Below are 60948 nucleotides of genomic sequence, written 5' to 3' on the forward strand. Positions count from 1 at the left end.
TATGTGTGTACACTAACCTATGTATATACACAAATCTATAAATATTTCTTTGTGTTAACCATCTGTGTCTATATTAAGTTAAACATGAATTCATACTGATATCTCCAACCACATCACCACATTGATCATTCTAAGCCATCTCCCTTTGCTTATGTGAAAACTCCCACTCCAACAAGGAGACACCTGGCTCCACCATCTGCCATCCATACTCACTTGTTCAGTTCCAGTGGTTTCAGAATCGTTAACCCGCCCACCCATGGTAACAACTTTGTCAACTAGAGTGAAGTGCTTGTGTGCCTTTACTTCTGTAGACTCTACTGATTTCCAGAGTTACCTAGGGAGGCACCTTTTTCTCCCACACCTTTCAGTGAGGTTGTTTCATACATTTGTACAAAATTCCCTTTTCTCCCTGGTAGGCAGATTTCAGTCCATGTAGAGTCAGCCTCAGACAGTCTCTGGGACCCTTTCTTTCTACTGACTTCCCTTCCTCTCTTCCACCCTTCTGCCCTCTTCTTGGACCCTGGTTTCATCCTGCTCCCCTTTACCTGGTGTGGGCCAAGAAGTAAACATTTGGTTTCTATCTTGAAGGAACAAAGGTGTGTTCTTACAATTGGTGGTGATGCTTCATAGACCTCTGGGGGATGAGATCCATTGTCCCAGGTCCTCCAGAGGAGAGAAACTAGAAAACAAGAACTTTCTCTAATGTTCATACACACTCTGATCGCATTACTTCAGTATGCTCTTATGCTAACTTAACTGCCATCCACAGACAGGAGGATGGAAAGGAAGACAGGGGGCGAACAGGGTCAGAGGACACCATCCTGCCACCTGGAGGACTGTGAGGACAGGCTGCAAGGCTGGGTGGGAATCAGCCATGCCAGAGCCATGCCACAGTTCTACATGATATAGATTTCCAAAATCAAATCATTCATGGAAACATTCACCTTTAAACATTTTGTACTTTAAATGTCTCTATTAGGTTTATTTTTTATAAGTCATCAGAGTATTGGAATACTCTGAAAAATCACTCACTCCTCCTTAAAAGGTGATCTAACTAACATTCTCATAGTTATAATAGTCCTTGTGGCTCTCCGGTAGTGGTGGTGGGGAGATGTGGGAGGCTAAAGTGTGAAGTGACATCCTTATCAGTTCTGTCCCTGGGGATGAGAAGAGAGCCTGACAACTCTTGCCTTTGATAAACACCTTTCTTATTCTAATTACACCTTTCCCTAAAGTAACTTTTCCAGCTTCCCCCCTCACCCCACTCCTTACATCCCTGTATAAAAGAAGCCTATTCAGACAGCTTGTGAACAATGCTGCTTAAGGATGGTTTAATCGGGGAAAGGAAACCTGTAGAGGGTCTTATCTGGGGTGAGCGTCTCAAGCAACTAAGATTATCTCCCTGTCACCTTGTGACCCATCTTCTTCATGCCACCTTTTAATTTTGGTAGCAATTACGGTGTATATGGATAATGCCCATTAGCATATTCATGTCATCTCTTCATATTTATTGTCTGCACAACTCATTAATCTTCATCTACTTTGTGTGCTTGACAGCTCAATCTATTTTGCAATCTCTGGGAAGCAGCCATAGCCCCCCAAAGCTTTTGTTTTCCTGTAAATAAACTGTGTAGGGGACCAGAGGACAATGGTGCATCCCGTGGTGATTGACACCAGCCACGGCTACTAATCAGGATGGGACTTCACTGCCAGCTGAGTCGAGTGCATCATGGGGCCATTGTTCCAATGCTGCCAGGGCAAGAACACACACAGCCAGTCACCTTCACAAGATGGGTTGATTGTTCTTCAAGATTAGACCGAGTTGCCTTATTATCTGTCCCAGACAACAAGGCATCTCACCCAAACAGACGCATTTGCAGGAATGGCCAGTACACTGGCCAGATTTGAATTGCTAATGTATAATCTGTCCCGCACAGATGTGCAATGAATATTTGGATGTTGTTTTGCCCGTCAGTCTAGCAGACTGAATTGATGAGGTGATGAGTATTCAATGATGGGTCCTGGACGTTGGCCAACAGCAGAGTTTGAGCACTTGCGCTGGAGATAATCAGATTACCCCCCAAAGTGCCTTTGCAGTAATTCAGCGGCAAATTCTGTTACTGAGGCTATTTGGTGGAAAGTTCTTTTTTCCTTTTTGGTGCAATTAGATGTTTTGTTATGCTTTTCAGACTTGGGACAGTTATAGAAGTTGCCTTTATTGTGTCCTTACTTGCCAACTGTTAGGGCTGTGAGTAATGTGGAACTGACTGCCTGGGTTTGAATTGGCCATTTTTGAGTGTATTTTCTTAAGCTCGTTTTGCCTCAGTTTTCTCATCTGTTAAAATGGGTTGAAAAATTCTATCAGCCGTATAGAGCTGCCATGAGGACCCAGTGAATTGATATCCATAGAATAAGTCCTAGAACATTGCCTGGCTCATAGTAAGTGTTCAACAAATATTAACTATAAACATATTATTGGTCACTTGCTTTCTCTTGAGATTACTGTGGTCCAATAGGTTGGATACACTGGAAATAAAATTAAACCACCTTTGTTATCTCAGGATGTCTCCTGGCCTTCACCATGCTACTCTGCCTAGTACACTTAGAATTGTATGGAACATTTCCCACACTTATTTGACCATGCAAGCCTTTTCTCTGGAGCATCTTTCACACCTTATTTTGCCTAGAACATAGCACAGGAAAATCTACCTAGAAGATGATAACACAACAGTTGCAAAGGTTTGAAAGAAAAACGTGATTCAGGAATTTTATATATGATCAAGCTATTCATATGTGAAGGCAATGGGAATTAATTATGCAAATACATGTATTCTTTCTGAGAAAATGGTACTCAACGTGTGTCCATAGGAAGAGGATGACGGCTCTGAAGGAGGAACTCAAGAACAGCAGGCAACAACTTGTAGGAAGCAGTGAGACCAGTTGATTGTATTGAAATAAGTCTAAACAACTGCAACAAGTATCTTGTCAAAACTGACATCAAAAGATTAAAACATTTGAAAGAAATTATTATACTGAAATAATGGGCTATTGGCATACATCAATGCAGATCAAAAGAATGAAGAAGGGGGAAGGAAAAGCAAGTGTCTTTTTAAGAAAAAGAAAAGGTAGAAAGGATACTCTTCTGTTTAATAAAGGTATAATAAGAACCACCAGTCATCTTTAACGAAGACTTAAAAAAAAATCTAATAAATCATTAAAGGCCAATACTCTTAGATATGAGGAAAAAAACCCTTAAATCCAAGGTTTCTCTGCTTATTAGACAAAAAAAATGAAATATTCAGAAATTAAAATATGAGTAAAATATAATAATTCAAATGTGAACATAAAGAAAGTCAGGTCTGGCAACATTAATATCAAGCAATGCAGAGCTATACAAGTCAAAGAGTATGAAACTGTTAACTGCATTCCTTTATCTCCAGGCCCTTGGACAAGGAAGGTTGTAAATAGATATTAGCAAGATGTATTGTGGAAGTGGAAGTAATGGGCAAAATGTACATGGGAAGGGATGGCTTGTGTGCCAGGGCCCCTTGAGTGTTAAGATCATTTTTTAACTAGAGAGGACACCTATTTTATCTTTCCAACTCACCTTCTGGGATATGCTTCCTCCTCCTTCCTCTGTACACCCTGAACTCCTTTCTCCCAGCTGTATGATTCCTGCTGCTGTGTGATCCTGGATCCTACCCACAGTTGATGGGAGCCAACCTGAGCCCGGCAAACCACAGTACCTTGCCTCCTGACTTGCTTCCTTACTTTCAGGGAAGGCACCTGAACCAAGAAGGTGATGTCTTCAATGATGTCTTTTTTAACACTGAAGAAGAAGGCTGGTTCCTCTTTGATGATGGAAAAGTTAAGATGGAGGTTCTCGGCTGCTATTGGTGGTCATGTTTCCTACCATGAGAAAGAAACTAGTCTATAATGAAAGACAGTGACGTCATATATTTAAAAAAAGTTTCCTAGTGGCATGTGAATTCCTGGTTCCATTTGAACCTCAGGCCTAGCTATATACCTGCACTTCCCCTGTTTCAGTTATGTAACTTTTCCTTGAATCATCTATCCCTGTAGCTTCCTAAAAATTTCCCTTTTCTGCATTAGCTATAATTGGGTTTCTGTCACTTGCAACCAAAAGAGTTCTGGCTAATACAGTTACCTTGTTAAAGTTTTAAAATAGTGGTATGTCCTGACATATGATATTGTATTAGTCTATTGAATTGAAGTGTTAAGTTAGGTTTCCAGGTCCCACAATGAAAGGGAGCATACAATTAAGCTGAAAGCAAGCCGGACAACATGGTAATTTGGTTTGAAAATAAACGTCACCAGTTAGTGATTTTTTTTTTGAAAATTACTAATTTTTTTGGTGTATTGCTAGGCAGTTTTGCAACCTTTTCATATGTCTACGTTTTTCTGATTTTTTCCTTGTGTTTTTTTTTTTTTTTTTGCGGTACACAGGCCTCTCACTGTTGTGGCCTCTCCCATTGCAGAGCACAGGCTCTGGACGCGCAGGCTCAGCGGCCATGGCTCACGGGCCTAGCCGCTCCGCAGCATGTGGGATCTTCCCGGACCGGGGCATGAACCCGTGTTCCCTGCATCAGCAGGTGGTCTCTCAACCACTGCACCACCAGGGAAGCCCATATTTTTTCCTTGTTTTTAAGTTTGCCTTTTAAAATTTTAAATATTTACTTTTAGAATTTAAAGTCAATTATTTTTCTGCTAGGTTGCTTGTAGTAGCAAACAGTTGGAGCAATCATAATATATAATAATTAGGAATTAATTAGAACAGACGATACTTCCTAAATAGGGCAATAGTTGGTAACACAAATGTCTAAAACTACACTGTAAGAACATAAGTGACCAATAAGATTTTATGCTTTCTTTTATGTTTGAATTATTTTATCTTATGAGAAAAATCAGCTTATGGTGTATCAGAAAATACAAGCAAACAAAAGAAAAATTTAATGCCTACGGCTTAATCACACCCACCTGGGGACAACCAATGTTATCACCTTGGCGTATATTCTATTAGAAACTTTTATAATTATATATATATAAAAATATTCTCACATTTATTCATTTAGAAAACCGTTTCTATAAAAATGGGACTACATCACTTGTGCTTTTTTAAAAAACAACTCAATGAGGTATAATTTACATGCAATAACATGCACTCATTTTAAGCATACATTTGATTAGTTCTGACAAATTTATACACCCTTATAACCACCACCATAATAAAGATACAGGACATTTCCATCATGTCAAAAAGTTCCTTTGTGCCCTTTCCTAGGCAATCTCTCTCTCTCCCTGGGCCACAGGCAAAGAGTGATCAGCTTCCTGTCACTATAGATTAGCTTTGCTTTTTCCTTCCTTAAGGTTTCACATCCATGGAATCACACAATATGAACTCTTTTGTGTCTGACTTCTTTCACTCAGCATGTTTCTGAGATTCATCCACATCATTGTGCTTATCAGCATTTCATTCCTTTTTATTGCTGAGAAGTATCCCATCGTATGAATGTACCACAATTTGTTTATCCACTCACCTGTTGATGGACACTTAGATTTTCAGTTTTTGACTATTAATGGAAAAAGATGCTATGAATATTTGAATAAGTCTTTGTTTAGATATATGTTTCCACTTATTTTAGGCAAAATATCTAGAAGTGGAATTGCTAGGTCGTGTGGTAAGTGTCACATATAATTTTGTAAGAAACTATCAAACTGTTTTTCAAAGAGTTTATTCCATTTTCCATTCCTATCAGCAACGTGTGAGAATTCCAGGTGCTCCACAGTCTCACCAACATTTTTACTGAGTCTTTCATTTTATGGGTATGCACTGATACCTCATTGTGGTTTTAATTTGCATTTCTTTAATGACCAGTGATGTTGAACATCTTATCATGTGCTTATTGGCCACTTGTATAGCTTCTGTGAAATGGCCATTCAAATCTCTGCCCATTAAAAAATGTGGGTTGTTTGTTCTCTTACTATTGAGTTGTAAGACTTCTTTACATATCCTGGATGCAGGTCTTTACCAGATATATTACATATTTTCTCCCAGGCTGTGACTTACTTGTTCTTTATTTTTTTTAAAAAGATCACTGTCCTTTGAAGAGCAGTTTTTAATTTTGATGAAATCAACTTACCAATTTTCCCCTTTATGCTTTGTGCTTTTTGTGTCCTATCAAAGAAATCTTTGCCTACCCCTGAGGTTATGGAGATTTTCTTCCATTTTCTTTTCTAACTTCTGCAGTCTAGCTTTTACATTTAGGCCTATGATACACTTCAAGTTCATTTTTGTATATAGTGTGATGTAAAGGTTGAGGTTCTTTTTTTTTTCATACAGATACCCAATTGTTCTAGCGCCATTTCTTGAAAAGACTATCTTTTCCCCATTCAATTACCTCGGCACCTTTGGCAAGAATCAACTGCCCACATGTGTGCAGATTTATTTTAGAACTCTATTCTGTTGGATTGATCTATTTGTGCATCCTTACTTCAGTACCACACTGTCCTGACTGCTGGGAAACCTGATATTGAGTTACACAATCCACAAACTGAGAGGGAAATACTACTTGTTGGGGTTGCTTAAACATTCTGTCCATCCCTCCATGGTGTGACTTTCCCTGGCGAAGGCAGACTTCCAATGCTACTCTTACTGGGATCCCAACAGACAGGGACAATTCATCCTGACCTGTGAACGACGGCCTTCATCCCTAAGAAGCTCATGGCATTCTACAGTTTACACATCAGCTTCACATCCTCTGTCTCACTCATATACTGATTCAGTCCTCTCACTAACTCTCTTCACAACCTCCCTATGGGGTGGGCTGCTTAGAACCTGATTATACCCATTTTATAGATAAGGAAACCTAGACTTTAGAATTATCACCATCAGGACACCTTCTCAATAGTTGTGGAACCCTGAAATTCTAGTTTAAGTAACACAGAAAAGCAAAGGCCGATCTGACTTCATCAACTTAGCGGTCTGCTCTAATTCTGCCTGTAAATTTCTTGGGTGAGTGGCAGGTCACAAAGGTAAGTCACACCTGTGCTACACCTGTGCCCTCCCCCCCCAAACCCCCAACACACACAGACACACACACATACATATACACACACATACATACACACAACCCCTGAGAGACTTCTAGGCTATATTTGTCTCAAATGACTTCAGTGGCTAGCCTAGTGATAGTGCTTCCTACAAGACAGTTCAGCATTTGCTTGTGGTTCTGATTCTGGGTAACAAGACCAGTTAACCCTTACTGTGAGCTCCACACAATCCCCAGTCCGCTGGACAAGGACACAGTGCTGGCTCTAGCAGCCCCTTGGCTCGGAGGCAGTGTGGTAAGATCTCTCTCTATCTCCCCTGCCAAGGGTTGCTGTTTAATCAGAGGACAGTTGTCATTGAGAAAGCTCCCCACCCCTCAGCTAGCAGGCAGGAGAGCACTGGTGTCTGGGTGGTGGCACCCTCACAGGCTGTTGGGGACAGAGCTGCAGGGGACTGAGGTTAGGAATGAAGCAGTAAGAAGTTCAAAGGAAGTCGCAGGATATAAGGGGTTTTGGACAAAGTAGAGGTGGTGTGAGGGGCTTCAGAATGAAGTTAGAGGAGGGCTGCAATTGTCCCTCTGTGTGACCTCAGGCAGGTCCCTTTCTCTTTTTGGGCCTGTTTTCCCATCTGTGTAATAGTAAATTAGGTTGTGTGATATCTGGGGTCCCAGTCTACTTGATTCAGGGAGTTGGAAATGCAAAGAAAGGAGGTCACAGGACAGTTAGTGATGTTGGCAGAGGTGGACAGAGAAGGGCTGATGGTCATGAACAGGGATGGGGGATGAGCAGTGGAGTGCCCAGGTGCCTCATTTTCTTCATGGAAGGAGAAGACAGTAAAAGTGAAACCGGCATAGTGGGCCCGTTAGAAGGTGGTGAGGCAGTTACTGATGACGCATCTGTAGTACAACTGAGAGAACTGTTGACTTGGTCCAGGGCTTCCTGGCTGTAAGCCTCAGCTTTTCAACAGTAAGCATAGCTACAATAATTGCCTGGAAAGATGCTGTGAAGGGCAAATGATACAACCTGGAAAGGGCTTTGCCAACTCTAAAGGCTGGCCAAATAGGGCTTCAGTATCATTAGTCATTAGATCCTTTCCAAACAGGAAAAACCGCAATACTGCTCCCCGTCAGCTGAGTGAGTAGATGTCTTTTCTAAGTACATGCCTCCAGCCCCACCTCCATCTCGTGTGTGTGTGTGTGTGTGTGTGTGTGTGTATAATCTGAGCTAACTGGTGATCCATGGAAGGCAGTGAGGGGTCAGGGGTTGCATCCATGTGCACAGGTGAGTGAGCCGACACAGGAAAACAGTGACCTCTTTGAAAGAGAGCACATGGGAAAGAAGCTTCCATCTCCAGCTCACCCATCCTTGGATGGGGGTGGGGACGTGACAGTATTTTCTGGTGTGGATTTTTTCAAACACCCAACTCTTAAAACCTTTTGAGTTACAACAGCTTGCATTTCTGCTTTGTGCAAGGAAATGACCCTGATAACTCCACTAAGACTTTGAATGACCCAATGTCTGCAACAGTGAGGGCAGGTGGCATGGCCTCCAAGCTGCAATTCTCACAGGGTTGGGATAGGGCAATGGGGTGGGTGTGGGACATCAGTACCTCTTTTAGGGTCAGAGCACTAATTTGAAGACAGAAAAGTGTCCTGTCCCCCAGCTTTGATTTGACTCAAAGAATGCTATATTTATGTTGAATTTCATAAAGTATTGAAGGACGTGTGATATTTATGATTGTCAAAGGGGAACTGGCTGAGAAATTCTGGTATGTGCCATCCTGGATGGGTCAGGTAATCGTGGGTTGAATCCTGGTTCACTCACCTTTCAATTGTGCCCTTGAGCAAGTCTTTCATCTCTCTGAGCCTCTTGGTGTATAAAATGAGAGACAATCATACCCACCTCACAAAACTGCTCTGAAGATGAAAAGGGAAAATGAATAACAAAGTCTTTCTAAACCTGAGGACCTGAACAGGTGTGCCTGCAGTGGGGTAGAGGACTTTTGACTGAATACACACACAAGGAGCTTGGTCAGGGTGGAGGCAGACTGAAGAACGGTAAAGTGGTTGGACTTTGGAATCAAAGCCCTGAGATGCTGCCCATCCCTCCAGGCTGTGAGACACAGGCAACTGCTTAACCACACTCATCTCGAAAGGGAAGAGTACCGACACCTCATAGAACTGTTAGGATGACATGAGTTGTCTGATATGTGTCTCATGGCCCACAGTTAAGTGCCAGAAGAATTACTACTGTTAAGGTCCTGGACAGTTCACTTCAGTCTTCCATGCTTCTATTTCTCCTAACTTCACCTTAGTTCTGCAAGCTGTGAATACCTCCTATGGGCAAAGCTCCATCCTAGGTCCAAGATGCACCAGAGGCTGGAAGCTCAGGCAGGGCTTTGCATCCTTTCCAGATCTGTGGTCTCACTGTCACCTGCTGGGACCTCAGACAATGAAGGGAAGTTAAACTTAAGGCCCATGAACCCAGGTAGCCCATTTTGGAGGGATCTGCATAAAAATGGTCAAACAGGCAAAAGTTTTAGTGCTTGGAATGGGTAAGCATCAGTTATGGCTCAGCACATGACTGAGTCTGTCTGTCCTAAACCCAGTGGTCAGAGCCATCAGGACTTTCTGGAAAGGCTGCAGTTCCCTGAGAAATACATGCACCAAGCCACAAAAGATGGGATGAGCTACTTTAATGGATGGCAAGCTTTCACGACGCCAAAGGAAAGAGAACTCAACTGAACTTTTCATTCCATAAAAGACTCAATAAACCTGACACTCTCATTTTAGTGAACTCCTTACTGGTACAGTCATTTCATTTCATTAAAATGCTCCTGCGAGAATCCAATCTTTCTAAATGTAATGAAATGTTAATGAATACTAAGTCTGACAACATTAAATTTGGTAGTGATTTAAACATTAATAAAATAAAATAAAATACTCCTGTGGTATAGACTGATGTGATAAATCACAACCTGAAACTTCATGCCCTAAAGAACCCCAAAGAACAACATAGTAGTGCAGCGCGAAACCGCACGGAACATTGACAGTTAATTTTTGATAACCCTAAATTGCAAAATAGCTAGTATTTATACAGCCCATACTATATGCCAACTACTATTTTAAGTACTTTACATATATTATGGTAATCCATCACAACCACCCTATGAGGAAAGTACAAGAGCAGTTACTCCACTTTACAGATGAAGAAGCTGAGGCCCAGAGATTAAGCAATTTGCCCAAAGTCACACAAGCTGTTAGACTCTCAAGTCTGTGCTCTTAGAGTTGATTAATGTGGAACCTTTGGCTAGTGATCTTTGCTATTTCTAAAAATGAATTTAGCTTTAAGGATATGTGAGAAAGTGCTTTATGTTTATTTGTGCTTAGACCAATAGGTAAATAATGAACTCTAAGACTGGTCAGTGCCACCAGAAGGTCAGAGAAAGTGGAAGGGGAAGGTCACTTCCAGTTCGGGAGCTGGGTAGAGGGTCAAGGAAAGCTTCACAGCAGTGGCATGAGGCAGGCCTTGAAGGATAAAAAGCACTTGTGTCAGGCTTCCCTGGTGGCACAGTGGTTGGGAGTCCGCCTGCTGACGCAGGGGGCATGGGTTCATGCCCCGGCTCGGGAAGATCCCGCGTGCCGCGGAGCGGCTGGGCCCGTGAGCCATGGCCGCTGAGCCTGCGCGTGCGGGGCCTGTGCTCCGGGGCGGGAGAGGCCACGGCAGTGAGGGGCCCGCGTACTGCAAAAAAAAAAAAAAAAGCACTTGTGTCTTACACTTAGCAGGCGCTTACTTAATAAAACACAAATATTAATGAAGCTGATGACTCAGACAACACTAGAAAACAAACCCTAAACAAGATGCACGCTGCACACGTGACAACAGCCATTCATTCCAATATCCAGTTAACTCTAGTTTCTGATTCAGGCTGGGCTGTCTACAGTCCTAACACCACCACCATAGATCACAGAGGCCAAAATCTAGTATTTTGTCTCTTCCTATGATAAACATCATTTATTGTCATGTCTGTATGCAAAAACACAACAAATCATCTTTGTTAAAAAAAAAATACAAAGCATTCTTGCTATGGATCCAGGCAAAGGTATGACTAACAAAAATTTGCTAACAGAGGTCACTGAACACTGAGGTGGACTGATTCTGGAAACTACAGTAAGTGTCTTCTCATTACACTATGAAGCCAAATTAATCAACTTTGATGATGATACACTTAAAGTGTTAAAACCAAATAAGGCACAAAACAACTCAAAATTTATTCGTACAGCAACAATCTAGAGAACATATAATTAAAATATTCTGCTGAATGTGAAATTGTACCATATTTATATCTTAATCAACATTGGTAAGACTCAGAATTATTACAGCCTAAAAGATACTATTTTTTTCTAAAAAAGCGGACTGGGAGATATGGGGGTACAGGAAGGTGATTCAGATTTAAGATTCAAGTATGTTAAAAAAAAAAATCTCTTCTGCCTTAGATACTAGGCTTTTTTTCTTTGGTTTCAAAACTGGGTCAACAATCTACAAATGTGATGTTAAGGAATACAGCATAAACACCTGAAAAAAATCTGACTATACCAGCAGCTTGGTGACATATTGGTAAAGCTGTTCTGTAAATGCTTCAGGGGAAAACTTCTCTTTCACCCTGGCTCTTCCGGCCAGTCCCATTGTGGCCTTTAAGGAAGGTTCATGGATGAACCTTTCTATTGCTTCTGAGAAGTCAACTGGGTCAGGCTCACACAGAAACCCTGTGACGCTGTGGACAATGGATTCCAAGGGCCCGCCTGAATTAACAGCAATGACTGGGCACTGCATGTACATGGCCTCCAAGGGAACGATGCCAAAGTGCTCATTGCTTGGTGTGTAAAGCACACACATGCAGCCGTGGAGGAGTGAGATTTTCTGTTTGTCCGAGCAAGACCGAAGGAAAGTCACGTACTGGCCTAGGTCAGACTGCTGGACCATTTTCTTCAATTCCTGGTAGTGTTGTACATTCTCCAGGACTCTCTCATCATAACCACCTGCAATGATCAGATGAACTTTGTCCCAATCTTGGGATGACAATCTTCCACGCAGCTTTACTAGGGCTTCTAGTGCCAAAGTCAGATTTTTCTTCCTTTCATATCTGTTGATGGAGAGGAGTATGAATTTTTTCCCCTTGGGGACTATGTCATCAAGCTTTTCAAGAACAGCTGAATCAAAGCTGGTGATATTCAGAGATGGGTAGAGGACATCGGGGTCTATGTGAGACAGGGACTTGAACGTTTCCTTAAAAATGGCAGCTGTGAACTGGCTGTTGACCAAGATGCAGTCTGCCATGCCTGTGGTGTATTCCTCTACCCAGTCAATTGGGGCCCTGTATAGGCGCTTAATAAAAGAATCTCTCCTGGTGAGAAGCAGGTCTGGGAAGTGACAGTAAAACAGGATTTTCTTACGCCGTCTGGCCAGCTTGAACACTGGGATACAGGCAGACACCTAGCCAAAGCAAAAATCAACAGCAGATGAAGTGACTGGTCAACTAAACTTCAACCAAATCAAAGAAACAGATACCTACCCTGCCTGCCAGTCTGTGGGCCCTTCATGGGCAATGTCTGGTTCTGCGTTGTGTGCCCCCAGACTCTCACCTGGTACAACGCCTGGTATACAGAAAGCTGGCAGGCAGTTTCTGGATATGTGCTAAATATTTAAAGCTGCAAGTCCAGTGGTTTCCTCTAGAACAGCACTGTCCAATGGAAATAAAAATCTAGTCACTACACTAACAACTTCTTAAAGGTTAAATTAATTTTAATGTATTTTATCTAAGATACTATCACTTCAAAATGTAATTAATACTTAAAAAGTTGATGAGATCTTCTATTCTTTTTTTCTTTTTCACATTAAATCTTTAAAATCAGATGTGTATTTTACACTTACTGCACATCTCAGTTCAGACTAGCCACATTTCAAGTGCTCAATAGCCACCTATGGCTAGTGGCTACCTCACTGGACAGAGCCACTCCAGTATCTTCCTCGTCCTAAGGAAGTGAATGAATGAACTATAGTAGTTTAGAGTGTAGGCTCTGGAATCAAGATTGACAGGGTTTGAATTTCAGCTCTACTAGCTAGCTGTGTGACCATGACCAAGTAATATACCTCTCTCTCTGGGCCTCAGTTTCTTCTTCTGTAAATTGGTGACAATTTCAGTTTAAAAAAAAAACCCATATAGTTTTTGTCATTTTTAAATGCACTGGTGCATGTAAAACGTGTAAGAATTTAGCACACACTATGTGCTCAGTATTTATTGAAATGTTAACCATAATCATTACTAGAGACTTTCCTGTTGGGTAATCTTTACAAGTCAATCTCCGGCTCACTTAACACCTGAAAAAGGTGAGCTTTAGGGATATTGAGGGATTTATCCAAAGCTACTTAGAAAATAGCTGATATGGAACTTGAATCCAGGTCTCCCACTTCCAAGCTCGGTTTTTTCTCTATCCACTACAGTCTCAGCTGCCTCATGCTTACTAATTTTACACATGCAGGATATTTGGTAAATGTCCACGTTTCTCAAAAAGAAATAGCTTGTACACAAGCAAGGATGATCAAAAGCAACTCAGAAGTAATAATTAAAGAAATACAAATACAAACGTGATGCCATTTCCACCTATTAGTTTGGCAAAGATTAAAATGCTGATAACATCCAATGTGAACAAAAGCATGGAGTAACAGGCTCTATCACTGTGGGAGAGTAGAATGACAGAACAGTAGAATGACAGAAGACAAATTTGGCAAAAGCTATTGACATTTAAGATGTACAACTCTTTGACCTTCCAATTTTGACCTACCAATTTTATTATTATGAATTTCAAAGGCTATGCTTGCAGAAGTACAAAAAAAAGGCATAAAGATGTTCATTACAACACTGATCTATTCACAAAAAACTGGTCACACTGATACTGTCCTTTAGCAGAAGAATGTATAAATGATGGTACAGTCAAACAAAAGCAAATTTTCCAGCCACTATGAAGAATGAAGTGAATCTCTAATATTGATATGTAAGGATGTCTCAAGTAAAAATTTTTGGTGAAAAAGAGCAAGTTGTCCAATAGTAGGTGTGCCATAATCCTAATTATTACAAATAAAATATGTCTATGAACAGACATCATATGCTGGTATAGCCACAGACCATTTCTGAAAGCATACAGAAGAAACTGTTAACAGTGGCTATTTTTAGGGAGTGGAACTGGAATGGGGCTTTTACATTCTAGTCTTTCTTATTATTTGAATTTTTAGTCCTGAGTAGGTGTTACTTTTTAAAATAAATATTTTTGGGGATAAAAAAACAAAACACAGAAAGAGTCTAGAATAGCTAGAGCCCAGATCCAGGTGGACATTATCTACCAAGGTAAAGAGCCTGGACTTTTCTCCAAAGACTAATGGGGAGCCATGTTAAAGTTTTAATAGAGACATGACATGTTTAGCTTAGGGTTTTATTAAATACATGACACTGCTGAGGAGCGGAGTGGCCTGACAGCAAATGCTACAGTGGGATGCATGTGGCTTGGAACTAGTGTTAAGAGAAATAATGCAAAACAGGGAAGACATACAAAACATGACTGAAGGCTGACTTCTAATGCTTGCGTTTCTTAGAGAGAGCACCAAGGCCCACATGCTTCAGAATCTCCCGATGATCCAGTGAAGATGCAGATTTCGGGGCCCCACCTCAGGGGCCCAGGATGTAAACACCTGAGAGTGGGGCCAAGCAATCTGCCACTTTAACGGGTCCACACTAAAGTTTGAGAACCACAGTCTCACTCCCACTTTGATCTCTCCAGATCAGTTCCGATCTTTCCGAACCACAGACAGGGAGAGGTCAGCAGAGGTCATGCGGCGCGCCCTCCGTAGTGAGAAAAAGAGGGGCGGCGAGGGCCGGTCGTGGCCACCTCACCTGGTCGCACACTACCACGTCGAACTCCTCGTCGCCAAGGAACAGCACGTACAGAGCCAGGAAGATCATGCGCACGTAGGCGCAGATAGCTGCGCCGCGGCCGCCCCAGCCCAGGCTGCGAGGCAGCCAGTCCCCGGCGCAGCGAACCGGCAGCTCCCTGCTCTCCGCGAAGCAGTGGCCGGGGTCGTAGTGCGCAGTCCAGACCTTCACGCTACATCCGCGCGCCCGCAGCGCCAGGGCTGCGTCTACAACCAGCCGCTCGGCGCCGCCCACACCCAGGTCCGGGTGCAGAAACAACACGGACGGTTTAGGACCCAGGTCCTCATCTTGGCCCTGCTCCTCCGCCATAGCCCGAGAGCCGCACCTTTACCTCTCACGCTTAAAGGCTTCCGCGCATGCTCCTTCCTCCAGCTTCCCAGATGGCCCAAGACGGGGACCGACCACGCCCCGCGGCGCGTGCGTCGGTTAGGTCACGTCAGCGCAAATCTGTAGGTGCCTAGTAACTGCCGGAGTAAATTTCTCGTCTCATCATGGCTAGATCCTCCCATTGGTTGAGACTGGACTCTAGGAAGGACGCTGTGATCCAAAGGAAAAATACATGAGGTCTGTAATTCCCATACAGCAGCTCACAGGGTCTCCTCTTGCAAAATTCCTACAGGCATATCGTAGGACAGCCCAGGCGTCCCTGGAGTCAGCGAGGACCCTGCCAGCAGGTCTGGGGGCGGGACCTGAGTCAGTCCCTCCGGCCGCCGGGCTCCACCGTTTCTCCGCTGTCCACTTCAGCTTCCTGCCACCCTCCTGTCTCCAGCATGGTTTGTGGCCTCAGCCGTCCCTCCTTGTCCCGGCTTCTCCCAGGCGCCGAGATTCCTGCCTTACGCTTTGTCCTGCTTCCGCGGCTCCCTTGTTTTCCCCAACCCCCCGTGCATGTCCCGGTCTCGGCCGTCAGAGCCTGGGGTCTGGGGGCCGGCCGGCGGCGCTTACCAGTCTCTCTCCTTGTCTCCCTCTACAGCCTGGTCCGACCCCCAGTGGCACTAACGTGGGCTCTTCAGGGCGCTCTCCCAGCAAAGCAGTGGCCGCCCGGGCGGCGGGATCCACAGTCCGGCAGAGGTAAGGATCTTGCGACCCTCTTGGCTGTGGGCTCCGAGGGACAGGGCCCAAGAATTCGTTGGTCCTGAGAAGGAGATCCCGGGATGTTAAGATTCATAAGGGCAGAACGAGCTAGCTGCCTGTGATGTGACCGTAGGGGTAGTTAAAGACTTCTTGGTCTTTTGCGTCTCGAGAGGGAGGCAATATTTTCTTCGCATTGCTCAGCTTTGAGTACCACTCTTGAAAAAGGAAAGTTAAACTGGAGTAAGGTCATAGACAGCATTGAGAAAACCGATGTCATTAAAATGGTGTCTTTAGACCTGAGCTCTCCACTCACATTTCTATCTGGAAGTCCCATACACACTCGGTCTAACATGACTCGTCTAATGCGCAGCTCAGTCTTTCCTTTCACCTCAGCTCCCGCCGCCAATTATATCTCGCTACGTCCATAAAGCACTGCTGTAAACTCGTTCACTCAAAGCCAGAACTTCAGCGTCATCTTGGATTCTTTTAATGCTGTCTTTATCCAGTACGTTTATATTGTACATGAAGAACTTCTCATCTGTTTTTTCCTTCTCCATTTCTACTGCCTCAGTTTAACACTCAGTTTCTCACATCTAGAGAATTTTCTACCTAACTCGCCTCCTCTCCAGATCATTTCCACTCTAATGCATCTTCTGCTCTGATTCTGGCACACTGCTGGTTAGTTTCTTGTTGCTGAACTTAAACACGGTGGGGAGGGGGAGAGGGTTACCAAAGCTCTTGATGGTGGGTTTTTTTTTTCCCCCAGCCTAATCGCTTGTCTTCTCTCTCTCCTGTGATCCAGCAACAGTGAGCTTATTACTGTTTTCTGAACTCACTAGACACCCCCCACCCCCACCCCCACCCCTCCGGCCATTTGTGTATATTCTCCAAGACTAGGCTCAGGGATTATTTCCTCTTGAGGCCTTCCCTGACTCCAAAGGCAACAGCAGCTACTAGTCTTCTCTTTTACTCCCAAGCATTTTGTTCATACCCTTCTAATAGCATTTATGTTTCCATGTTTATCTCCTTCATTAGACGTTGACAAAAACTGCCCATCAGCTCTATCCTACCATAAGGCTGACACAATAAATGATGAGTGAGGGAAGGAATCAAGCCACCCTGTAATCTTGGGATTTTTTTGAAGGAACCAGTGGGGGTTTTATCTAGAGAGGAAAAGACCTTGAAGAGATAAACAAAAACTATTCTCAAGGATGTGAAGAGGGATGAGACTTCTCTTGTTGGCTACAGTAGGTAAATCTAAAACTGATGATTTGAACTTACATGAGACAGATTTCGTCTTAGAGCAAAAACAATTCCCGTAGAACTGTGAGAAATGCTAAGATGACCCTGAATGATTGTGAGTTCCCTGTCATCAAGATGTTCAAGGTAAGGCTGGGATGGACCAGCTGGGAAGTGTGTCAGGCTGTGGTGTAGGTTATTTGGGCTTGGGGTGCTGTCTTGTTCCCACCCTGGATTTCAAAGATTCTTTGTGCTGGAATGGAAAACCTGTCCTATCGGTACAGTTCCTTGGGGAGTGGGTCTAGTTAAGGAGAACTGGTAACACTGTGGCAGAGAAATTTGATCATCTGAAAACTCTTAAAAAAAAGAGAAATCATGTGTTTATCAAATAAATGAAACAAGTATTTACTTAATAAAATTGAAATAACTGCTGCACAAGTGAAATGGAGAAACAAACATTTGAGGACAGATGGAGCTTATCAAGTTGGGGGTGTTGATGTCTTTTAGAATTCACTACCGCTGGGGCCAGTGTAACTCAACAGACCATGGTTGTATGTACTGAGAGACCCTACAGAGTTCCCATCTAGAATCTTGGCACTCTTCTAAGTGTTACTTCCTGAGTGTAATGTAATAGGTATTGACTGTTCAAGAATATATTCCCTCTTTGTGAGTCTGTAAGAAAAAGTTGAAGCTAACAGTTAATAATAGTGCTGTGGATTATGTAGTCCACAGATTTGCATTCTGTCTCCATGTTCAATGAGGTAATAGAAGTAGAACCTTGAGAAGTAACTATGGGATTTAAGGTCAGGCCAGGGTTGGAGTCCTTGCTGTGTTACCACAGTATAAACGGAAGTTGCTAGGATGAAAAGGAGCAATAACACATTGTAAACTGTAAAGCCTTAAAATGCTTCAGTGTTCAGGATTTTTTGTTTTTGAATTTCTTTTTATACAGCAGGTTCTTAGTTTCTGTTTTATACGTATTAGTGTATACATGTCAATCCCAATCTCCCAATTCATCACAGCACACCCCCCCCACGCTTTCCCCCCTTGGTGTCTGTACATTTGTTCTCTACATCTGTGTCTCTATTTCTGCCTTGCAGACTGGCTCATCTGCACCATTTTTCTAGATTTCACATATATGCATTAATATACGATATTTGTTTTTCTCTTTCTGACTTCACTCTGTATGACAGTCTCTAGTGTTCAGGATTAATGGGAATCAGGCATAGTAAGGTGATGGACTAGCTGGGGTATTAAGGAAGTCATCAAATAGTTATTGAGGGTACATGCCAGGCACTGTTCCAGTCATGAGGCTGTATCTGTGGACAAGCTAGTCAGGGTTTGACCTCATGAACCTTATATTCCAATGTAAGAGACCATAAACAAGGCAAATAAATAGATAATTTCAGGCAGTAAGGCCAAGAAGAAAAATAAAGTTGTGTGGAGACTAGAGAGTGGGTGAGGATAGGGTGTTCAGAGTAGGTGACAGGTGAGTAGAGACCTAAAAGAGACAAGGGAGCAAATTATGCAATGGTCCGGGGAGGAATAGGCTTCCTAGACAGGAATAGTTAAGTGTAAAGACTCTGAGGTGGGAATGAGCTTGGCTTCTTTGAGGAACAGCCAGAAGACCACCATGTTAGAACAAAGTATGTTCAAGGTTGGTTATGAAAACCATTGCGTTAGGGTATAGGAGGAGGGAGCAGTTACACAGTGGCCAGAAAGAAGGTAAAATAGACCCCAAAAAGAAATTTAGGAGATTAAAATGGGCTCTGTTAACTTCTACCTAGCTTCCCGGTAGGGGGGATGGGAGGTATTTTGAGTACATTTTTGGTATTTCTAGGTGGCCTGAATCCTCTGCTATGTCTGTGTGCCAGCAGATGTAAGAAATCTTCAAAGAGCACAGACTGATTCCTTGGGGGCTCCTGGAGATTTTGAAGACAGGAACTGGAGTTGGGTGGGTGTGGGAATAGTAGAAAGTACCTGGGTCCTAGTCTTGGCTCAGCCGATGACTTCTTATGTCCACACTGGGTTTATCATCTAGCTCAAGTTCCTTTTTATGAACGAGGAAAATTTCACGTACCTACTCCACCAATTAGATGATGTGTATCTGTGTGTGTGAAAGCTCTTGTAAGTGTATGAATTACTCTGTAAATCCCTGTACAGTTTACAATCAGTTTTCCCATAGAAACAGTCATACAGATGGAGTTAGAAGTTCCCAGGTGACCATGTAGCCCATAATTAATGTGTCTGAAATGTAATCTTTTTAGTACAGTACATCAAAATCATCGTTTGGCACTAATTGTTTTTAGATTTCTAGCATGAACACAGCTCTTTTTGCTGGAGCCCACACTGGAACTGGGACTCCACTCTCCCACTCCATGCAGCAGGGCAGGTTCCCTGAGCTCTAGGCCAGTGCTTCTTGCATTCAGAGTGTGGAATCAAGTCTGTGGTAGGGTGAGGTGGGGATTAGGAACCAGAGTTGGGAGGCAAGAAGAGACGGTGGGGACAGGGTATTCACTTTTGGTTTCTCCCTGTATGCCCGTCTTTTTTCAAAAATCCAGAACCAGCAGTCCACGGATAACTGGAATGGGATTTTTGAGGGAGGGTGTGTTGGGATTCGGTTAATGGCGAGGGGTGGTGACGGGACAGGGCTTTCTCTCTCTTCCTTTCCCCTTCCCTAGAATTTCTGAGTTGGTGATAAATGAGCTGAAGGTTTCTTCTGACCTGTCTCATACTTACTACTTATTTTTACGTGGTACCAGTTTTGCACTGAGGGGAAATGAGAAGTGGGATTGGAGGAGTGCTGTGTGGGAGAATAGCTGTTGGGGAGGGTTTCCTAGTGACCGAGGAGAGGAGGGAAAGGATTCCCTGGCTTGCTTCCTGGTCAGTGGCATTAGTGCTGTTCGCTGCTTCTGTGTGCCAGGGCTGCCTGCACCACACAGCTCACTTCACAAGCCTTGATCCCCTTGTGAGGGACAAGTTCTGGTTGGGTGTTTCCTGCATTTTTTTCACATCCTACCTCTGTCCAGGATCTATAGTCAGTATATCAAAATAATGAAAACAGATTGCAAAATAATTTTTCATAAAATATATACTCTGTTTTGAGACTTGGATTACAATTACAACTTATGTTTTTTGTCTTTTTTGTAGAAAATACAGTAATTTAAAAACATTTTAAAGTAGTCATTTAAAAATCAGGTAATAGGGATTCAGGGTATTTTTAAGCAGGAGTTTTTTACTTGACTTCACAAAAATACATGTGAAGTGAAACTGAAGTGCACTGTCCAAATGAGGTGCCCATATGTGTGAGCAAGTGGATGGGCTCAAGTCAGAACTGGGTCCACAGCCGAGCGTGGCTGCCTGCTGCTATGTGGTCTTCGGCACTTTGCCTAACCTTTTATGAGCCTCATTTTCCTCATTTGTAAAATGGAGATGGTAAGTACTTTTCTGGGTTATTGTGTGCATCAGTGTATGGTGGGTACTCAGTTCTTAGTGGTTATGATCAGTGGAGTAAAAGCCAGCAAAAGCAAGGAGGTATTAGCAAAGAAAAAGTTAATATTTTGGTTCTTTACCAGTGTAACGGTAGCATATGTTATAATGCTCTGATAAGGGTTTCCAAGAAAAGGCCATTTGTCACATTTTTTCTCTTCACAGGAAAAATGCCAGCTGTGGAACGAGGAGCGCAGGCCGCACGACCTCAGCAGGCACTGGGGGGATGTGGCGATTCTACACAGAAGATTCACCGGGGCTCAAAGTGTAAGTCCTGGGAGCAGACCTTGTGTTTCTGTCCAGAATCACAGAGCCCTTTGGCAGCACTCTGTCTCTGCCACCAGTGGTGTTTGCTTTGATGAGATTTGTAATACACAGCAGCTTCCTTTGTGCCGGGTGGGCGGGGTCTGGTTTGTCCATCTAGCAGCCAATTAGTTTAGGGCCTGGAATGACATCTGTTTATGGTTTGAGTGAAAGCAAGGGAACATCTTCATGTAGCTCTGTTAGAATAAATGATGGGAATAGAGAGAACTGGAGGGAAAACGGTTTAATTAGGAGTTAGAATTTTTTTTCAGGTTGATAATAGTAGCATTTCCTGAGAGCTTACTAGAAGCCTACACCGTGTGTGTGTTAATATATTTAATACCTCAGCAACCCTATGAGAGAGGTGCTGTGATTATCCCCACTTTACAGACGAGGCAAATGATGTTTGGAGAAGGTGAGTCACAGGGCCACAGTCATAGCTTGTGAGGGACAGAGTTGGTTTCCAGACTCCCTCCAGCGCTTGGACTCTCAGCGCTGCACTCTCAGCTTTATGCTTTATGGCTGATGTTACCTAACGGCGCTTTAAAGTAAGGCAGTATGATCCAGTGCATCGTGACGACGATCTCTTCCTAGGTACTTTTAAGTTTGTTTACTCCCATAATTGTCCAAATTTTGGAAGAACAAAATAGTGTAGCAGGACTTGGATCTCCGTGCATTGATTATTGTCCACTAGTGGACTCTTGTTACTGCCTGCTCTGCTGGGTTACTCTACTGCCCAAATTATAAAGATTCCTGGGGTCTTTTCCTGTGTCCACCCCCAGGTGTACCTGGGAGGTGAAGTGACATCTTGAATTCTCCAAAACTGTTGTTGGCAAGAGGAGTCAAAAAGACGAGGCCTTTGACTGACATCAGCATTGACAGGTTGTGTAAAATCAAGGAGTTCTAACTTTAAGAAACCCAAGTACTAATTCTCAACCTGGAAAGCATTTGATTTAGGGAAGGGCTGATGAGTAAAATCTACTTCCTTTCTACAGTAAACTAAATATAAATCAAACTTAATTAATGTTGCCTAGAATGTTTGCTCCCCTAAATATGGGAACCTTAAAGCAGTAAAATGAGCACTATGTGTGGAATCAGAAAACCTGAGTTCAGATCCCTCCTTTCCATTCTGGCTCCGTGTTCTTAGGCTCTGTGTTCTCATTTCATAACATTAATATTTGTTTCACCTGTGTCTTGAGCTTGTTAATCATATGGGATCATATATTTGAAAATGCTTCATAACTTATAATGGGATATTCATCTTTGTTATGCCAAGTTTATTGTAGTTAGATGATGAAGGTGGTCTTTATTAATTTGAAATAATAGTTTGGTAATTGGATCATTTGCACTTAAAGAGTTTAGGAAATTTTTTAAATTACTTTTTATTATGGAGAATATCAAATGCACGAAATTAAAGAGACTAGTGTCTCTAAGACATTAGACCCTTTTTTTGTATATATTTTAGTATGTTTCATTAAAAGATAAGGATTCCTCCTTTCTAAATAACCGCAATGCTGTCACCCTCAAAATATCCACAATAATAATTTTTGGAATATTTTTAAATGTTGTAAATAATATTCTTCTATGGATCTTAGGTGCTTTCCCCTACCTTTTCCCCTAGGCAGTCTTTAATATTACAAATATATTAATGTATTATTACTGAAACTAAGCCTGCCTTTTCTTATTTCCAGTGGCCCTGTTCCAGTATTGGTTATGAGTCTTCTGTTCATCGCTTCTGTATTTATGTTGCACATTTGGGGCAAGTACACTCGTTCATAGATTCCGCTACATCCATCTGTCTGTCATCTGAAGAAGAAAGGAAAAAAACCCCAACATATCTTGGACCAAAAGCATAGTGATTTTCTGTTCATGAGAAAGAAATTTTCTGTAAGCTTACTGTTTTACAGGGAACTTAATGAAAACTGATTTTAAGGAATCATTTTTTTCCTGTGGCTAATAAACTTTTAAATTCATAAACCAAGTCTCATTGCTTATGCCTGGCTGCTAGGGCCCTTAGTCTCTCTACCTTTAGATTTACAAGTAAATATGCAGAAAGCATTTTGTGGAGATTGTTTTTTTGGTTGGATTGACAGTTTCTTATATGACCATGTAGTCATTCAAATGCACGATACTGTCAGTGGCCCTGGCTTGTTTTCTTCTAGGTATCTCTGTCTTGGTCATTGTTATTTTGGGTGTTCTGTGGTTTTCAAGGAGTGTGCCTATGACTCCATCAGGCAGATCTGTGTTCAAAGGCAGCTGGTACCCAGCGGAATCGTCATAGAAATCATCCAGAAATCTTGGATGAAATGTTTGCTCATTCTATTCTTTGTCTCTAAAACCATACATAATATTTTTGCCTCTTCTTTCTGTCAGTTCTTAATTCTGTGGGTGTAGATGAGGGGTTTCAATCTATTTGTCACTTGTTGCTAAACCCCTTTTGAAAGAATTCATTTGATAAATTGGATTTCTTATATAAAATTTTGTTTTCATTTTGGAAATTAAAGACCTTAATAATCAGTGTGAGATACCATTTCTAAACTGAGTTGATATAATTCCAACCAAAAATAAAAATGTTTGAAGTTTCACTTAGCTTATGCTGCCTTCTGGGTATGAGCATTCACTTTTTGGTAGACCACAGGAAATACCAAGAATAGCTCAAAGGTGCGCACTCCAGGAGTCTAGGACTCTAAGCCACAATTTTTAAAGATTGAGATCCATTTAAAACGCCCTAGTTGTCCAGCAGAATCACAAAATGATGAAGAGGTGTATTAGTTTAAAAAAATCAATAATTTGGAAAACATCTTTCTCTAAGCCTATTAAAAAAAACTTCTACAACAGTTTCATAAGTGTTTTCTTAAATCCTGGCTGAAAAGTAATTTTAGGTCCAAAGTGCCAAATCTAAGTGGTGAAAGTATGTATCTTTAAAAATGATTTCCTACGGCAATATATGGGTGAGTGTGCTCTTGTAAATCCTAACAGATGGCAAATTATTGGGGGAAAAATGATGAAAAACTGGTTCCCTTTAATCTTGGGAATTGATTATTGCATGAAATAAGTATCTTCATTTTGAAAGTCAGAGGAAAAAGTCTCAATTTTCATTTGCAAGAAATTAAAGATGATAGTATCTATAATAGAATTTTTTTCTGATATTCATGTTGACAATACTAATAACAGTTAAAAGTTACACATTTAATTTGGAAAAGAAATCTGCTCCTCTGCAGGAGGGGTCTGTTTTTCTTTGGGGGAGAAGCTGAAGCCACTTGGAGCCATTTGGTTGTAAGGGGAGCACTCTTCACTGCACAGTGCTGCTGTTAGCCTCCTCTGCTTAGCAGTGGTCTCTAGTGGACTGATTGCTGAAAGTCACTGACTTTTCTGAGCTAGTGGTTTATAAGAAAATGCTAGTTTTCAGTGGCAGAGCAAGATGCTTCATTCAGCAGAAGGAAAATTGGGGGTTGGGCATAAAAATGTACAACATTTATTATGTAGCTGTTTTTGGCTCTGATGAGACAATGCTAATACCATAGCTGAGAGTCTTAGTGTTCAAGCTGTTCCTTTTTCTCTCTTTTTCTTTTTTTCCAATTTTTAAAAATTGTGGTAAAATACACATAACATAAAAAGTACCATGTTGGCAGTTTTTAAACTGTGCAAGTCAGTGGTATTGAATACATTCAGATTTTTGTGCAGCCGTCACCACTATCCATCTCCAGATCTCTTTTTCATCTTGCAAAACTGAAATTCTAAGCCCAGTAAATAGTAACTCTACTCCCCCTCCCCCTTCCCCTCAGCCCCTGGCAACCACCATTCTACTTTCTGTCTCTATGAATTTGACTTTCTAAGTACCTCATATGAGTAGAACCATATAATATTTTTTCCTTTTGTGACTGATTCATTCCACTTAGCATAATGTCCTCAAGATTCATCTACGTTTTAGCATATGTCAGAATTTCCTTCCTTTTTAAGGCTGAATAATATTCCACTTATGTATGTATCACATTTTATGTTCCTTTCTTTTTAAATAGGGATTCCTAGACTGTTGTTTCCTAGGGGATCATGAGCCATTTATAGTAATTTCAAAAACTTAACAAATTAGACCTTGACCTGCATTGAGGCTACCTTGGCCCAAAGAATCCTCAAGCTCCCTTGACTATGGGCTAAAATCTAGCCATTACTGAATGGACACAGCCAGCACATGCTGAATAGAAGCTCTAAGTGATTAAAACTGGGAAAGTGAATTACATTGTAACTGCAATTTGAGCTGAGCCTTATAAGTCACTGGGGAACAACCATATTAGGGAAAGCGCCCAAGAGTCCCTGAGGCTAGTGAGGGATGGAAAGACTAAGATCTCTGGGCCCAACAGTGCCTTGAACACATTCCAGTAAAAGAGTAGACGAGAAAAGATCTATTCCTGGGAGAGGCGAAACACGTTATATACCTTCTGTTTTCACACCTGTCCTAGTCTAGACTCCACTTTTTTTTCCAGGTGCTAATGTCCTCATAGGAAGAATTGAAAAAAAAACTTCTGAAATGCAAATGTTGGCATCAAGTTAAAATGGATGAAAATGTCTACAAAGCTGGCTTCATTCAACAGGAAATACTGTACAGTATGTGGTGTTCCTATGCACAGGAACTCCAGAGCTGCACTGCCCCTCCCCTCAAGTGCTGCAGGAGGAGAGTTCGGCCAGGACCAAGTTTTTGCACAGGCTCCGGATGCGCAGGCTCAGCGGCCATGGCTCACGGGCCCAGCCACTCCGCGGTATGTGGGATCTTCCCGGACCAGGGTGCGAACCCATGTCCCCTGCATCGGCAGGCGGACTCTCAACCACTGCGCCACCAGGGAAGCCCCCAGGACCAAGTTTGTTTGACTCTCCTAGGAGGTCTAAACTTACTGCACTTACGACCCCATCTTCCAGGCTTGGAAGTGTTTCTGACCTGGGTTCAACTGCTGGCCCTGCCATTTACCAGTTGTGAGATCATGGGTGTCTCACCTCTGTTTTTTGGGTCTCATTTTCCTTAGCTGTAAATGACTATAGATATGATAATTCCCACCAAATAGGAAGACTAAATGAAAAGATCCAAGAGTTGCTTTGTTAATTAGCTAAGAGTTAACACGTGCTTATTCTCAGTAATTTTGGAGATGTAGGTTTCTTGTTAAATCAACAACCTAATGAGGAATTTACTATTTGCCCCATTTTACACAAGAGGAAACTGAAGTTTAAACCACTCAGCTTATAAGTGGAAGGGCTGGGATTTAACTCCAGATCTCTGACTTACCCACTGGAGTCACATAGATAGGATTATTAAGTATTTGGGTTGAGGGCTAGGGAAGGGTGTCACAACAATAGAGCTTGCACGCAGAGCTTTAAAAATAACACAACTGCAAGAAAAGCGCCATCATTTGGTGTACTCCAGACATTACATAGCTTCAGTTTGAGGTTTTGGTTCCGCAGAAAGAATTGGTTTCTCTATTTCAGTTCTGAGCTTTGTTCAGTCTATGTAACTCTTGTGTTTGTAGAGAAAGTGTAGTTGTTTATTCATTCGACAAACACTGATTACCGTGTGATATGCTTTTCTGCTGGGGTTTTAGAAATGACCTGGTGAGGTGACTCATTGCTTAAAAAGGCTAGGCATTTGGATGTTAGGATCCTAGTCCCACTTGGGGCTACTGGGGCTACAAGTCCTACATAACTGTTGATTATGGAGAAACCAGGCAGGGACCCCCCTCAAGGGCCCCTCAACTATTGGTGAAATCAGTAGTTGGGACCACAGTTTAAGAACCAGTATGCTCATGATGTGTGGGCAATGGTGCCAGGGATTGCAAAACTGGAACTACCTTCCAGGAAATCTATACTGTATGGCCACATGTATAACAAGAGGAAGACTGGGGAACCCTGGGATACTCTAGCCGGAAGGGCTGAGAGTTCACTGTGTTCTCCCCATTGTACAACAGAGTTCTGGGGCCCTAGAGAGGAGGGGCTTGCCCAAGACTGTGCAGCAAGTCTGTAGTAGAGCAGAGGCCAGAACCAGGCTTCCTGTTTCCAGGCCAGGGCTCCACCTCCGAACTGCACTGTGAGCGCTATTTGGGGCCTCTGCATAACCCAGCAGACCTCTCTGGAGGCTAGACTCTGGAACGAGGTAAACCAAGTGATGGGCTTTGCTCAGTGGGCAGTGTTAATGAAAGGGAGAGGAGTAAAAGCAGCAAGTAAAAATAAAATGAATAATGTTAGTAAATTTAGGAGAAAGTCAATGAGTTCCTAAGACTTGACGGAGAGACAAAATAGGGAGAAGCAGCCAGCAGAACTGCACTGTTTTGCACTCTTGTGACCACAAATGTTAGGTGAGCCAAGAACACAGCGAGATTGACCAACCAGGGTTAAAGTAAAGGCTAAACTTTTAAATACTATTCCTGGCCGCTCTGGCAACTAGGTCTCCTTCCCATGCTAAAGATAAAATAAAACATGCAAATTAACTGAATAGAAATCAAAGGTGTAGTCATAAACAGTCTAGATCACTCCATTTGGGTAAAGGGCTGGAAGTTTGTACCTCACAAAGCAAATGAAGACACGAGAAGAACTTGAATTACACATAAGAGGGTTAAATTAGCCCTGCGAAGTACTTGTTTTCCTCCCTATCAACGCTGGTCATAGGCGATGCAGGTGGTAAATCCTGTTCTTGCCTATCCCTATGGTCTCAAGCTGTTCTAACAGACAGTAGTTGCTGGGAAGAAAACGGAAGCTCATTCTCCCAGGGCCCTATCTAAACTGGTTTGGGCTGTAGAATTTAAACAGGGGTTCTCAAAGTTTAGCATGCACTGGAATCACCTCAGGATAATCTGCTTCTGCTCCATGGCAGATCTGGCTAGCCCCAGACTGGGCGTCCCAGCTCTCTAAAACACAAGTCACACAGTGGGGTTTATTCCCGGCCCATCTCAGGTACAAGTGTGTTAATTTTGTCCCCCTTTCTCTCTGAAGCTTTAACTATGGTGCTATTTGTTCTGAAGTCTCTGCACTGCATCTGGGGAAATCCACCTGCCTTGCGTGGCTTTGCATTTTGTGTATTTGTGACCTGGTGGTACGCACGGTCAGCTGGCAGTGGAGTGGAAGGCCCTGAGAGCCTGCAGAGCCCTGGTTCTCCCTTCACTTCTCTTTGACTCAAGGCAGTACCTCTTTTCAGAGAGCATGTGCTGCCTGAATGAGCAAAACAAACTCTTGTCAGACTTCCTTTTGTGGTAGCCTTGCTGCACTGAAACCTTCCGTCAGCTCCAGGAAGCAGTAAAAACATGAAAGGTGTTGCAAGTCTTTCACGACTGTGCTGGCAGGGATTCCTTTACTGGGTGGGCCATTAGATACTGGCTTGGCACTCCCCCACGTCTGTCCATCCAGATGGTGTAAAAGGCTCTAGCCGGCACACGTCCCACCGTGGGAGAGCTGTCAGGTCCACCAGACTTGCGAACACTTCTATGAGACCCAAGTGATGGTGGGAGGGGCCAGCAAACATTTGCAGCGATGTGTGCATATCCTTTGCACTTCTTGTTGGTGCGTTTAGTAAACCGAAATTAAAGGAAATTTAGGTGAGTGGTGAGCTGTCATTCTCACCGATCTCTGAACCTGGTGCAGGCCTGATGGTCTGACCTTGCTCACTGCTCTTCCTCTTTTCCTCCTTCCCATTCCCCTCCTCCTCCTTTTCTTTTCGTTTTCTTCTTTCTCCTCTTCCCTTGACCCTCCACCTCCCTTCTACCCTCCCATTACTCTCTTCTGTTCTACACAGCTTGAATATTCCTGGGCTATTGTTTGTACAATAAACTGTGCAAAGAAACACAATCCTCCAATGAAAGTTATTTAAAAGTAATTCTGATTTTCACTTACATTTTCCCAAGTTGCTATGGGTTGAATTGTGTGCTCCAAAATTTATATATTGAAGTCCTAAGCCCTAATACCTCAGGATGTGACCTTATTTGGAGATGAGGTCTTTACAGAGGTAATTAAGTTAAACTGAGACATTAGCATAGTCCCTAATCTGATATGAACTGCATCCTTCTAAGAAGGAGAAGTTTGGACACAGGCAGCCATACAGGGAGAACACCTTGTGAACTTGAGGACATCCATCTACAAGCCAAGGAGAGAGGCCTGGAACAGGCTCTTTTCCTCAGAGCCTTCAGACGGAACCAAACCTGTCAGCACCTCGACTTTGGACTTCTACCCTCCAGAACTGTGAGGCAATATGTTTCTATCATTTAAGCTGCCCCGTTTGTGGTATTTGTTATGGCAGCCCTAGCAAACCAATACATACTAAAAGGGAAGCTAGTCTGTAATTCTCAGCAATGTTTTTAACCACCACCCTCCCTCCTGTCTTCCTAGTTCTCTCACATCTGCAGCAGCTGTGGTACCTCTTGATCTCTAAACTCCAGAAACCCTTCCCCACCACTAGCTTGAATGACTTCTATTTTTCTAACACCTCTCCTGCTGAGCAAGAAATCAGCAAACTTTGATTCATTGCTCTGGTAACTTAACCTTGAGAAAGGTGGTGCCCCAAATTGGAAACACAAGCATTTTGGGTCACTGGAAGTGGATAGCCTTAGTGTAAGTGTAAATATGGCCTATTTCATGCACAAGGTGAGCACGATTTCTATTTGGATTGTTTAGTCCAGAGACTTGTTTATGTCATGGTGAACTGAGAAAACCCCAGTGTTCTGACTCAAGACCAAGAAGACCTTGGTTGGTGGTAAATTATTGGCAGGGAATTTGGTAGTGACCAGAGCTTGTTTAGCAGAGTGGATGGCGTTCATACAGTAACCATAAGCCTGGACCAGTGAAGGCCTGGCACACCTAGCTAGGATTTGAGGGTATATACAGCAGCTTGGGTGTCCAGATTCAAGTTTTCACTTATGTGTATTATCCTTGCATTCCTAGAATGAGCTCCACTCTGTCACTGTAATAAAAAGAGTTAACATAGCAGGCTGAACACTGCTATTTTTAGAGGTTGGCCCCTGGCTGGTGGTCTGCAGACTTGGCATTTAAGGCTGATTGATGATGTGATTTCTCCTGTACACGAGCTTTCCTTCTGAGAGTCTGGAATTTTGGTAGTTGTGCCTAGGCAACCACTGCCAATAAAATCTTTGGGCACTGAGTCTTTAATGGGCTTTCTGGGCAGAAACATCACACACATGGTTGCATTCTTCGCTGCTAGAGAAAGGATCATGCTTGATGTGTCCCTCACAGGAAGGAAAGAGTATAGGAAGCCTGCATGGATTTCTCCAGAACTCACCTGTGTCTTTTTCCTTCCATGATCCTATTTTGTATCCTTTTACTGTAATAAACCTGAGCCATGCTGTGAGTACAACTATGTGCTCAGTCCTGTGAGTCATTCTAGAAAATCAACGAACACGTGGGTGGTCTTGGGGAATCCCTGAAAGGGTCACGGTGTTTTACTTTTTAATGTGTTGTTGCGTTGTGTCTGCTAATATTTTATGTTTTCTTTATTGATATTGTTCAGTTCAACTCCCATTTATCAAGCTTTTCTTCATGCACGTTGTTCTACACATTGACATATAGCAACTTCTTTAATCTTTTGAGGTGCCCAGGACAGCTCATTTTATAGGTGAGAAAGCTGAGGCCCACAGAGATGGAGTGACTCACTCAGAGTCATGGAGCTCCTGACTGCACAGCAGAGCTGGGAACCAGGGCTATCTGCCTCTATGTTTGTGTGACCAGCAGTCCCAGTTTGCCCTCGACTGAGGGTTTCCTAGAGCATGGCACTCTGAGTACTAAAACTGCAACGGTCCTGGGCAAAATCAGGACACCTGGTCACCCTACTTCAAGTCCACAGCTTTTTTAATACTTTATCCAACTAGATACTTCTATTTTCCTGAGGGAGAGCTTGTCCCCATTAGGAGGTGGCCTATTTAGACCCAAATTGGAAGAGCCAGACACCTGGTCTCTCAAGGAGACCAATTTCCAAAGACCTTGCCTTAGTGCCAAACACTCTGCACCTCCCAACCCGCCTTGCTCAGTCTGCTCTTTCTTCTTCTCCACCAAGTGCACCGCCCATCTCTGCCCACCACATTTTTCAGCATTACTGGTTTTAATTTCCTGCACCATCCCCTTTGCAAAAACTTCTTTCCTGATTTAATTACTATTTCTCTTAATTAAATTTCATTCTCTCGATTGTCGTTAAACTCCTGAAGTTGTTTCTCCAACGAATTTAACAGTGAGGCCCTGTGCTTAGAGATTAATTGTCGTCATTTTTCCCTCAAACACAGGTACTTTCTTACTTCTCTTCAATTATCTGTGGGCAAAAGGAAAGTGACCATCCTTCTTCCCAGGGCCTCTCTGAGAACAAACACCGCTGGGGGCTGCCGTGAGAGAGAGGGAGAGAGGGAGAGAGGGAGAGAGGGAGAGAGGGAGAGAGGGAGAGAGGGAGAGAGGGAGAGAGGGAGGGAGGGAGGGAGGGAGGGAGGGAGGGAGGGAGGGAGGGAGGGAGGGAGGGAGGGAGGGAGAGAGGGAGGGAGGGAGAGAGAGAGAGAGAGAGAGAGAGAGAGAGAGAGAGAGAGAGAGAGAGAGAGAGTGAGTGGGGCGATGCCAAGTCTCTTGAATTTTTCTCCCACCTTCTACTGAGTCTAATCTCAGGGTAAGTAGCCAGAGAGCCCCAGGTGACTCAGACGGGCTCGTGAACAGCCTGGCGGGGGTGGGGTGGGGGTGGGGAGGAGCTCCAGGGGCACAGCTCAGTTTTCAGAGATGATGGCTCCCTGCCAGGAGGGGTTTGGGATGGTGCGGAGGGGAATAGGGGCTGGCTCTGGCCTCAAGCATTGCACCCAGCCAAGGTCTCTCAGAGGAACTAAGGCTGTGGCTCAAAGGTACAGAAACACTTTCGGCTAGAACTTGCCTTCCCTGGAACGCCCCTCTTAGGAAACCAAAGCTCCAGTGCTCTACCCTCTGATCACCTTTCTCACGGTCTCAGTACAGCAGCCTTTTGACCTTTCAGCCTCAAACTCCTGTTTTCCCAGCTCCATCACCCCAGACTCTCCTCTGTCTTTGTGCACAGACCCTTGAAAAACGGTGACTAGAGAAGGATGCATGGTTCTGGGTGGGGCCCAGTAAGCTTCCTGTATGAGCTAGTTGCTGCATCCTCTGGCCCTGTATGGGTGAAGCACCCGCAGAGGTACAAAGCACAGGCTCTGGGGTCCTCAGACCCAGCCTGGCACATACAGGCTGTGGGATCTTGTTTCTCCAATGCCCCAAGCCTCAGTTCCCTCGTCTGCAGATATTCAGATATAGTACCATGTGAAAGGGGTACAGGGCTGCCTTTTATTATATGTCAGGATTAAATGAAACAACTGAAGTGAAGAATTCAGCACAGTGCTTGGTGTGTAATTAGCCTTAAACAACAAGTAGTATTACTCACACTGAGTAGCATTTGCTCCTATATGTCACAGAATCCCCAACTTTTAGGACTGAAAAGAAAACTGAAGTCCTTTAAGCCCTCTCATCTCCCCAGCCATTTGATTATGACATTTCTATTTGGTCTCTGACTCTGCTTGGGTACCTCCTGGGATGGCGAACACTGCTCTGGGGAATCCCTGCCTTCTTTGGGTTACTCTATAGATGTCAATTAGCTCTGTTTACAGGTGTGATGTATTTAAACTGCTTTCCAGTTGCAGGGAACAGGAAGCTGTCCCCTATTCAACTACAATAATGTAGGCTGCCAGAGAACAGGACACAAATGATCATTTGGAAGATAAGTCAGCAAATAACTCAATGACATACTCACAGGTGAAGGATTCAGGCTCTAGACTCTCTGCCTACCCAGTTCCTGGGAGGGGGGGTCCGGTCCAGCTGAAGATAAGGTCCTGAGAATGAGGTAGAACCCAGTTAATTCAGACACGTTTTATAGACAAGGCCTCAAAAATCCCAAAGGAACCCTTTTTTTTTTTTTTACATCTTTATTGGAGTATAATTGCTTTACAATGGTCCAAAGGAACCTTTGAAGTCACCCTTTTCCTGAGTTCACGAGGACTCACAAACAATACCATCCATCCCTGGTTATTCATGCTCATTAAACGTCAGAATAAAGAGCTTAGAGCTCAGGAGGGGCTCCATCCCCATTACTCCGGGGCCGCTTAGCTGCATTTATGATGAGAAGGCCCTGGGGTGTTTAACTACCCGATTTGCTTAATAAAGTCCTCCCGGTTCTGCTGATGTTACCAGCTTCATGTCGCACATTCTTGTGCTATTGGGGTGGTGCCAGAATGTATTTAAATATCCCATTGTGTCTATTTCATTTTTATTTAAAGGAAATGAATTTCAAGGTTTAAAGCAGATTTTCTAATGTAAATGCACCTATGCAGCTAGGTGTGAGGAGCCAGAAGTAAGGGAAGGGTTACAGTATAGGAACTGTATGAGGCATTCATGGCTCATCTAGCTGGAGGTCCTGTTCTCCTATGAACTGTGGCTTGTGAGACGGTGGATTCTCATTGTTAGGAAGTACATATTTGTATAAACCTGAATTAATTTTCATTTAGTGCTTAATAGATTTAATTTTACCTTAATGATATATTTTATTTCTTCTTTTTGGTATAAATTTACTTATTTATTTTTGGCTGTGTTGGGTCTTCGTTGCTGTGTGCGGGCTTTCTCTAGTTGGGATGAGCGGGGGCTACTCTTCGTTGCGGTGCGTGGGCTTCTCACTACGGTGGCTTCTCTTGTTGCGGTGGCTTCTCTTGTTGCGGAGTACGGGCTCTAGGCGTGTGGGCTTCAGTAGTTGTGGCTCGCAGGCTCTAGAGTACAGGTTCAGTAGTTGTGGTGCATGGGCTTAGTTGCTCCGTGGCATGTGGGATCTTCCCGGACCAGGGCTCAAACCCGTGTCCCCTGCATTGGCAGGCGGATTCTTAACCACTACGCCACCAGGGAAGCCCCAATGATATATTTTAAATGGACTCCTAGAAGGTTTGGATTGGACCTTAGAACTTAATTTGACCAATCCCTCCTGTTACAGATGAAAAAATTGAGGCCCAGAGAGGTTAAAGTTTTTTCCCCAAATCACACAGGTAGTAATAAGTGTAGGGCTGGGATTCAAGTCTAGATTTTAAAATTTCAGATGGTATTGGTTCAAAACTCACCCCACGTGCAGTAAGATAAGCTTCTTTAGCGGTCTCTCTGGCATAAAAGGGAAGTGTTAATGTTTCCTCATCCTCTAGCTCCGAGATCCTGTTTATTTGGAATTAGCTTGGTGGAAGGATCAACTTGCCTCCTCACAGCTGCTGTCCCTTCTCATGCCACATTGAAGAGGAACCACAACCCCCTCTCCTTGACCTCCCCTCACATGCTGCACACACGGCAGCTACATACGTACAGCAGACTTTATATGAAACTTGAGGAAACAGAGGTTTGTGTCACCATGTTGCTCGTTTCCCCTTCTTTTTAGAGCACCCTTCTGTAGGATTCGTCCCAGAAATTCCCCCATTTCAAAGCACAGAGTAACATAGCTCATCAATTCCCTTTCACTCAGGACTACGTTTTGCTGCAACAGAGACCTGTAAAACAATGCCTTAAATAAGGGTTACAATTTTTCTCTCATGTAAGTCTGGAGGTAGGCATTCTAGGGCTGGTAAGGTAGTGCCACAATCTCATCAGTGTCCTAACCTCCTCTCATCTTTCCATTTTGCCATCCTTAGCACAAGCCTACTGTCCTCAAGCAAGATCACCTCAGGACTGCAAAATGACTGCTGCAGCACAAGTCATTACATCCATGTTTCAGGTAAAGGAAGAGGGAAGGCCAATAAGGGGCCTGCCAACAGAGTCAGTGCCCTTTTCAGGGAGCATTCCCAGAAGTCTCATACTATAGTTATTCTTTCATTCAATTGGCCAGAAGTTACTCTCATGGGCACTCTTCTCTGGAGGGGAGCCTGGGAAATCTAATTTTTCAGTTGGCACATTGCTACCTCCAACAAAATCAGGGCCCTGTGTAAGTAAGAAGAGAAGAATAAATTTTGGGTAGGCAACCAGAATGTCTGCCACAACCCCCAACTCAGGTCTGGACCTATCTTTGCATCCCAATGACTCATTATTCTATTAAACCTAAGAGGCCATCACAGGGCTGAAGGGAGGGAGCTGGAGTAAAAGAAATGGCTGAATCTTTCATCTGCTGTCTTCACTGACAGTCTCTGAAAGTGGATGGCAACAAAGAGATTTATTTGCCCACTGATATGAAATTTACCACCCTCCTTAGAAGGCAGAAGCGGTTACAGTTGCCTTTTATTTTCCTATTGCTACACCCAAGGATTGTTGTGAGAATGAAAAGACAGATATGAGACAGATATGAGACAGCATGTTATAAACTATAAAACACTATTCAGCAACAGAAATGATCGTTTATCTTTATTATAAGTGTTGTCACGTCTTCTAAAGCCGTGCGCTCAGCTGAAGAAAAGGATTTTCTGAGAGAGAGCAAGAGAGCCAAAGAGAAAAGGAGAGAAAGAGTGAGGGGGAGGGGTAAGGGAGAAGGGAAATGGGGAGAGAGAAGAGTGGAGGCCCCTTTTCTATCAAAGGCAGAACAAAAATATATTGACATAATTGAATCCTATGTCTGACCTAAACACATATACAACTACCTGGGAGACAGCATCAAAGTTCTTTGCTCAGGGCTCTCTGATTATTTAAAAAATATCTCCCTCATTTTTAAGCAATATATGTATATTGAAGACTATTTGAACCATATGAAAAGGCACAAGGAAGTTTTTCTTAAAAACCTGCTTTATTGATATATAACTGACGTATCATAAACTGTGCACATTTCAAGTGTGTAATTTTATATATTTTGACATAAGTATACACCCATGAATCCATCACTACCCTCAACATAATGAACACATCCGTCACCCCCAAAAGTTTCCTATGCTCCCTCTCTTCTGCCCCTTCCTGGTCAACCCCCTTCCTGCCAGGAATCAACTCCTCTGCTTTCTGCCACTCTAGATTCCTTTGCATTTTCTTGAATTTTATACAAATGGAATATAAAATTCCACAAAAACATGTACAATGTATGTACTCTTTTTTGTTTAGCTTCATTCACTTGGCATAATATATGAAAACAAAAAAAACCAAAAAAATGCCAACAAACCTCACAACTTACAGAGAAGTATAATTAATGACATAACACAGATCCACCAGGATTCAGAACAGTTAATTAGCCATATTCGCTTCAGCTCTCCTCATTTTTTTAATGTGATTTATACAAGAAAAAAATTGTAACAATTTGCATAATTCTATGAATAATTATAAAGCAAACCCCTGTGGGCAACAAGTGAACGCTGTAAGCACCCTGTTATCTTCTGTGTCCCCTCCCTGACACCCATGTCTTCCCCCCCAATTCTAGGTCATCACTATCCCCACTTTCGGGAGACTCACTTTCTTGCTTGCCTTTCTGGTTTTATGACCTAGGTATCCATCCCAGTATGGTAGAGTTGAGCCACCTGTTTGTGAATTTTATATGAATGAAACCATAGTGTTTGTCTTCTTCTGTGACTTGTATTTTTTACCGTTATGTTTGGGAGATTAGCCATGTTGTGTCACGTGGCTGTGGTTTGTTCATTTTAATGGCTGTAGAGTATTCAATTTTATGAATATACTGCAGCGTGGCATGGCCCACACTAGAAAGAAACCTTTAAAATGTGATCATCACTGTTTGGCCTGTGTTCGCACCCAAGCCTTGTACCCATCAGACAGTCGTCATAGGATAGAAACAAGTGAAACACCCCAACTCCTGCTGCCAGTCCCCTGACCGCCACCCTGTGTCCATAGAAAGTTAATCATTAATATTCACATATGCAAATCATAAATATTTACAACAATATCTTCTGTCCTGACATAGTATTCCTTCTGAAGAAGCAAAGCACAAAGCAGCTTCTAAAAAAAAAATTATGAACTTTATGTAATTTCATTAGTCAGCCCAGGCTAATAAAAAAGTACCACAGACTGGGTGGCTTAAACAACAGAAGTGTATTTTTTCTCACAGATCTGGAGGTTGGAAGTTCAGGATCAAGGAGTCAGTAGGTTTGGTTTCCACTGAAGCCTCTCTCTGGCTTACAAAGGGCTGCCTTCTCCCTGTTTCCTCATGTTTCTGTCTCCTCTGTCTTCTCACTGTATTCCCTCTTTCCTTCTGTTTCCTAATCTTCTCTTTAAAGACCCCAGTCAGATTAGATTAGGACCCATCCCAATGGCCACAGTTTACCTGTTTCAAGGCCCTGTGTCCAAATATGGTCATGGTCTGAGGTACTAGGGGTTAGGACTTCAAAACATGAATTTCAGCCCATAGCAGTTGCACTGATCTTAATACAGCTAGCTATATTCTCCGTGGGAGAGAGAAAAACAAGGGTGACGTCAGACACTCTCCTTCTACAGCCTGCTCTTCCCTTTTCACTCTTTTCCTCAGGCCTTCAATTCAGAACATCCTAGCTCACTGCTCCTAAATGATGCTCTCACTATAAATTGCATAGAAACATAAGACATCAAAACCTAGTTTTACATTTCTTTGTGTATAAGAAATAGCAAGAGTCACTGAAGTCGGTGCTTGCAGTCTGAGACTTTTCTAAAAAGAGTTCAGTGCATTATTCAAGTTGAAAAAATAATAATTTGGACCTTAGCCTGTCTCCAGCAGATGGACGACGCTGCCCGTCCCCTGCCCTTTCTTAAGAAGTTCCCTTTATTCTGTGATACCCTGAAGTGTCTGCTGGCATGGTGGTTTACAAGCACCTTCTCACGTGGTGAATAATTAGGTCCTAATCACCACCCAGTGAAGTAGAGAAATAATTTGAATCCCTGTTGTACAGATGAGATAACTGGAGCATAAAGAATGTGGGATTTTCAAGGTCACACAGCAAGAAAGGCACAAAGCCAGCTTCCATTTCTCAGTCTAGGTAATATGAATTCCACAGTTCCACGTTGCCTTCTCTCCCCAAAGTGGCAGTCCATCCACCAAGTTTTTGTTTCAATTGGGGTGCAGTGGCGCTAGTCATTGGGAGGGGGAACAACTGAAAACACTATGATGACTCAGGGCAGTCAATAAGAAAATGGACTTTCTCGGTGCGGCAGAGATGGGGAAGTAGTCATCTTCTTTCTTCTGATAGCAGGGCGTATCAGAAGAGTTTTTGAGTTATTGTTTTATTCCACGGGTTTTTGTTTTATTCCACAGGTTTCGATGACCAGACTGTGCTTGTTCAGTGGGAACCCCTTAATTCTGGCTCCTGGGTCCTCTTGACATGTTCCCATAAGTCCATGAGCCTATCCTTACTTGGCACAAAAAGGTGTTCCACATTCTTCTCATATTTTCACTGCCCCAGCCTTAAACTCACTGTATTTTGAGAACTGGTGGATACCACCCAGTGTTAAAAGTTGAAGTCTTGAACCACTGTAGGAGCCAGAGGAGACGGTGATTTCTCCTCAAATTATGACCCTTCTTGACCTTCAGATGAAAGGACTAAGAGGATGATTGCCCCCACGTGCTTGTAATTCATCCCCAGGATAAACAAATCTACTGTCTTAAGTTTCTCATGATTTCCATTTCATGGAAGAGAATTTCAAACTGAGCCTCAGAGACACTAGGTGGGAAACGGGAATTCAAATCTGTGGGATAGGGTAACGGGAGATCAATACGGAACGGACTGCCGCCCTTACTAACAGTGACCCTGACCCACACAAGCCCGTGTGTGGGAGGAGCTTGGGCTCCTCCCAAGGAGCCTGCAGAGCCGGCGGCGAGCAGGAAGCCTCAGGGTACAGAGGAGCATGTCACTCTGAACTCCCAGATGGTGAAAGGTAAGCCTCTGTCCTGGGGACACCGGAGTGGGCGGGGTGTCCTTTCTACACTCACAGGTGCAGCCAGAGCTGACTCTAAGATAAGACAGGTTTGATCATGGCTCGTTTTCCTTTCCATTAAAAATAATTTCAATTAGGAAAGACTTTAAGCTTACAGAAAGTTACAGATAAAAATGTCATAAGCACCAATGTACCCATCACCAGACGGAGGAAATGTTAACATTAGCCTTAGATCCTTTTAGAAAGAAAGTAAAACTACAGATAAAATTGAAACCCAATTGTCCTCCCTCTTTCTCCAGAGGTAACTCTCAAGTTAGTACGCAGCTTCTTGGTGCTCAATATTACTTTGTTTTCACGTGGGTAAACACCAATATATAATATTGCCTTGTGTACTTAAAACATTTCATAAGCAGTATTGTTACCCACGCTATGCAGCCAAGGCTCCAGGAGCGGAAACTTTTATTTTTTTCAATCATACAGGTTAGTTGTTTTTTTATCAACAGGATGCCACGAAGGCCAGAAACAAAACCAGATTGAACCAGCTAGGTCCAAGATGACGGGCAAAGTAGGCTAAAGGTCACTGCTTTCCTTGCCTTGATTTATCTGTGTTTCCATATCAACCCCTGAAAGCTGAAAGATACTTACCCAGATTTATCTCTGTGTTTGTTTCAAAAGTACCTGGTGTTTGGCAGACATGCTTCGCGGGCTGTACTTTGAGAGATACACAGTGGTCAACCATCCCAAACCAGCTCTGACGACCACGGGAACACGCCTGCGCAGATGAAACCAGGGGGCTGTCCCAGCATTACCTTCGCTTCATTACCTTGCTAACATCTCCACCCAAAGCGGGGATTTGTGCTCTGCTAGGCACAATTTGTTCCACGTGCAAAGGAACATGGCCGACTGCGCATGACCTGGCTGCCCCTGGAAATCTCCGCCCCTTTCCTAGAGCCCTGATGACCCTCTCCCTCCTAACCCTAAAATTCCCTTACTCCCCTCTCTTTGGGGAGAAGGTGCTTTTAGAGTTTGAGCTTCCCTTCTCCATTCTCTGGCGTTTGGGTAAAAACCTGTTTTGCTTGCACCAAACTCAATTTCATTATTGGGAGCTCGAAACTGAGTGGGAAGGAACTCCCTGTCTGATAGGGGTTGGGGGAAGGGAGAGCTTAGGTTCAGCTAAGGCACCAAGAATGGGGGGTGGTCTCACGTCTAATTCAGTAACATTACCATACTGCTTGTATCCGTTTTCAACTGACTTTTTTTTTTTTTTTTTTTTCGGTACGTGGGCCTCTTACTGTTGTGGCCTCTCCCGTTGCGGAGCACAGGCTCCAGACACGCAGGCTCAGCGGCCATGGCTTACGGGCCTAGCCGCTCCGCGGCATGTGGGAATCTTCCCGGACCGGGACACGAACCTGTGTCCCCTGCATCGGCAGGCGGACTCTCAACCACTGCACCACCAGGGAAGTCCTCAACTGGCTTTTGATTTTCACCTAACAGCGAGATTTATTGATATTAATAATGTAGATCTAGTTCATTCATTTTATCTGATAGTATTTTGTTGTATGACATTTCTATAATGATATATATTACTCTTAATAGTCCTAATGCTTTGTATATTGGATTTTCTTTGAAGATAATAAACTCACCTGGAATAATGACAGTTTTGTTTCCTACTTTCTATCCCTAAATCTCTTATTTCTATTTTTAGTATAATGTTGGCTAGGAGTTCAAGTGGGGATTATTTTCTTGTTCTTTTTCTGATTTAAAAGAGATTTTAAGGTTTGCATTTTTAGGTATGATGTTTGTGGTAGGTTTTTGGTAGCTACCTTTTTACCAGGTTAAGGAACCTACCTCCTAGTACTATTTTGCCCAAGGTGTTTTTTCCCAAAGTCCTTTCATGACTGACTTCATTATGTTTCTTTTTCTGAACCTATTGACATGATTATATAATTTTCTCCTTCTAATTTCCCAGTCTAGTAAATTACATCAGTAGATTTCCTAATGTTAAAGTATTCTATATTTTTAAGGAAAAGATAAGATAGAGGACCGTCCTCTATTTGATCATGATGTATTTTTTATACATTGCTCAATTAAGTTTGCTATCCAGCTGTCTGTCTGCTATCTATGTATGTATTTAAAAAATTCTTGTATTTGGGTACATGTTTGAAGTGGGGGGCCTGTACATATTTCCCCCCTGTCTGGTTTGTTATCTAGACTATATTAGCTTCATAAAATAAGTTGAGGAGTTTCATCTTTATTTACTGTCTGGAAGAATTTATATATAATTGGAATTATCTGTTATATGAAAGTTTAGAGGATCCACCTGGAGAGCCATCTGTAACGTATAATTTCTTTGTGGGAAAATTGAAACTCTATTAATTCAAGTTCTTATTTTGTTATAAAAACAATTGGGTTTTCCATTTCCTCTCAAGTTAGTAATGGCAAATATGGTACTTTACATTGGGGCAGGCAAACTATGGCCTGTGAGCCAAATGCAGCAGCTTTTTGTTTTTGTAAATAAAGTTTGATTGGAATACAGCCATGCAATTCATTTATATATTGTCTATGGCTGATTAGGCTGTGCTCCCCTAATCAATCCCCAGTACCTATCCTCTATCTCCTTGATTCTCAGAGCTTTTCTATTCTCAGTATAGATGAAGAGTTTAAGAATTGAATTTTCAACTCACTTCGTCCAACCATTTACTCATCCATCCATCCTTCCATTCAGTGAATATTTACTGGGTGTCTACATTCTCAACATTATTCTAAAGCACTGGGGATATAGCAATGAACAAACAATTCCATGCCCTCATGAGGCTTACATTCAAAGATGGAGACTCAGACAATAGACAAATAAGATAGTACATATACAATATGCCTGGGGTATTTGGGAGAAAAGTAGAGAGAAAGTCTTTGGCTACCGTTTCCATTTCTGTAACATTCTTTGGTCTATTCAAGTTCTTTTTGTATCAATATTGCATTTTCTATATTTTACAATTTATCAGTTTCATGTAGGTTTTCGAATTTATTACTGTGGAGGGTTTCATTCTTCTATTTTCAACTCTTTGTACCACTGTCTTTTGTAGATAACATATTGTTGGATTTTATTTTTTTAAAGCCCAGTCTGACTTTTTCTCTTCTAATTGGGACAGTTAGCCCATTTATATTTATTTTATATATTTAAACTTAGTTGCCATCTTTTTTTCATATTTTCCATTTATATGTCTTCTTTTATTTCTTTTTATTCTTACTTATCACTGGATGTACTGAATTTTCTTCTGCTGGTTTAAAAGTTATACTCTATTTTGTGCATCTGATGATTGCTTTAAACTTAAGACTAATATAGATTTAAAAAATTTCCCCTATTAATCTGTTAAACTTGTCAGTATTTATGTCTTTCCCCTAAAAAGACAAATACTCTAGTCTGCTCTCATATCCTTCAGTTTCTTCCCCACCCCCTTCCTATGCCATCATTATATGAAAATGATTTTTTTTTCTTTTTCAATCATGCTAGATTTTTTTTATTACCTTCCTAGATTTATGTGTCTAAAATTTTGAGTACTTTTTCCAAAATTATTTTCAATGTGTGGTAACCCTTTTGGTACCTTGTATGCCTGAGAATGTTTTTTACTACCCCTCATATGTTAATGCCAATTTTTGGATATAAAGTTCTACCTTCCAGATTATTTTCTTTCAGTTAAAAAAAAATTACTTTCATCTTCTTGTATCCAACACTTCTGCAAAGACTAATGCTTCTCTGTAGATAGTCTACTCTTTCTCTAGGTATTTCTCTGCTTTGTCTAGGTAGGTATTCTCTACGCTTGGAAGTCTTTTCAAATTTTACCTTTGTCTTTGGGACAATTAAAAAAAATATTACTACAATCTAAGTATGGGTTTTCATTCTCTGTCTACTTTCAATGTGACGTCCTTCATCTTTCCTTGATTCTAGAAAATTAATGTCCATTTATTTGTTCAAATATTTTCACCTTTCTGTTTTTGTTTCCTCGCTCGTTAGAACTCCTATTATTTGGATGTTGAAAATTTTACATCTAATCTCTTTATTTCTTAGATTTTTTTTCTTTTGTGTTTCTTTAAAAAAATTTTTTTTCTGTTGACATCTGGAAGAATTCCTCATTTTAATCTTTCAGTTCACTAATATATTCTTCAGCTAAACCTGTCCTATCATTTATCTGCATCTATCTGATCTAATGTGAATATTTCCACTTGGCTTTAAAATAATTTGTTGTCCTTGTCTCATTATCCAAATATTTATTATGTTTATTTTAAATTCTTGGTGTATTCTTCTGTTTCATATAGCCCACAGTGTTCCATTTGCCATTTTTATTGTAATTTTGTTTTGTAGTCTTTCTTTTCAGATGTCTATTTTTTTTTCCCAGTGAACTCATGCTACTCTGGTAATGTATATTGGGGGATTTCCAACAAAGAGTTCTAGTCTCCATCCATCCCTGTGAATATAAAGTGTGGGTAGTGGACAGTGTAACCACAGGGCCACTATTGATCACTCCTGATTGCTAACTCCTCATAAGGCAACCCTTTGGTTCAGGGTTTCAACTTTAAACCTTTCAGGACAAGATGCAACATAGTATCTTGGATTGGATCTTGGAAAAGAATAAGGACAATAATGGAAAAAGCCTGGCAAAATCTGAATGTAGTTTTGTTAATAGTGATGTACCCATGTTAATTGTACTGCAGTTATGTAAGACATTAACATGAGTAGAAACTGGGTGAAGGGAGTACAGGAAACTTTTCTGCAAATCTAACATTATTGTACTATTGCTGAAACTTTTCTGCAAATCTAACATTATTCCAAAATAAAAGGTTTTTATAAATATTTTTGATAATAAGTGAGCTGGACACTCATGATATGTGTAATTATCTATAGGTGTATTTCACTTTAAATGAAACATTTAAAAAATGTAACACACACACACACACTCATACCCCTTAAAAACCCTTTCAGTTGAAGCACGAGTGGGAAGACAAAACCACCCTTGGTTGTAATTCTCTGGCTTTGAGGTTCTGAAAGGGGAGGGTTGGAAGAGTGAAAGCTCAAGGCAAGCTGGTCCATCTTCGCTTGAAGTTGTCCCACAGTTCACTGATGCTCTTCTTATTTTTAAAAGTTCTATTTGGGCTTCCCTGGTAGCGCAGTGGTTGAAAGTCCGCCTGCCGATGCAGGGGACGCGGGTTCATGCCCCAGTCTGGGAAGATCCCACATGCCGCGGAGCGGCTGGGCCCGTGAGCCATGGCCGCTGAGCCTGCGCGTCCGGAGCCTGTGCTCCGCAACAGGAGAGGCCGCAACAGTGAGAGGCCCGCATACCGCAAAAAAAAAAAAAAATTCTATTTTCTCAAGTTCACTGATCTTTTTTTCTGCACTGTCTAATCCACTGTTAATCCAATTTTAAAATATTGTATTTTAAAATCTCAGACATAGTTTTCATCTCTAGAAGTCTTATTTGGGTCTTTTGAATATTCTCCATGTCTACTTAACTTTTTGAATGTTGGGAGTACAGTTCTAATACCTGCTAAGGTCTTTCTCTGCTGATTCTAACATCTGTGTTACTTCTGAGTTGGTTTTCATTGGTTGGCCTCACTATGGGTCACGTTTCCCTGATTTTTTGCATGTCTGGTAATCTCTGATTGGATATCAGACATTGTGAATTTTACCTTGTTGGAGTTGGATATGTTGTATCCCTATATATCTCCAGTTTTGATCTTGGATATAGTTAAGTATTGGAAACATTGTGATTCTTTCAGGTCTAACTTTTACAATTCGCTAGGTGGGTCTAGAGCAGCACAGTTTATGACTAGTCATTCCTCACTGCTGAGGCAAGACCCTCCTGAGCACTTCACCCCATGTGCCGTGAATTATGAGCTTTTTTAGTCTGACTGGTGGCTGTAGGTACTGTTCCCAGTCCTGTGTGAGAACTAGGCCTTTTTTCTTCCAGTCCTTTCAGGTGGTTCTTTCCTCCACTTCAGGTAGTTTCTTCACATGATGTGTCGTTGATGCATGCACGGAGGGTTCTATGCAGATTTCTGAGGTCCTCTCACTGTGCGTTCTCTCCTCTCTGGTGCTCTGTATTACGAACTCTGGTTGCTTTGGTCCCCTGGACTCTCAGCTCCATCTCCTCGACTCAGGGAGTCTGCAGGCTCTGCCTCAATTCCCCCTCAAGTGCCACAGCCAGAGAACTGTCATAGGCAGTACATTGGGACAATTTGCTTCTGGTCTCTCAGGCATGGTTGTCTTCTGTTTTGTGACTTGTGTGTCTTGAAAATCACTGTTTTATGTACTCTTCCTTCCTTCCTTCCTTTCTTTCTTCTTTCCTTCCTTTCTCTCTTTCTTTCTTTTCTTTCTCTCTCTCTCTCTTCCTCCCTCCCTCCCTCCCTCCCTCTCTCTCTCTCTCTCTCTCTCTCTTTCTCTCTCCCTTTCTCTTTCTCCCTCCCTCCCTTTATCTCTTTCTCGCTTTCTTCTCTCTTTCTTTCTTGTTTCATAAAAGAGGGTAAATTGGTCCCTGTTACTCCATCTTAGCTGGAAGCAGAAGTCCCACATTCTTTTTTTGTTCCCTCATTTAAACAGTGTGTTTAGGGAGGTTTCTGTGGTGAGAGCAAAGAGGGGCCAGGACAGCTATCCCAGTTTCAAAGCTCAGTGGCTCCCTCTGCCATTGTTACCACAAAGAACTCAAAATGTGGCCTCTCTGTGTAGCCACTTAGTCTCTCAGAGCTAAGCTTTCTGCCCGCAGACAGTGTTTCCTAGAGCTTTACAGGCCTTACTCTCCAAGGTGGACAGGGCGCAGGTTTTTAAAAATAGACAAAACAAAAGATTGTGTTGAAGGGGACACCATTTGTGAAATGGCAGGGCCGAGGGAGACACCAGTGCAGATGCAGAGGTGAGGTGGAGGCAGAGGCCAAGGCCCGAGAGATGAAGATGCCAAACCTGGGGCCAAACGCAAGGCCACATGAAGCCATGTCTAAGGAAAAGTCCATTCATTCACATACTCCATGTCTGGGCAGGGGCAGGCACAGAGTAGAGGAGGCAGTCATGTATAAGAAAAGGGCCACGTGTGTCTATGCAGGATGTTGAGCATTGGAGAAGAACTTGGTGTTTGCAACACTTACATTCTTTTGCAGGGCTCCCAGGAAGGTCACTGTGGAGAGGCTGCCTGCTTAGGGACTACATTCCCAGTCCCCTTTGTAGGTGGACATGCGGCTTAGAGGCAGGCCGCAGAATGTGCCAGTGATGTTCACCTCCCACACAGGCTAATCCACATGCTTCTCCCCTTCCAGCTGGTTGGAATGGAGACCCCTGGAGACAGTAGGTGACAATGGCAGAGCCTGCAATATCCCGGGACTAGCCCACCTAACTAGGGCATGAACAATTTTTGCTGTCATGGTGGTGAAACTACGACGTTATGTTAAGAACATTTTCAGTAATGAAGTGACTTGATCATTTGGTAAATTGACCTTTGACAATCCAATTTCCAGCAAATTCTTCCTTGAGGGTATATATATATATATATATGAATAACTTTGGCTTGCTTCCTTTGGAAAGACCAAGTGGTGTTTTGAGTAGAATAACACACCAGTTTTAGCTAAGAGCTGATTTTACTCATAGATTTGCATATTTTATAGTTTTTTTTTACCCTGTGGTTAGATGAGGAAGGACTTGCCTCCATTCTTGTCCTTCCATTCACAGGATGCCAAGCCCCCTCTCATGCTCCCCCTACTATTACAAGGAAGACAACTTAAGAGGAAGAAACCAAGGGAACTAGAGAGAGGGAGAGAGATGGCAATCACAGAGGAAACTCACTCAGTGTTGTCAAACCTAGACTAACGTAGATGAGAGAGACTCAAGGGGAAAAGAACATTTTGCCCCATCCGTGTGTGTGTGTGTGTGTGTGTGTGTGTGCGCAGACATACTTGATTGTTGAATTACTAAAACATGTCCAGTAATGTCCTGTCCTTCTGAATGTTAGAGGCATAACAATGGACTTATAGGTCTAACTCCTTTATTTTATAGATGGACAAGCTGAGACCCATATAGACACAGGGCTGCTCAAGGTCACTGTTCATAAGTTGCAGACTTGGGATTTCCCAAATTCACTTGATTCAGACTTCACAGAGGCCCCTTCCCACTCCTCATGCCCAAATGCACATTCGAGCTACGGAACTTGCCTTTCTGTGAGCTGGTGAAAACCACAGGGCGAGCGTGCAGGGAGATAAGCTCCCCATCATCACTAGGCTGCCACCCAAACAGACTGCATAGTGCCGGGAGAATGGCATGGCAGAGAGAAGCTTCCCACACGGGGCCCCCACCAGTGCCCCCCTCCGTTGCATTTTTCAGGGGAATCCCTCCTGCCTTCAGCTGGTGGCCCCGGGAGGCAAAGGTCTTGAGTCACTCTGGCTGCAGCACTGGGCTGGTGACCACAGAGGGTGACCACAGGTCTGGGGAGCTGGGGCTGTCTGGAAAGCAGTTTCTCTTTTAATGTCTCTCTAGAGGCGGTCCTGTCTGCCCTTCCCAGCCTCCTCCCAGGCTGACTGCTCTCAGCCACGCTGTGACCCTATCTTCCCTGGAGCCCACGGAGTGGCATGCAAATGTTCCAGGGCATTCAGGAACCTCTCCAGCCCACTGAGGCTACCTCTGTGTGTCTCACATGTCGGGGGCACTTTCGCTATTTCCAGAGAACACCAGTTGCTTTCGTACGTCTGTGCTTTAGTACAAGATGTTTCTTCTGTCTAGACCCTCTCTCTCCAACCTGGACTGGTTAGAACACTCCCTCCTCATTCTTTTATTTTTTACAATTATTTATCTTTAAAAGTTGGGTAAAATATACACAACATAAAGTTTAATATTTTAACCTTTTTTTTTTTTCAGTGACGGTTCAGTGGCATTAAGAACATTCACGTGGTTGTGCAACCATCACCACCATCTGTCTCCAGAACTGAAACTCTGCATCACTTAATAATTCCCCATTCCTTCCCCCAGCCCCTGGCAACCACTGTTCTACTTTCTGTCTCTATGAATTTGACTACTTTAGGTAACTCATAGGGGTGGAATCATACAGTGTTTGTCCTTTGTGACTGACATTGCACCTAGCATAATGTCTTCAAGATTCATCCATGCTATTGCATGTGTCAGAATTTCCTTCTTTTTTAAGGCTGAATAGTATTCCATTGTATGTATACATCACATTTTGTTTATCCATTCATCTGTTGATGGACACTGGGTTGATTCCATCTTTTGGCTATTGAGACATAATTTGTGGCCTAACATATGGTCTGTCCTGGAGAATATCCCACGTGTACTCAAGAAGAATGTATATGCTGCTGTTGTTGGGCATAGCGTTCTGAGTTATGTCTGTTAGATCTAGTTGGTTTATTCAGTTGTCCCAGTCCTCTAGTTCCTTACTTGTCTTCTGTCTGGTTATTCTATCCATTCTATCGAGAGTGGGGCATTGAAGTCTCCAACTTTTATTGTAGAATTGTCTATTTCTCCCTTCAATTCTTTGTCAGTTTTTGCCTCATACACCTTGATGGTCTGTTATTGGGTGTGTAAATGTTCCTCCTCATTCTTAAGCCTCTATCCAAACACTCCCTCCTCGGGTGCCCTCACCCCTGCCTCCCTCTATCCTGGGCAGGGTCACTCTCCTCTGTGCTCTCACCATAACTTGGATACACTTCTGTGTCCCACATTCTGCTATCCTGAGTAATTTACATGTTTCTCGTCCCATTTAGTTTGTCTTGGAGGTCATAGAGTTTTGTCTTCTTTATGTTTGCATCTTCAGAATCTGGCACAGTAGGTGCCCAGTGAATGTTTGTTGAACGGACATTTGTCATTGAATGCAATTGTTGCATCATCCATGTTCTTCCTGGGATAAAAATAACTGTAGTCAGAAATTCTCAACACACCATTGCTTTTTGTATCAGTAACGTATAGCCTCCAAGGTGCTTGTTCTTCTCCCTCGTTTGATCCGCACCCCAACCCTAGAAGGGAGGTAGGGCGGGGTTTACAGCTCCACTCTACAGGTAAGGAAACTGAGACTCAGAGGCTCAGGCTGAGTGTCTTGCTAGAGGTCGAGATGGCAAGAGGCAGAGCTAGGACTTGAGCCCAGGTTAGTCTGGCTTCTGACCAGGACTCCTTTCTCTGCCCACTGCCCTGGTGGGCTTGGCTCTTTGTGGCTGCCCTGGATGGGATCACAGCCTGTGTGTGTGGAGGCCGAGCCTCTTTTCTCTTGGGGAATTTGAAGTTTGCCTTTGGATGTGTTACGAGGAGTTCTGAGCGTCTCTGAGATAAATCTCATGAGATTATTTTAGAGATAGTGAATGCTGAGTATCTTGCTTGCTGAGGCACAGAGGGGAGCTGAGGCTCCAATCTGGGCTTCCCTGACTCCAGGTTTGATGTGCTTTTGCCATTTGACCTAATGCACCCTGGGCAGTCTTAGGATAGTCAAGAAGCTTTTTCATGTTTTGAGCTAAAATAGGTCCAGTGTGTCCACCCTCCCACTCTGGCCTCTGGAGCCCTTCAGAGTGAATCTGCTCTCTCTGCTCCTAACACCCTTCCAGGGATGTGCATGTGTTTCCCTGAGTTTTTTTTCCTCAGGCTGTACGGCACCAGTGCCTTCAAGTTCCTCCACTGCTTTTCTAGAGACCTCCCTCTCCGGGCCACCTCCCTCCCTCCAGTTTGTCTATTGGCTGGGTCTGAGTCACAGGGAGAGCACACCCATAACAGGGCATCACTGGGCTGGCAGGGAGACTGCAGAGGCTCTAACTGCAGCTTCCTCAAATGGACAGGCAGCTGGCTGTCAGGCAGAGAGCGGGGGTGTGGGGAGGAGAGGCAAAGAGAGCCCTGGCGTGTGTGATGGAACAAAAATAGAGGGGCTGGGGTTACTGTGGGCCAAGCTTCTTCCCAGCACATGTTTGCAGGGAGACTCTGGTTCAGGTGAGCCCACCAGGTCCTGTGCTGGTTGTAGGGTGAGCCCCCCGGGGGGGAGCGCTGGATGCTCCCAGGCTGTTCTGCTTCAGTGGTCGGAGCAGGGTTCGGAATGATGTTTAGCAGAGTCCATATTGTGGTCCTTGAGACCTCGGGCAACTGGAATTCTGTTTATAGCTCCCTTCCTTTCTGTTCCCGGGGTGCTCTAGAGATGTCTGGTTTTACTGGTCCATTGACTGGATGTGACAGGGGATAACAAGGACAAGGGATGACTAGAGAGGGTCCAGTGAAGGCCTCCTGGTTAATTTTCAAGTAAATGATGATAATAATTACACTTACCTTATAGGATTGCTGAACATATTAAAAAAGACAATGCATATATATGCTTTGTGCAATCCCAGCTCTGTACAGGGCAACTACACTTAGTACTCACCCCGTGAGGGCACCTGGTGGCTCTTAGCAATGTTTCCCTCATGACCCTTTGGGGGCCAGAATGACATCTGTCACCTCCACGCTCTGAAAGCGTTTGTGGGCTGAGAACTGGACTGAACAGCAGGGCTGGATTTTAGTCCTGGCTGTAAGTTGCTGTGTGACCCAGGGAAAACTCCTTCCCCTCTCTGGGCCTCTGTTTTCTTTCCTGTTCCATGAAGGACTTGGGCTAGAAGATCTTTGAGGTCCTTTGGCCTACAGAAGCTGGGGGATCTGGGCCATGGGCCAGGGTGCTACTTTCTGATGCTCTGGACTCTTTCTTTAGGGAAAGGAACCTCTCTCCGCTCTACCTTTTGCCGAGCTGGTCTGCTGGTTTCCTAGACCGGTCCAGCAATGCTGGACATGGGTCTGGAATGGGGGTTCTGAGGTCAAGACGGTTTCCCTTGCATGAGGGCAGGCGCCAGGACCAGTGCCTCCTTGCTGCCTTGCCTGACAACACCCCCAGGAAAGGGGTGCTGCCTGGATTGCTTTCAGTGTCCTTGCCCCACCTGCCCCAGACAGCCCAAGCCATGTCCTCAAGTCACAGGGAGAGTTTAGCATGTCTTACTGTGACACATGGCCAGAAGGCAGTAAAACCCAAGCCCTTCTGGTGGGCAGGTGATCTTCATAGAGCTAGCCAGGCCTGACTCAGAGCCTCAGCCTGCCACCCTCCAACCAGCTGTTCCCTGGGCCACCACACAGAAATCACGCCATGGGGGATGGCATCGGGCTGCAGGAAAGCGTGTCCCTGGCTCGGGGGCCAAGGAGAGGAATGCAATATCAGCCTGGCACCAACTGGTCCGAAAGAACAGCTGACTCTCTGTAGGGAAAGCTGAGATGAAGTCCCAAGTTCAAGACTGGCCGGTAGCCCCAGGACAGGGATGGCTGATAGTCTGAGCAACTGCCAAGGAGAGAGCTGGACCAGACCCTCTGAGGCCAAGTTCCTAATTCCACCCTCCACCTGACGGTGCATGACCTTCACTTGATTCCTGCCCCCTTCTTCGGACCTCGGCTTCCCCATCTGGGCTGAATATGAAGGTCTTAAGAGAACAAATTTTGTGGTGTCTTTACTTAAAATTTGGGGGCCCTGTTCCTCCAGCCTTTAGCGGAAATGCTACTACGAAGGGTGAGTGTCTGACATGTCATTTTGTGCTGTCTGGGACGTTCTCCCTCTTCACCCAGACTCCCCTTTCCTTACCACGTCCTAATCTGAGCTGGTACACATTCTCCTGTTTTCTAGAAGGAATACTACCTTAATTCTGGATTATACGGAATGACAATCTAGACATTTCAGCGTCTAGTTGAAGATGGGCTAACCAAGGAGGTTTTATTTCTAGTTCCAGCTCTCCCTGTGAGGTCTTGAGCAATTCTCTTCCCTGTCTGGGCCTCAGTTTCCTTCTTTGTAGTGAGAGGTGTTTGAGGCAGGTGATCCCAAGACTTCTTTCCAGTTTTGCCTCAGGGTCTCTAATTTCCCCTTGGAAATTTAACCTTTTTTTTCCTCTGTTTGTCTCAAATGACTGAGACAGTCAACAGGGATTAAATGACTGAGAAGCAAAACAACTTGGCTATAAACCGTCTCAGAAGGACAAGGAGACCTCTCACCCTAATGTGGAGGGCAGTTAGAGAAATGCAGCCCCACTCCCGCTGGTAAAAAGAGATGGGGTGCTTACTGTTCATATCTCACCCACGGTGGAGGGTTTGCAAAAGTGATCACACACAGACACATCAGGGGAGGGAGGAGGTGCTGGGTCAGCAGGGGAGCCTGGAGAATGTTTGTCCCTGAAGGAAAGTCAGGCAGAGAAGTATGCTTGGCACCAGGCCTTGCTGGGATTATCTTCATCACAGAGCCATAATTTGTTTTTCCATAGCCCTCAGGATTGTATAAGGGGATTCCAGAAGCTTCACATGAGCAGTGAGTACCCAGTATCCTGGGGCTGCCTGCCAGTAAGACGACCTCTCTCCGTGTCTGCTGCCACCACCTGCTGATTGGGAGCTGCCTGCTGCCTGGGGCCCTCGTGAGAGACTTGTCAGGAAGCTGGTGTTCACCTCTCGGGCATTTGCGAGCCTTCACTGTGGAGCTGTCAGCATGCTTGTGTCAAAGGGCTTCACCTGCTTGTGCCAGTGGAAGGGCCACACTCCAGGAGGCCCTCCTGTCACCCTGCTCCGTGGCCGACAGAGCTACCCCAGCCATATCACTCATCCGCGCCGCCAACAGCCTGCGTGCCACTTTGAGCAGCTGGGTCTTTAGATTGCTGCTGGAGGGAAGCTTAAGCTTCTGCTGCTAATGAGCTGGGCTTTGAACAATGAGCAGAAGCATAGGAGGAAGAGCTTTCCCGATGCAAAATTGCATGGGAGGAGCCATAGCAAATTTGGGTAATACAAAGTAAACCAGTTTGCCTAGACTAGATCAAAGGTCCCACGTGACTGCCCACAGAACTGTGATGATTAGTGAAGAAGGGTCATCATTCATAGCAATGGGGAAAATAAAGTCCACAGAATGAATTTTGTAAAACTAATGTAGCTTGTGGAATTCTTCTTTATTTTTAGAGATATCCTTGCTGCTTTTTAACGTTAAAATGTTTCTTTCCTTATAAAATGATGGTGATATTAGATGGTAGTTGGTTGTTAAAAATGTACCTATCTGATAATCCTATGTTAATTCTCTGTGATTAAAAAAATTGTTTTTATTGATCTGTGAATTCCAAAATCTAGGAACCGGTGTACTCTCAGAGGACTTGGATAGAGGGCGGTGGGAGACAGGGCAGAAGTGGTAGGCAAGGGCCTGGGGTGGAACACCCTCATCTATAAGCAGCAGGGGACCATGTGTATTTCATCCACTGTGGAATCCTCAGCATCCAGCACATGGGTCAGTAAACATTTTCTGTAAAGGGCCTGTTAGTGAATATTTGAGGTGTTTTGGGCCATACTCCCTCTGTTACAGCTACTTGACTCTGCCTTCTTAGCACAAAAGCTGCCGTAGACAATATGTAAATGAGTGAGTGGGGCTGTGTTCCAATAAAATTTTATTTACAAAACCAGTTGGTGGGCCTGATTTGGTCCAGGGGTTTTAATTGACTAACCCCAATCTCTGCTAGATTGATAAGAATACTTATCCTGTTCAGTAAGTATTTATTGAATTGATGTAAATTGTTTCTAGAGGGCAAAGAAGAGACATTGGAAGGGTCTGAGGTAGGATGTGTAAGGACCACTGCAGTAGACTGTATAAGGTGGATGGGGGAGCATGGGGTAGAGCCATTGCACTCGGTAAGGAGCAGTTACAACATCCCAGGCCTGGAGTTGGGAGGGCTCAGCTTGGAGCAGTGCAGTTGAGAGGGAGTGAAGGTGTGAGAGTAGCTTAGCTGATATTTAAAGGGAGTAGGAAAAGCCATGAATGGCTGGAATTTAAAGTCCCAATTCCTTAAACTCTGCTTTTTATGCCCCAAATCATGCTTCTAGAAGACAGAGCTCTAGTCTATCTGAAAAAGCCTGGCTCTTCCAAACCAGAATCTTGGCTTTTAAGACTCTTCTTGCTATGAATTTCAAAAGCCAAGAATTTGATTCTTTGCTTTCCCTTTACATTTCAGCTATGCGGGATTTGTTCTGAGGCGGTAAGTCCTGAACGTCTCAGCCTCCTGATTTTGTTTGAATGGGAGAAACGCTGTGCATTAAAAAAATGAGAATGCAAATGTACTTGCTAGTGTAAGGAAATATTTTTCTGCTGTATTTGGTACTAATAAGAGGCAGGAAAACTTTGGGAGGGTACGTCTCTTGGCAAAGGTATGATGAATCAGTTTGGACATCTGTGGTGATGAGGGTCATTCAGTGGGGATGTCTGGTGGCTACCCAAGTTCACCCAAGTGGTGAGTCTGGCTGAGCATCCTGGAGTGAGCTGAGAGAGTAGAGGAATTCTCTAACAGTGGGAAGAGCCAGAAAATCTGAAGTGTACCCTTTGAAAAATGCTATCATTCATGAGCAGAAGACAGTGTTGAAGGCAGTGGAGGGGCCCCAAAATGCATGGAGCATCAGGATTGGGTCATGTCGCTGAAACCAAGGAAAGAGAAACTCTCCAGGGGAAGGGCTTGGTTAGAGAGCATCAAACCCTATGGTTTCTCTTTTTGGTTCACTCATTCTTTCACCAAACATTCAGAACTGCCTTCCCTGTGCTGGCTCTATTTTGGGACATTGGGATATAAACTCAGACCCAGCCCCTGCCCTTAGAAACACCTGACCAAGTGAGGGAAAGAGATGCAAACACAATTGCAGTTCATTTTAAGGCCTCCCACAGAAGTCTGGCTAAAGTATACCCCTTAGACCTCCCTATACACGGAGTAAAGGGAGATGGAATTCTATTTACCACAAAGCTGTTCAAAGATGGAAGGAGGATATTTTGGAGGTATCAATGTCCCTGTCACCCAGGATGTTCAAAGGTTGCTGGATGACCATCTGGTGAGATGATTACAAAGGGGATATCAACCTCATTTATGGCCTTTCTTCCGACCCTGAGTTAGGAAACAAATCTTATGATTCTGCTGCCCTTTCCCTGTTTCTCCAGGTAGACTGTCAGGCAGCCGTGGCTATGAATTCTGCTTGAGGGCTGCATTTCTAGGAGTGGAAAAGTAAGGAGAATAGCGCTGGGCATAGCAGGGACCCTGAGTCAGGCGGCAGAGCCGTGCGGTCTAGTTCCAGCTCTGTCGCTGACTCACTGCGAGACCCTGGGTGAATCCTTCCCTTCTCTGGGCCTTAATGTCCCCTTCTGTACCATTGGGGGAGGTCTATCCCACTGATTCTCATGCTGACTCTGGGAAGGACCATTTGGTTTGCTTGCTTGTTATAGCTGTACTGAGATACAGTTCACATACCACACGATTCACCCATTTAAAGGGTACAATTCAATGGTTTTTAGTATATTCATGGAGTTGTACAACCATCACCATAACCAATTTTAGAACATTTTTATCATCCCCAGAAGAAACCCCATGCCCTTTGGCCATCAACTCCTAACCGCCCCCGGCCCTAGGCCATCACCAATCTTTCTATCTCTATAGGTTTCCCTATTCTGGGCCTTTCATGTAAATGGAATCATATGACAGGTGTTTTTTTGTGCCTGGCTTCTTTCATTTAGCACATTTCCAAGTTTCATCCATGCTGTAGCATGTATCACTATTTCATTCCTTTTTTTTTTTTTTTTTGCTGAATGCTGAATAACATTGCATCGTGTAGATACACTACATTATATTTGGGTTGTTTCCATTTTTCAGCTGTTATTGAGTAATACTGCTATGAGCATTAGTGTACATGTTTCTTTACGTGGAGGCATGTTTTCAGTTCTCTTGGGTACACACCAGGGAGGTGAATTGCTATATGACGCCTTCTCTGATCTTATATCCTGCACTACCCCTTACACTCCCTAAACTCCAGCCACAGTGGGGCTCTATCCACCCCTAAGCCGTGCTTCTAGGCCCCCCACGCTTTTGCCTACATTGCTGTTTCCTCTGAGAAGCTCTGCCCTCTCATCATTTTGGGTTCAAATACTACGTGTTATTCAAGGCGTAGCTCAAATATCACTTCCTCCACTGCTGCCTCCTGTGAGAGTCATGTGACCCCAAGGGCCCGTCTATTAACACTAGTCCTTTCCATTGTGGACTGAAATTATTCTGTGCCCAGGTCTTATTACCTTCCTAGACTGTACCCCACCTGGCCTCATCTAGACTCTGGTTTTTGGATTCACTTTTATATCCCAAGTGCTCGCACGTAGCAGACCCTGCATAAATGTTTGAATAGGGAGCATTTGATGTGTTCTGTTATTTAATGATTTGAGGCGATACCTCTGCACCCTCTATGGCTGTCAGGATCGTAAGAGCCCTTCCCATCTCCTCAGAATGAAGACACATTCTCCAGGCAGCACTTGGGGAATAAGGCTGAGTTGCCTTCAGTTTCTCCAGACCATTCCCCCTGTCTCCAGGCTGACATGGGCATCTCGGCCTTTCCTCACATTTAGCTTAAATCTAATGAATTACTCTGAAAAACAGGGTTATACATTTTGGATCCTGACTTCTTTGAGCATTGCTCGTGACTTTGAAATTTATAAACATAGACAGCTGTCTTCCCAGATGACCTACCAAATCATATTCCCTTAGAAAGCAGAGCTCAATTAGATATTCAAGGCATCAGATAGTGAAATGGGCTAGATGACTTCCTGCCCCGTGCAAGGTGGGGTGTGGCAGCGAGCAACAGTCATCTGGTCTCAGACTGAACATTTCCAACAACAAGTAAATAACTTCCGCCCAGGGCCACTTGAAGGGTAGGAGAGTCCTTTACACTACGCTAAAATCTGCCTTCCTGCAGCTCTCAACCACTGTGCCTGGCTTGGGCCCCCGGGGCCCCTCAGATGATTTCCACTCCTTCTGTTCTAGCACAACCCTTCAAGTTTTGAAAACAGGACTGTGGCTTCTGTGTTTATCCTTATTCAGACAGAATAGCCCCAGTTCCTTCAGTAAGTTCTTAGTACATAATAAGAAACAGTAAAAATAATAAATAGTAAACAATCAATTAATAATAATAAATGCTTTCAAATAAGAAAAATATCATAATACTGCAATAAAAAGTGACAATATTAAAATTGCAGGCTTAGTATCTGATCCCCAAGCATTCAGCATATACTGGGCATCGCGTCAAGCACTTAACATGGATTAACTCTTTCTAGTCTCACAACAGCCATATGAAGTGAGGACTATGATGGTTCCCATCTGACAGATAAGAAAACTGAGGCTTGAAAAGAATAAGTAACTTGAAAACCTCACCTAGCTAGGGGTAGAGGTAGGTTCTGAATGCAAGCAGTTCTTCTTGAGTTCAAGGTCAAATTTCCATGTGCCCAGCCTTACTGCTGGGCCCTGCCAGGTGACCATGACTTCTCCAGAGAGCTGGTAGCAGGCCTTGATCTCCTGTGGCCAGGAGACATGGGTTCCAGTGTGGACACTCCTAACTTGGGTGTGAATCTGCATGAGGTCCCCTCCTTGCCTGAATCTTTGTAACTTCATCCATTAAACATGGAACTAGCTGGTCTGAAAGGTTGCCAGTGGCTTGTGGTTTGAATATTCCAACCTTTCCCGAATGCATTGAACTCTTTCACATCTCTGGGCCTTTGAACTTCTAGTCCCATTGCCTGTAAGTTCCTTCTATCGTCTACTGCTTGACAAATAATTCCTCATCTTTTGAGACCTGGTTTGAATTATTGCTTCTTCTGTGTAGCCTTCCCTGAACCGCAGGGAAGGTCAGCTTCCTTAGCCCCTGTTCCCTAAACACTTGCATAAATCTCTGCTCTAGAACCTGCGATGGTCTCCTCAGATGAACAGTGACCTTCTCAAGGACAGAGGCTTGTTTATTCATCGTGGCAACCTCAGCACTTAGCACAGTGGGGTACAGTACTTGTCTTTCGAAGGATTTCAGAATGGCCGAGTGGTTCGGGTGCCATTTCACTGTCACATCTGCTAGATGGCGCTGCAGCCCACAGCAGCGTCACCCCAAGGTCTCCTGCAAAACCGCAGGTCCTGTCAGTGGGGGTGGTAGCCTCAGGCCAAGCTGGGAGATCACTTAGCCAGAAGCCCAGGAAATGTACAAGTTTCTATTTTCTCCTCATCTGTTCAGTTTTGAATGCTGCTGGGATTGAGCCCTTTATCTTTGCCATTCCTGAAGGTCTAGGAAGGCAGGGGCTGCTCCCTTCTTCCCTCCTCTGCTGCCTCATAGCAGGAGAATTTAGACCATTCCTTTCCTCTGTCTTTGGACTGTTCCAGGTTTATTGTCCCATGTGTGTAGGACCAGCAGGTTTCTGCCACGTGTCATTCTCACCTACTCCTCTGAATAAAGGAGGGCAAAGACACAGTTAAGAACCTCACAGTAATATTTCTGACCCAAATGGACTTCCATTTCTGATCCTTTTACTGTTTATTTGAATCCACTTTGTTTTAATTTTTCTATTTTCGTTTATCTTCTTTCTACTCTTCAGTGTCTCAGCATGCCCTATACTCTGTCCTTCAATAGAGGGATAGCAGAGGTAAAGGCCACGGAATCTGGGTTGCCTGGGTCTGAATCTTGCCTTTGCTACTTGTTGTATGACCTTGGGCAAGTTACTTGACCTCTTGGTGATTCAGTTTCCTCATCTGTAAAATGGGGGTAATAATAATACCTACCCAAAAGAATTGTTGTGAGGATCAAATGAGTTCTTAGTGCTTTACTTTAGAAGGGGCTGGTGAACACTAAGTGCTTCTAAGTACTTATTATAGAGCTAACACCTGGAATTTGTTCATTACCTGTTGAATGTACCTCTATGTTAGGTTTGAGTCCCACGAAGGCAGGGGTAGGGTTTGTCCTGTTCACTGTCCCATCCTTAGCCCCCAGAAGAGTGCCTGGCATATGAGAGAGGCTTAATTAAAATTTTGAAAGAAATAAAATCCTGTTTTGCTTTTCCTTTATGATAAAAAAACTGAAATGATGATTTATAATTGCTTACCCATTTAAATTGGTTAGAATTTAAAATTAAAAATACTTAGTGTTGGCTAGGGCATTAAATGGGTACTTTCATTTATTGCTGGTAGAGTGTAAAATGGTTGAAGCTTTCTGGAAGGCAATTTGACAATATGTAGAAAGAGCCTGAAAAAAAGTTGACTCAGTAATTCCACTTATTATTTTTTTAATCTGAGTGCTCAGATACACACAAAGTTTTAAGTACAAGACTGTTCCTAACAGCAGTATTTATTCTTTTATTTTACTTTTAATTTATTTTCTTCCCGTGTTATTGAGATATAACTGACATACAGCACTGTCCAAGTTTAAGGTGTATAGCATGATAATTTGACTTACATACATCCTGAAAGAATTACCACAAGTTCAGTGAACATCCATCATCTCTTACAGATATAAAATTTTAAAAAAGGAAAAAAAAATTTTTTCCTGGTGATGAAAACTCTTAGGATTTACTTTCTTATAATTTTGCATATACAACATACAACGTGCTAATTATATTAATCATGTCGTACATTATATCCATAGCACTTATTTATCTTATTACTGGAAGTTTGTACCTTTTGACCATCTTCATCCAATTTCTCCCCTCCCCACCCCAGCCTCTGGTAACTACAAATCTGATCTCTTTTTCTGAGTTTGTTTGTTTTTGAAGATTAATTGACCTACAACACTATGTTAGCTCCTGGCACACAACATAGTGATTCAATATTTCTATACATTTCAAAATGAGCACCACCAGCAGTATTTATTCTATTAAAAAATCACTAACGATTGAACAGAAATATTACGTAGCTATTAAGTGATCTCTTCTGCGGAATAGTTAATAATGTGGGAAAACATTCCTGATATAAGCGTAAGTGATAAAAAGTAATCTACAAAACTGGTTATATAGAACCAGGGTCCATTATTTAACCTCACTAGTCCCCATTTCCTTATCTATAAAATTAAAATAATAATAGTGCCTATCTCTTAGGGTTGTTATGAAGTTTAGTAAAGCGTTTTTTATTAGTTCTGGCATGTAACAGCTCAATAAATGTTAGATATTGTTATAAAACATTTATGAGAAGAATCAGACTGGACGGAAATACAGCAGAGTGTTAATGGTGGTTAATCTCAAGCGGTGGGATTACAGGAGTTCTAATTTTCTTCTTTATGAAATAAAATATATGTAAAGCAGCTAATAACATTCTGGACCCTAATAGGTGCTCAAAAAAGCTAATCCTAACCCTAGCATTATTCTGTCCTCTATTTTCTCTCTCGCTCGCTTTAATGACGGACAGGTATTACTTTAAAGTTTAAATAGCTTTCAGCTTTAAAGTAAAGCTTTATATGTATTTTACACATAACGTAAATGTTACAGGATAAGCTTCACATATATGTTAAATATACAGCCCCAATGCCAGTTCTTCATAGTTGTTAATTAATTAACAGCCCTGACTTAACACGCACTCTGTGCCAGGCCTAGTGAGAGCCACTTAGGTCATGTGGCAAGGGGAGCTGACTGGCAACCTTTGCCTTCAGCTGGGAGCCCTGGACAACCAACTCAGTTCTGCTTGCATCTTTCCCTTTGTGAGACGCTCACGAATATTCCTTCCCTGTGGCCACTGTTGTTTTGATAACACATTCCTTCTATGACTCAGTAGTTTTCTCTTTCCCCACTTTTTCCTCAGACTTTCCTTTTTCACAATAAATTCCATTACTATCTTAACTGCCTTCTCCTGATTTTATCCTCCACCACACTCTCCTTTCCCATGCAAAACAAATAATTCGTCTCTCCCTTGTAAATGAAGTCAAGATTGCTGATAATAAAAATGTCTACCTCTTTCAAGTCCAAATAAAAAATATATGACTAAGTTGGGATTACAAACCAGAGAGGAAAGGATGACTAATTTGATGAAAGATATTGGGAAATCTGACCAACTATTTTGGAAGAAAAAAACGAGATTCCTACGGCATACCGCACAAAAAAATCACTTCCAGATGGATTAAAGAATCACAGCTAGGAAAACCTAAAGAAGATATTGGTGAATATCGCATCTCAGGGTGGGGAAAACCTTTCTAAAGA

The 60948-nt window shown here is 43.2% G+C and overlaps 2 protein-coding genes and 1 long non-coding RNA gene across 4 annotated transcripts; 2 read left to right on the top strand and 1 right to left on the bottom strand.

Annotated features, from left to right (window-relative positions):
* Positions 1-9748: 9748 nt before the first annotated feature.
* On the bottom strand, positions 9749-15564 carry ALG2 (ALG2 alpha-1,3/1,6-mannosyltransferase). The gene is made up of 2 exons (XM_022600274.2): positions 15014-15564; positions 9749-12561 (listed from the first exon to the last, which is right to left on the bottom strand). The coding sequence occupies exons 1-2, from the start codon at positions 15359-15361 to the stop codon at positions 11659-11661; spliced, it is 1251 nt and encodes a 416-aa protein (XP_022455982.1). The 5' UTR covers positions 15362-15564; the 3' UTR covers positions 9749-11658.
* SEC61B (SEC61 translocon subunit beta) lies at positions 15409-23131 on the top strand. The gene is made up of 5 exons (XM_022600275.3): positions 15409-15473; positions 15672-15825; positions 16023-16120; positions 21017-21118; positions 22846-23131. Exons 1-5 carry the CDS (start codon positions 15409-15411, stop codon positions 22931-22933), a joined length of 507 nt encoding a protein of 168 aa, XP_022455983.2. The 3' UTR covers positions 22934-23131.
* A 5388-nt stretch (positions 23132-28519) lies between these two features.
* Positions 28520-45334, top strand: LOC111188086 (uncharacterized). Of its 2 annotated transcripts, none has more exons than XR_002648352.3 (5): positions 28520-28722; positions 34822-34904; positions 38334-38953; positions 39457-39529; positions 39629-45334. It is a non-coding gene; the product is annotated as an uncharacterized LOC111188086 (long non-coding RNA). The 2 variants fall into 2 exon arrangements; XR_002648353.3 differs by lacking the exon at positions 28520-28722 and adding an exon at positions 28753-29362.
* The last annotated feature ends 15614 nt before the right edge of the window (positions 45335-60948 follow it).

This window comes from Delphinapterus leucas, chromosome 6 (genome assembly GCF_059928025.1).
Source record: "Delphinapterus leucas isolate spDelLeu-1000000601 "Yukka" chromosome 6, BTC_Dleu_Yukka2, whole genome shotgun sequence".
NCBI classification, from domain to species: Eukaryota; Metazoa; Chordata; class Mammalia; order Artiodactyla; family Monodontidae; genus Delphinapterus; species Delphinapterus leucas.

Coding starts and splice junctions, on each gene's coding strand:
- ALG2 (XM_022600274.2), bottom strand. CDS start 15,361: ATGGCGGAGGAGCAGGGCCAAGATGAGGACCTGGGTCCTAAACCGTCC. Junction 12,562..15,013: donor ACGTGGTAGTGTGCGACCAG/GTGAGGTGGCCA, acceptor TGCTTTGGCTAG/GTGTCTGCCTGTATCCCAGT.
- SEC61B (XM_022600275.3), top strand. CDS start 15,409: ATGCTCCTTCCTCCAGCTTCCCAGATGGCCCAAGACGGGGACCGACCA. Junction 15,474..15,671: donor CCACGCCCCGCGGCGCGTGC/GTCGGTTAGGTC, acceptor AAATTCCTACAG/GCATATCGTAGGACAGCCCA. Junction 21,119..22,845: donor GATTCACCGGGGCTCAAAGT/GTAAGTCCTGGG, acceptor TCTTATTTCCAG/TGGCCCTGTTCCAGTATTGG.